Here is a 71,912-nt window from a genome sequence, read left to right on the forward strand (position 1 = left end):
TACTAGGATGGGTTCCCATTTACCTAGATTCGGTCATATAAAAATCACAAGCTCGATCATACCATCTCAGGTGATTATTTAAGATCAGTTTCACTAATAAAAGTCATACCAATACATAAGTCAGCCCTTTGTGAATAGTTTTACCAAGAACACAAACAAGTCATGAGCGGTTATACTAAATCACACATATTGGTTTTTCACAAGACATGTAATGAATAACAATACCAATAAGGCCTGACGATTTCCTTTTCGATTCATAAACAAGTTTATGAACTTACTTCCTTAAAACACATGTAAAACATTGTTTCCTAGGATGAAATGCTCACCTCATACCCATACATAATCGCAATAGCATTTAAACGATTATGTCGATGTCTTATATACAAAGTTTAATGGCTAAGAAATAAACTTCATATTGTATTCTTTAATATTATGTCTATCTAGAGTGTTCATGCTTCGCAGAGTTGTTTTCAATATGCACGACTTGAAAAATACGTCAGGGAATGAAACAATTCAAGTCGAATATCACTAACCTCGAGTGGAATGTCGTTGTAGCTTCTTACTTCTTCAATTCTTCGCAATACTTGTAATGTCACATATCCTAATACTTTCAAGCTAACCTATACGAAGTTGACTCTAGTACATAATCAAGCGACTCTTAAAATGAGTTTTGATTCACTAAAATATGACAACCAAACTTGAAATACCAATGCTTAGTGGGTTCAAACTATCTATGCTCTAACAATCTCCCCCTTTGTAAATTTTTGTGACAAAACTCTTACAATCATATGGATAAAAAAAATTACAAGAATTCATTACACATACGCTTGATTCCCGAATTCAACAGCACAATAACCTTTATACATTCAATCCTTATGCCGTTGTTGACATTATAATAACAAAGCTAATACTCCCCCTAAAGGTGAGATAGGTAGATCTTATCAATACGCACGTCTTTTTTATACCAATTAATATGATATGCTACTCCCCCTTAGTCTCTTCTTTCACTCTTTCGTTAGATAAACGTTTAAGCACAATTGTCATTTCCCTTTGTGATACCAATCAATATAAAATCAATGCCAGTATCACTTGGTCACTCCATATATTTCTCCCTATTTTTGTCACAAAATGACAAAGAAACGGAAAAATAAAGGACAACCCGAAAAGAATCTTACAAATATCAAAATAGACTTGCAAACATATAGAGTTAAGCATGTGGGTTCCACACACCATTTTTGATAACCAATATCAAAACCGAAACTACAAAGTAATTTGTTTTAATATGTTATCAAGGAAATAATTTCCCGAAGCAATTTTCCCAATTTAGTTTAGCAAACAAAAAATCAACTAAGCACCTTAGTCCCTTTGCTAAACCGATTGTACAAATACAACCGCTTCGTTTGATAAGACCAAAATAAAGATAACTCTATTTTTCTCATCAGGCTCTAGTTATCCATATAACTTAGACCTTTCACTTTTAAACAAGACAAGTACTAGGTTAGTTGACTAGTATTTCTTGTTAAGGCATTCGATTAGACTTAAATAACCGAAACCTCCACTTCGATAAGTCTAACTAAGATAAACTTAGTTTCTCTTATCCGAAATCGAATTGGACTGTACAATCCATCCTGTAAACTTTTTCTTTCATTAATCCATAAACAATACATACAAACCAAATAAATAAAATTGCATAGTTATTCACCTCAACCGGAATCAATTGAAACAACATGGACATTAAAGCACCGCAATTGCACCGAAATTTTGTAAGCCTAAACAATTGATACCACACAATAAAGCAAGATAACAATAGTTTTTCTTAACCGGAACCAATTGAGTCACACACACATCCATACACACATAATGGAATAAAACATCAATTGTACCGAAATTTTGTTAAGCAAAAGCAATAAATATATGAAATAAAAATCAGGCTTTTCTTAAACAGGAAAATAATTAACTAACAAAATCGTTACCTCAAATTTCGCATCCACTTCTCCAATATGTTTGCATCTTCTTCCAGGGAGAATTGATATCGAAATATCATTATGTTGTCATCCTTATGCAAAACAAAAGAATAACAACAACTAACCTTTACCAGAGAAAGGTTGAAAACCGGTTTTTAACTATTGCAAGCAAAAGTTGAAAACCATCGAAACACATATGCTTTTATTCTAAACCAAAACCGATTCAACATATTATGACTTATTCACATATTGTTTCTAACAAAACCCCTAATGATCCTTTGATAAAGCCTACCAACATGGGCTAGAACTTAATCCTGCTAAATCAAAAAGTCACCCAAGCCATAAGGGTTCATAACATTATGAGATCGAATATCAAGGTAATAAAACCGAAATCAAACATCCCATAAACATCCATAGCAATAATAAAGTATTCAAGCACATGCTATGTAAATTAAAAACCATCACAAGAAAAATTATAAATCAAATAATTTTATTCATAATAGACCTAATACAATCATTGAAAGAAATCAAAAATTGATGTTTATTTTCCTGAACAAGAGTTTAAACTCATTCATCCTTGTTATCCTCTATTTCCATGATTTCATCAAGGTTTTCTTCAAACATTTCAAGATTAGTAGAGTGAAAACTTATCATTTGAAGATCACGAAAGTCTCTATAAGATGCCCAGCAAACAACATGGAAAATAATTTCCTTTCGGGCAACATAATTAATTCTTTCAGAAGTTCCTTTCTTCCTATCAGTTCAAGTACTCCTTCACATAGGCTTGTAGCCCTTACATAAGTAAGCGATGACATGATCTGATATGAGCACAAATCAGAATAGATTTCTAATCTTCCTTTATTAGAGGAATCCAAAACACTTTCCACTTCCTGGATACATTATTCTCCCACAAATTCACTGTACGGTCTTTTATTCTCAGTGAAAAGGATTATATGAATTTGTCTAGTTAATAGATCATGAAATCTACAGGAGTATATCAAATCATATGTAACATTCTTTAGGTCTTTCATTATTGAAAATCATGAAAAATTCGAATAAGAATTCGATTCTTATAATGTTTTAACCACTTATAAAAAGAATTTTTTTCGGTAATTCTTCTCAAAACGAAATAACTGGAATATCCATTTTAAACAAATCTCTACAATACCGAAGTGCTTGGGTACAGATAAATTTGTTCTTAAGAAACAGTGCATTATTTTTGATTGTTCTTCCTTTTCCACATCTTGAGATATAATACGTTATCATAATCAAGGAATGGTTCAGAGTCTGTACCTTTAAAATGATGAGAGCCAATCCTTGTTCATTTAAAAACATTTCTCTTACGCTTATTTCTAAACAATTTTGGTATATACTGGGTAGACCAGGAATCAGTATCATAGTCCTTTACTCTGTTGATTAAGAGTCGAGGAATAAGGTTTATTTTTCCCAGCTCTCTTGAAACAAAACGGAGAGCATTTTGCATTTTACGAATCTTGCACAACTTTTGAACATGTTTTTTTACTACCACAAGAATAACAACATTATGTATTATAAGAGTTATAATGTTGGTTGTTACCTGTTTGTGCAAGATTATTGAGAACTCCTTTGTTTTTCTCTACTCTTCGTGGCTTCGATTTCTTCCTTTCTTCAGGAGATTTCTTCTTCTGGTTTGAAAGAACATCAATTGTTTGTTTGTCCCTACTAGTTTCTCCGCTGCTATGGTCAGCATTTTCTTTTAGAGAATCCTCTGTTTGAGTACACACAGATTTGACAAACTTTATTTCACAGTTGGGAACAGCAGTACTACTACCTTCATATCCTAAACCACGTGTGTCACCATGACTTCTTCCTATTTCCAACAAGGAAGATAAGTTGGTTTTTCCTCTTTTAATGAAGTATTTTCATCAAGAGTGGAGTTAAGAGTTTCCTCTAAACATTTTATGTTTGAAAGAAGACCTTTATCTTTTTCCTTGAAGCACTCTTGTTGAGAGTTCATTTTTAGTTTAGAGTCATCAAGCTCTTTTTCCAGAAGACAAATTTTTTCTCGAGATTTTTCCAGACCTTTTTCACAAGTCTCTACATGATAATGTTCAATATTCGTCCTTTTTTCGTAGTCACAAACTTGTTGTGTGATTTCTTTTTTTAATTATGCTCTTCATAGAGATTTTTAAACTTTAAAGTTAAATATCGTTCTCTTTCAAGTGTTGAAAGAATTTCATTCAAGCAGAAAAGAAATTGTTTACTTAATTCCTTTAGTTCAGAAGTTTTCACACTTGATCTTTCATTAGAAATCTCAAGAATAGAACTCAAAAATGTCTCATTAGAGATCTCATCAATTGAGCAACCCGAGATTGAAGAACAATCTTCTTTTGAGCACATATCTTGTGATACGTTAATTGAGCCTTTCTTTAGTTTGTGCTATCGCTTAACTTTGCTTTGGACCATATCTTATAGGTTGGATCGCACCAAACACAGATTTTTATATCTTTTCATTTTTACCTACTCTGATACCAATTGAAAAGGCGAGGGTACCCAAATATACCTCAAGCTAAAACTTTTCCTACCTATAAGTCCTTTCTCCGAAAGTGATTGTCTATGGACTGAGTCGAGACAATGCAACTAATCGGTTCACACTTCGTGTGACCGTCTATGGATACGAGATCGAGATAATACAACAACGAAGTATGTTTACTTGATAAAAAGGTTCGAACTTAACCAAACACAATAGGATTGCTTATCAACTAAGTAGGAATTGACGTTTGTGTAATTTAATTTAATTATAATAAAATAATTATAATGCGGAAAATAAAAGTAAATGACACAACAAGATTTTGTTAACGAGGAAACCACATATGCAGAAAAACCCCGGGACCTTCTCCAGAATTGAATACTCTCAGGATTAATCCGCTACGCAAAATTAAACCAACTTCGTATAGTTGAGGCCAAGCAACTAAACCTATACTTCACCTAGTTACGTTTGTATTCCCACGCCTCTAACTTATGAATAAGTCACGTACTTGGTACAATTTTTTTGGTTCGTATTCCAAACAATAAAGGAACAACAAATCTGTTTTGTATCAAATCTCTTAAACCAAGTGATGTGTGTTCGACAAAGGCTCTTCTGTTTATCTTAATAAACTCCTTCGTCAGGTTCTTAGATCTATCTTATCCTCAACTACCAAAGTTAATTGTTAAGATTTTGCAATCAATACTTTTAATCACAAAGAATTGTATTGATTCCGATCTACACAACTAATCAATCCAACCTACCACAAGGATAAACTGATTATAGTTGGATCCTCTTATACCGAAACAAGTAGTATGAACACCAAAGACTATGAACCCCAAATCAGAAATCTTCAATATCTTCTTAGATCTTCAATAAACACCTGCACACAACAACTTGAATCTCTTGTGATCAATCATGCACAGAACGGAGTCTGTTAACAATGGATTATCACAAGATCTGGCACGAACAACAGTTTAAAGATCCCTGTCGAAACTTCGATCTAGTTTGAGTGAATCTTATATCATAAGAGAAGATTCTCAAGCATAAACAAACTAGGTGCAATCAAATTTCAACCACTGTTAGTCAGTCAAATCAATCGAAACACAAGATAAATCGCAATTATCTAGTTTCCCATCAACGGTGCTCGTAGAGCTTCTCAATCCCAAAGAAGACTTTAAACTGAGCGTCCATAAGAGATTTCACCCAATTAGGTTACTCTCCTCTCCGAATAGGCGGCTTCACCAGTAACAACACAACCGAGGAAGTTTGCTGTCACGAAGGATTAGTTTGCTAGAAATACAAACTTCAAGTATTTATAGACAAGGAAGTTTGGACACCAAAGAATTTCCAAAATCGAAAATATTCTCAAAATATGCAATATATTACAAATTCGGTTTCCATAATTCCTGGAAATGCTCTGTCCAAAATATTGACCGAAAATCTCTTTGAAAAATCTTTAACTAGTAAATGCACATTACTAATTCTCATTTCCTAAAATAAAATTAACAACCTTAAATAAAAGATTCTTAACTTATTTATATTTCGATCCTGGGATTTTCTTCCTTTAGCTATTAAGGAATAACTTTGAACAATAAAAGATAAATATTATTGTACGTGTTCAAAGTATGTCGACATCCTTACTTTGAAAGTCCTCTTTTATACTTACAACCTTGAAACCGATTTGCCACACTTCCAAAAAAATTTAGAATTGGTTCATCTGACTTTCAAGAACTATGTGATTGATCAAGAACACTCAATCACAAGTCATATGTTTAATGGTTCGACCAAAACAAGTTTCGGTTCTACCTCGATTTGAGTATTGTGCATAGTCACAATAGATTTCCAAAATTCGGTTGACTAGGTACTAGGATCGGTTCCCCACATATTTATGGTATCTAACTTATATGTGTTGCACATGTCCATAGGATCGGTTTCCCTTTTCCTAAAAACGTGTTGCACATGTCCATAAGATCGGTTCCTCTTTCTGCTAAAAACTTGTTGCACCTCATACAAGGATCGATTCTCCTCTTTGATGTGTTGCAAATATTACTAGGATCGGATCCCCTTTATCCAGATTCGGTCATACACAAATCACAAACTCGATCGTACCATCTCAGGTGATTACTTAAGATCAGTTTCACTAATAAAAGTCATACCTTTGTAAATAGTTTTACCAAGAACACAAACAAGTCATGAGCGGTTATACTAAATCACACATATTGGTTGTTCACAATATATGTAATGAATAACAATACCAATAACGCCTGACGATTTTCTTTCCGATTCATAAACAAGTTTATGAACTTACTTCCTTAAAACACATGTAAAACATTGTTTCCTAGGATGAAATCCTAAACTCATACCCATACATAATCACAATAGCATTTAAACGATTATGCCGATGTCTTATCTACAAAGTTTAATAGTTAAACAATAAACTTCATATTGTATTCCTTAATACTATATTTATCTAGAGTGTTCATGCTTTGCAGTTTTGTTTTCAATATGCACGAATTGAAAGATACGTTATGGAATGAAACAGTTCAATTCAAATATCACTAACTTCAAGTGGAACGTCGTTGTAGCTTCTTACTTCTTCACTTCTTCAAGTCTTCGCAATACTTGTAATGTCTCAAATCCTAATACTTTCAAGATAACCTATACGAAATTGACTCTAGTACATAATCAAGCGACTCTTAAAATGAGTTTTGATTCACTAAAATATGAAAACCAAACTATACATACCAACCCTTGGTGCGTTCAACCGAGCTATGCTCTAACAGTATACTTCTATGAGAATATGAAGAATTGAAAAACTCTATAACTAGTTTCATTTGAGTCATTTGAACTAGTTGTGATTAAGATGAATAAGGTTGATATGAAAGTGTTCATATGGCTAACTTAGGTTAACTATTGTTGAGCCAACAAGGTACCACGTTTAGGTACGGTTACTCATATCTAAATGAAGTCACTTTTCATTTGGGTGTAACAAGCTAAGTTCGATCTAACGGTTGAAATATATTAGCTTGAGTCTAATCATGTTTTCATCGAACGGTGAATACTGAATGCTTTTTTTACCAAGGTAACATTGATTGCAAACCCTGATTTGAAGACTATATAAGGGATAAATCTAATAACTGAGAAACCTAATCCCCACACCTCTTGTGTGATACTAGTTGCGACTAGAGTCGATTCTCCTTTAACCTTAGGTTTTTCCAATACCATGTAGGTTAACGACTTGAAGACTTCATTGGGATTGTGAAGCCAAACCCAACTATTTTCTCTATAGTTGCGTGTTCTAATCTTGGTCTGTTCTATCGTATTGAGTACTATCTTCTCAAATATTTTCTTGAGATTGATTCTCCGATAGGCAAGATAAAAAGTAGTCGCAAACATCTTCGTCTCATCGTTTGTGATTCCACAATATCTTTTTTCTCTACCATATGATTAAGATTATTGTGAGGTGATTGATATTCCTAGTTTTTTCTTCGAGATTATAATCCCGGTATATCAATTGGTTCATGTTCACCTTGATTTATCAAAATACGGAACAAAACTCATAGGTTTATCTGTGGGAGACAGATTTATCTATTCTATAGACTTTTTTGTGTGAGACAGATTGGTTTATCAAGTCTTCACTTTGGGTCGTAGCAACTCTTAGTTGTTGGTGAGGATCAGCTAAGGGAATCAAGTGCGCAAAATCCGGCGCGGTTCTAGAGGCGTAAGGACCGTGATTGTACCTTGATCAATGTGAGATTGATTAGGGATCAACTCTATTCCAGAACGAAGTTAACTTGGAGTAGGCTAGTGTCTTTAGCGGCTTAACATAGTGTGGTGTTCAAATATGGACTGGGTCCCGGGGGTTTTCTGCATTTGCAGTTTCCTCGTTAACAAAACTTCTGGTGTCCGTGTTATTTCTTTTCGGCATTATATTTTTCTATATAATAGAAATATCACAGGTTGTGCGCTAAGTTCAATCAGTTCTTGAATCCGGACTTTGGGTTGTTGATTGAATTGATTAGCACTTGGATATTGGTTTGTGATACCGTCCAAGTTATTTCGCTTATTCAATCGGGCTCGCAAATTCCTATTTGTTTGATTGCAGATTGAATTGACAAATCGAGATACAAACTCTTGAATATATTTCCATTAATTGAGTCTGACTGTTTAGTTGATTCTCTTGAAATTATATTGGAGTTGTCCATATAGATTGCTAAGAGAAATATTGTGGTTGTTAGACCCCCGCTTTTTCAATTGGTATCAGCGCATGCAAAACACGTTTAAGACCCCATAAGTCTGTTTTTGCAGCGATCTGACTATATGGACAGAGGCGCTATCTCTATAAACGTACCACCAGTCTTCGATGGATCAAATTACTCATGGCGAAAAATTTCTATGCGTGCTTTTCTTCAAGCGCATGATTTTAAAACGTGGGTTTATGTTCATAATGGCTATGATCCTCCAATCGTTACAGTAGACGGTGTATCCATTGCTAAGGATATTGGTAGATGTGAAACTAACGAGATTCTCGCTGCAAAGCAAAATTATGACGGTTTAAATGCTATCATACATGCCATTACCCCAAATTTCAGCACATATGACTACGTGCACTCGATCTAAAGATGTGTGGGATATCTTAGAAACCGTATTTGAAGGGAATACCTGTGAAAAAGAATCTAGGCGTCAGGACCTAAATTCTGATTGGGAAAACCTTCGTATGGCAAATGAAGATTCATTTGATGAGTTCAATCACAAAGTGTCTGAAATTGTTAATACATCTTTTGCCTTGGGTAAGACTATTCCTGAAAAGGAAATTGTGATGAAAATTCTCAGATCATTGCCATCTAGATAAGATTCTAAGAAACATGCCATCGTTGAAGGAAATAACCTTGATATGCTTTCCAGGAATACTCTGGTTGGAAAGTTAAAAATACTTGATCTTTATCACAACACAGTAAGAACATCTGCGTTCAATGTTGTGACCAACACAAGCAAAGATTCTAACTTGTCCTCGGCTGACGAACATTGTCCAATCTTGTTGATTTTGATAAATCACTGATTTCACAAAAGATCAAAAATTTGGTAAAAGAAGCAAAGAAATGTCTCTCTCCGTTTAGTGCTTCTGATGATTCAATACACGAAAAATCGTCCCAGGTTGTCAATATCTTGGATACTTCCAATGTATTCAATGAATTTTCGTCTCTCACAATAGAAACTTCTTCCTACTTAAATTCTGAATCAAAGTTTGAGTGTGACACTGAGATTGTTGAATTCTTGAATAAGTATGAAGAAATTCACCAAGAAAACCTCCAACTAAAGGCTCCGTTGGAAAAACTTGAATCATCACTTCAGGTGAAATATCTTAATGATGAATTCACCAGGACCCTATCTATGAAGGAAAAATAGATTAATACTTTTAAGTGTAACCTGCAAAGGTTGTCTGGAAGTTCTGACAAAATCTCAGCAATGTTATCCGGATAGAAGTGTTTTGGAAACACAAATGGTTTAGGGTTGAAAATAAAAAATGTGAGCATAAACAACTCCTTTATTCCAGCCGGGTTTGGAAAAGTTGATGATGAATGTTGTGATAAACAGGACGCAAATAAGCAAGACAACAAATCATTATTGATTTGTTCGTTTTGTGGAAGTGCAAGTCATGTTCAAAGTAAGTGTTGGAAATTCAAGAGGAACAACAAAAGGATTGTCAAACTTCAAAATGACATGCAAAGGATGAATCTGGCTCTTAGAAATCAACAGATTTCTACTGATAACAAGAATAAATCTAGAAAAACCAGATTCAGAAGAGGTAAAAGTCTGTTGATACAACAAACCTTGATAAGTCACTATGTGACAAAAGATGTGATCATTCGGCTCACTCCGTCACTATCTAATACTAGTGACGTTTGCATCCTCAGTTTTAACTTGAGAAAATGAGGATTGAATCAAGCTTGCTCAAGTTTTGTATATTTGGTAATTTATTTTTGTTTTTGTTAAGAATAAATAAAGGATCATGAACCGTACAAGACTTGTTCAAAGTTCTACTAGGGTTTAGGTGTCCGTAAGTCAGTTTATATTCATTTGTGATCAGAATTCCCTTCACTTCTTTTTTCTTTGAAAGATACAGTTTCATGGCCCCTGTATCTAGAGGCACCAGAAAAAGGGATGCAGTTGAAGCAGTTAATGTGTCTCTTTGTGAAGTAATCCTTTCCTCAAGGAAGAAGAAGGTGATATCTACAAATGATGAAGGTTCTTCCTCTAACTGCCTCTTGTCTGTTTTTCATTTTGATAATATCTTTATAGGTATTTCATCAACAAAAGAAATGATTTAAAATCTCAAATCATTTCATCTTTAGAAAAGATACCTCACTATGAACATATGTTGTCTCTAACAAATAATACCTTGGGTGGACTAAAAAGAGAACTTAGTGAGTTAACTAATATTTCTGAAGATTTGGAGGAATTAAACGATCCCATAATCAATTGGTTTTTCAATAATGAGAAGGAATTCTCTGTAGATGCTCTGAGAAAGCTCTATGATATCTAGGAAACTTCTTATGAGAATTTATTCTTGTGTTTTAAGAAGGATAACTAGGATTTGGAATAGTCATTATTGTGAGTACACATAGATATTTCCAACAATTTTCATCTTGCAATGTTTTTAGATTTATTTATTTAAATTCTAAAGTTTATTTGGAAGATGATTTTGCAGTATTAATCTTTATGGTTTCATATATTGCAACTTGTTATGTGATATGTGTGTTTGCGTCCGTGAACTATGACTATCCCATACATGTCAAAAGTTAAGTCTTTCATATGTCATTATGCAAATATTGATAAAAGATTGCATGAACTTTTGACAAACAAAAGTTAAGCCTATTATGTCATTATGCAAATATTGATGGAAGATAGGATGAACTTTTTTTTAAAAAATATTAAGTCTATCATATGTCTCTATGCAAATAGTGATGAAAGATAAAATGAATCTTTGTCTATTCCGCAGTATTGGTCTTCCATGATCCACATCTTTGTGTAAATACTATGCGGCTCCGTAAGTCTTCTTATGTGAGCATTTCCGATTAAATTAATCATGGGTTCTCTTGTGGTTAATTTAATTGAGTATTTTGGATACATATTCGTGTTTCATGTAATTTGTTAATGTCCAAAAAAATCCTTCTTTTCTTGTGAAAATAAGGTCGCTCTTGTCGTTCTTTCGAGAATCACATTTTATGGGGGAGAGTTCTTAATTGAACTTGTGTTTAATTGTCAAATCACTGTGGGGAGTGCGGTTGTGTAATACTGTAGGAGTTATCGTGTATCTTTATAAACTCTTTGATGAATGCATTTAGTTTCGACTATATGATTGCATCTAAACAAAGTTGATATGTTGTTCTCTTTTGGTCATGAAGTATCTCTATGGAAATTTCATTAGGATCCCACTAGTTTTCGTACCTTTGCCAATTTTATGGACAAAAAGGGGGAGAATTAATGTGTAGTTCACACTACAAATATATATGGTTTACAGATCATTATGTAAAGGGGAGTGGTTTTCATGTGAGATCAGGTATTGACTAAGGGGGAGTTATACATATCACCATAGTATTGTTGTCAAAGTTGTAATACAATTGGACTTTGATGTTGTGTAATAATACTATGACACAATATAACAATGATTGAGAGAAAATATTTTCTCATTGTTATAGCTACAGATCTTCAACAACTATGATGCTGAATTGAACACCTTTAGAATCATGGAGTACTTGGAAGTGACGAAGATTTCGAGTAATGTTGAAGAACCAAGGAGATCAAGCATTTGGATGAGAAGATACAAAGTCTATTTATTTTGTAATTCATATGTATTGATAGTTTTGTCACTAAAATTCACAAACACTACACCTATCCTGGTTTTAGCAACGCTTCAATTTCGGATGTGTGTAACGGATATAGAAGTTGCACTTTTTGAAACGTCTATATGCGTTGCACACCTATAAATACGTTGCAAAAAATAGATAATTTTGTTTAATAAAAATAAAATAATGGAGCAACGGTTTTGAACGTCCAAAAACGTTGTACACATAATGTCATTTTGGTAATATCGGGTAATATGAGGATTTTATTTTTGTGGATATATTTTTTTTTAATTTTTTAATTTTAGTTTTAATATTTGGGTTTTTCAGAGAAAAAGCTTATCATTCATCGTTTTGCTTTCTCTCTCTTTTAGAATCTTCACAACCCATTTTTCTAACTAAGAAGAGAAAAGAGATCTGCCAGGTTTTTTTGTGAAAATATGAAATCAAAACCATCTCTTCATCATTTAATCCTAATCGAGATCTTCTAAGCTTTCTTTCTCTCTTTTCTTTCTCTCTTATTATCTCTCTTTTTGGGTTGATAATAACTATGAAACCTTAACTGATTTAATCTGAAAACAAAAAATCAAAAGATTTTCATCAAAACTTTGATATCCTAATGAAATCCCATATACCAGAATTCTAAATCTATCGTTAGTAACTTGATTTTTTTTTTATATGGAAACCCTAGAAATTTTATTTTGTTCCTGATATCGAAAACAAGCTATCAATCTAATAGGTTATTGTGCTTCTACTAACCAATAATTGATTGATTCTGAATTACTTTATCATCAGGTATAAACCCTCATTTTTCTTTCAATTTTTAATAATATTTGTTGATTTTGACCGAAGCATAATATCTTGGTAGCAATTTTTTTGGTAAATATTTTGAGTGCGTTTGTTTTTTATATTTTTAAGCCCAAAGCATGGGTACATCTTAATTTTAGTTCTATGGATTCTTAGGTTTAGTTTATGGATTCTTAGGTTTTTTGTGGACGATTAATTCAGGGGTGTTGACCTAATTTTTTGTTGGCTAATGGTGATTGTCTGGATGGTTAGGAGATGTAATTGAAGAATGAACAGCAAGGAAAGGAAGTGGCTGAGTTAAAAAATATATTGAGATCGAATTATGATTCGATTGATGGCTTGAATTCCATCAAGAAAGCAGGGAACGGAAGAATAAAATAGATGGATTTATACCCAATTCAGGTGTTAGCTAATGGTGACTGTTCGATGTGGTCTGAGAATTGCGGATGAAAACAATGAATAAATGGGGATCTCGGATTTAAACTGGATATTTGGGGATAGATTGTATTAAGGTTCATGACCAGAATATTGGACAACAGTGCCTTAGTAACCAGATAAACCTTAGAATTTGTATTCAGTTAACAAGAACGTGGGAATTTGAGAAGAATTGAGAGGAATAAGAAGACGGAGTTGAAGAAGAATTTCTATTATGTTTTTTCATATCAATTATCAAACTCCAATGCAGTTTTTATATCAAGTGAAATACGTACTAACTAAGGAAAACTAATTCAATCTAAACTAGGAAACCATAGAATGCTTAAAATAAGAAGAACTAATTAAGGAAACTACTTCTAATAGGAGTTGGGGTCGTAACATCCCTGCCTCCTAGAAAAACAGGCTTGTCCTCAAGCCTCAAACACAAACTCTGGAAATTTAGTCATGAATTCATCAGCATCTTCCCAAGTAGCATCCTCTTTGTCCTGATCCTTCCACTTGATCAACCATTTTGTTCCTGCAACTGATCCCTTCTTATACATTTTACGTTCAAGAATAATGTCAGGTTCCCACTTACTGTAATCTATAACAGTAGGAAAATTTTGCTGCACAGAAACAGTAGACCCGATTTTGAGCTTCAATTGTAATACATGGAACACCGGATGGATTCGACTAGTGGCAGGCAAGTCTAACTTATAAGCCACCGAATCAATCTTTTCGATCACTCGAAATGGTCCATAGAATTTTGGAGATAGCTTAGAAAAAGATTGGTGAGCTATTGTTGTATGACGATAGGGTTGCAGTCTAAGGTAGACCCAATCATCCACATAAAAACTTCTCTCAGTTATGTGTTTATCAGCATAGGCCTTCATACGATTTTGAGCATCCAATAAATGTGATTTAAGCAGCTTTAGAGTATGATCTCGAGCTTTCAGGTTCAAGTCAACATCATTGACGGAAGATGAGCCAGGTAAATATGCTGTAATGGTGGGTGGAGGTCTACTGTATACGGCTTGATAAGGTGTCATCTGAATAGCAGAGTGGAAACTGGTATTGTACCACCATTCATCCCATGGAAGCCACTTCGTCCAATCAGTCGGCTTCATTCCAGCAAAACACCTTAAGTAACATTCTAACGTGTGATTAGTCACCTCAGTTTGGCCATCAGATTGTGGATGATATGCTGAACTGCGACACAATTGAGTGTTTTGAAGGGAAAAATAAGCTTCCCAAAATTTACTCATGAAGACAGAATCACGATCACTTACTATGGTTCTTGGCATTCCATGTAATCTGACAATTTCCTTTACAAAAACGTCTGCAATTGAGCTGGCCGAACACGGAAGTGTGAGAGCAACAAAATGGGCACACTTGGACAAGCAATCAACTACCACCAGGATTGAGTTTTTTCTGTTGGAATACGGAAAACCATCAATAAAATCCATTGATATATCAATCCACACATCTGCCGGAATTGGTAAAGGACTTAAAAGTCCAGGTGGTGCAATGGCTTCCGACTTATTCCTTTGACAAATTTCGCAGTGAAAAATAAAGTGTTTAACTGACTTCTTAAGCCCTTTCCAATAAAAACTTTGTTGCACACGTTTGTAAGTGCGCAAATATCCTGAATGGCCACCAACAGGGTTTGTATGAAACTCTTGTAGTATTTTCTCACACCAACTTGAATTGTGAACCACTACAATGCGTCCTTTAAAACGTAACACTCCGTTATCATAAGAAAATTTTGGCTTGCTATGTGGAGATGTAACGAGTTGTCGAATCAACTCGCCTAGTTGTGTGTCACTGTGACATTCTTGGATGATTTCTGTGACTCCAGAAAAAATTGGCATAGAAAGAATGAAATTGGAGCATGTTTGGCGGGATAAAGCGTCTGCAGCAGCATTATCTTTTCCAGGGCGAAAGATAATTTCATAATCATAACCCAACATCTTAGAGACCCACTTCTGTTGCTCCGTGGAAGACAATTTTTGATCCAAAAAATACTTAAGACTTCTATGATCTGTAAAATTTTTGAAATGTCTTCCTAACAAATATGCGCGCCACTTGTGTACTGCCGAAACAATTGCTAGCATCTCCTTATCATACACAGAAAGATTAAGGTTCTTTCCTGTCAATGGTTTGCTGTGAAAGGCAATAGGTCGACCAAACTGGAGTAGAACTGCACCAATCCCATTTCATGATGCATCACTTTCGATGGAAAATTCCTTCCTAAAATCTGGTAAGATCAATACTGGAGTTGAAGTGAGAGCTTGTTGAAGTGCCTTGAAAGCTACAGTGGCATCACCAGTCCATACAAATGCATCTTTCTTTAATAATTGAGTGAGTGGTGCACTTATTTTACCAAAGTTCTTCACAAACTTACGGTAGTAGCCGGCTAAACCCAAAAATCCACGCAATTCCTTGATTGTCTTAGGTATAGGCCAAGATAATATACAATGTATCCTCTCCTTTTCCACTGAAACTCCATCAGCCGAAATTACATGACCCAAATAACCCACTGTAGACTGGGCAAAGGTGCACTTAGATTCCTTTACAAATAGCTGATTAGTGAGAAGAGTTTCAAACACCAAAGATAAGTGACTTAAATGTTCAGACAAGTTCTTACTGTAGATTAAGATGTCATCGAAGAACACCAACACGAACTTGCGCAAATATGGTCTGAAAATTGTGTCCATCAAGCCTTGAAAAGTTGTCGGGGCATTTGAGAGGCCAAAAGGCATCACCAAGAACTCATAGTGACCATCATGAGTTCTGAAGGCTGATTTGGGAACATCATCTTTGTGCAAACGAATTTGGTGGTATCCCGAACGTAAATCCAGCTTTGTGAATATGCTTGCTCCATGTAGTTCATCTAGCAATTAGTCTACCATTGGAATCGGAAATCGATCTTTGACAGTAATCTTATTCAATGCGTGATAATCAACACACATAGGCCATGAATCATCCTTTTTCCGCACCATTAAGATGGGAGAAGAGTAAGGACTGGAGCTTGGTTTGATAAATCCAGCTTGTTGTAATTCTGACACGATCTTTTCTATCTCAGTTTTCTGGAAATATGGATAACGATACGGTCTAATATTGACTGGAGTAGCACCTCCAATCAAAGGAATACGATGGTCTTGTAATCTCTCTGGAGGCAACGAAGTTGGTGTGCGAAAGATATCCGCATACTGTTGAAGAAGTGCTTTCAACGCTGGTGAAGTTATTGCTTCAGGTGGAACTGAATCTTTAGTAATTGCAAATAATTGAAGAATAATTGCATAACTTTCTCGACACAGTAAATTCTGCATGGGTACAGAGTCCATCATCATTACCGATGAATAGTTATTGCCCTGCAATAAAACGGCTGAGTCATTGATAGTGAACTGCATTGTTAGTTTGGAGAAATCCCATATAATTGGACCCAATGTGCGTAGCCATTGTACTCCCAAAACAGCATCATAACCACCAATTTCTAAGAGATGGAAATCTATGGTGAATGAATGGTTTTGAAGTGTTAGTTGCACCTTCGGACAATACCCCTTAGTTGGTAATTGAGTGCCATTACCAACTGTGACTTGTAGAGCTTTATCGGCTGAACTTACTGGATAGCCACAATGGTTAGCCCATCGTGGAAGCAAAAAATTATGCGTAGAACCAGAGTCGATTAAAATACGAAGAGGTTGAGATTTGGTATAACCATCTAGGCGCATTGTCTTAGGAAACGAAGAGCCCATTAAAGAGTGTAAAGAAATTGCAGGTTGAACTGGATCCTGAAAAGATTCAGTAGTCTTAAATTCTTCCTCAGCAACTTCCTCATTTGGTTTGTCCTCCTTTTCGTCAACTGTAGATGGATCCACTTCTAATACTAACAATCTAGGCTGAACATAGACATGCCCTCTCTTGTACTGTTCATCGCAGTTGTAACATAAGCCTTTGGCTTGACGTTCGCGTTGTTCTTCTATTGTAAGAAGTTTTTTACCCATAGGTAAAAGCGGTTTCTTGAACTGAGAAGTAGTAGAAGCCTGAATTGGTCGTGATTGATTAAATCTCCACGGTGGTTTTGATGTTGAAAGAACTTCATCCTGATTTAGTGCTTTTTTAAAAGCAGAAGATAAAGATGTGGGTTCCAGTAACTTAACCATATTGCCAACTTCTGGTTTTAATGCCATTGTGAAGAGATTTATCAGATGGCTCTCTGGAAAATCCACCTGATTCAAAAGGCTTTCAAATTCTGGGAGAAAATCCTTAACAGAACCCTTCTGTTTAATTGTAGAAATAGCTATCTTAGGATCAACAAAATTAGGTTGAAACCTTTCACGAATCTGGGTACAAAACGTGACCCATGACAGAATTTGTATCTGTGTTCGCTTCCATCTGAACCATGCATTAGCTTCCCCTTTGAGATGTGCAGCAGCTAAATTAACTTTGTGATTAGTAGCAATAACATGCCAGGTGAAATATTGCTCTGCTTGAAAAATCCATCCATCAGGATCAGTGCCATCGAAGGTGGGAAACTTAAGCTGAATACGAGGAGGAGTATCCAATATGGCTGTTGTACGAGGAGTTTGTTGTCTGCCTTCATGGGCAGAACCATCATCCTCAGCACTCTTCTTTGGTACATATTCATCAAAAACAGTACGTAAAGAAGACGTGAGTGATGTTTCAAAGTCCTAGTTAACGCAGTTGTTAAACTTTGGATTGCAGTAGTTTGAGCATCTCTAGCAGTGTTATCTTCCTTACGAGCTGCATCCCGCATCTTCAAATCCTCTTGAAGGTTAGAAAGAATCTCATCAAACTTCATTGTCAACTTTGAGATGTTTTCATTGACAAGCTTCAAATTTTCTGTGTAGTTTGACATCGTGAAAAAAAAAAAAATTGGTCGAAAATCTTAACCTGCTCTGAACCAGATATTAAGGTTCAAGACCAGAATATTGGACAACAGTGCCTTAGTAACCAGATAAACCTTAGAATTTGTATTCAGTTAACAAGAACGTGGGAATTTGAGAAGAATTGAGAGGAATAAGAAGACGGAGTTGAAGAAGAATCTGTATTATGTTTTTTCATATCAATTATCAAACTTCAATGCAGTTTTTATAGCAAGTGAAATACGTACTAAGGAAAACTAATTCAATCTAAACTAGGAAACCATAGAATGCTTAAAATAAGAAGAACTAATTAAGGAAACTACTTCTAATAGGAGTTGGGGTCGTAACAGCTTGTCGTGGATTGAATTGAGGTTTCAATTGAGAATTCTCGAAACAATTGAGGAAGACTGTGTTGCTGAATTTGTGGGTTCTTATTCATGAATCTAGAATTTGTGGTCTGTACCTGCCGAGATGGATGTAGCTGAATTTGTTGTAGGGGATTTCTAGAATTGTTCAAATTGGTGTTGACTGCCAGATATGACAGACGTGAAGCTGGGGAGACTAGTGATGGTACTCGAACGGATTGGCAGCAAAATCTTGGATCCAAACTGGTGGTGATCAGCTGAGATGAAAAAGATTGTTGTTGGTCTGACATGGAAGCTCAGTAAACGGACTGAATGGGAGCTGTGCTTAGTTCTGCGGAGGAAAAGAATGGAGCTGTAGCCGAGATAGAGAATAGTTATGTAGAGTGGCGTGCTAATGGCTGAAGTACTCCCTGAAGTTGGAAGGACTGAGTCTGGACACGTACAGGGAAGAACATGAGTGCTTCCTTTTATAGCGTCAGTAGTGTTCGATCAATGGCATTCTGTGGAGCTTTGTTCGAAGGATATGGTGGTCTGAAATGTGCTGGAGTTGAGAGAATGATTGGAATCAGTTCCACGGGATTGCATAGGAGTCGAGATGGGTGATTGATTGAGATGATCGCAGTTGGTGCTGTAGACGAGATTTAGAGATTATAAAGGGGGTTTAGCCTGACATGGAATAAAGCTGTAGAGGCTAGAGGAGAAAGTTGCAGTCGATATGGCCAGACGGTGAAGGTGGCTGTTCAGATGGTCAGAAGTTGGGTTTAGGTGCTTTGGTCAGATCAGTGGAGAGTTGGACTCGGAAGTTGTCATGTGACCAGACTGGGCCTTAATACTTTGCTAGGCCTTGTTTACGTTTCTTCACAGGACTTATATAATTGTACAGAGACGAACAGAGGGAGGACGCCGTGTACAGGGAACAAACTAGGTTTAAGTTTTCTTTCTTTCCGCTATGTGTAGTGTTATGTTTTTGCGGCCATTGGTTTTTCATGTTTTCATCTCTAATTCTATATTTGATTATATTAGATGGCGTTCTCTGCTGATATTACCTTGGTAGCATTTATTTCGGTAAATTTTTTGCAATTTCGTTTATGATATTTCTGTTTTTTATAGCTTCAAAGCATGTGTAATTTTTAGTTTCAGTTTTGTGAATTCTTAGGTTTAGTTTAGTTTTTTTTGTAGAAGTTGTTTTAGATTTTATTTTCGTTAAAAGTGTGAGTTGAGCAGATGAGGAGTGTAGCTCCTATTGGACTATCACAGACACGCAGAAAAACAACGATTTCTTGTCCTTCTACATGATAGCTTATCAAATTATTTGCCTTGAGAACTAATGTTTCTGTGTTGGTATTTCAGGTAAGTCCAAGTATTGGCATGTACTTCTGATTCCCGATGTTCTTGAATGCTTTTCTGGAAGTATTGACCGTGAGAGCTTCTTGTTATCTCTTCATATGGCGAAAGAAGCAGAAAACCCCTTTTATGACTGGGTTTTAACAGTTTAGGGTGCCTTCGCAGCAATTAACTATCTCCATTTCCAGGTAACTATTTAACTTCCATATCTCTTTAACCTGGACCTATAATTTGTATTTATTGTTAGCATCATTTGGGTTATTTCTTTGTTTGACAATTTTTAATTTTTTAATACAGAAGTATTACTTATTTGAGCCCTTCCCTATTGAGAAGGCTCCTACTCAGAAGATAACCATGGAAAATGGACTTCCAGATAATTGGGTTACAATGTCTGAGTTGTTGAACTATCCAGTCAGAGCTCTTGTTTTTTAGGGTAATAGTCATATGGGAAGAAATTACTGGTGAATTGTAAATTTCCTTCTATTTGCATCTACTCTGGGATGTCCCAACTTGAAGCATCTTTCTCTGATGATGGACTTGTGGATACTGTAGGGTATAACTTTTATTTTCATATATCCATTAACCCTTGTCAGGTTTAGGGATTTTATTATTATTGTTATCCTATAAAGATTTAGATTTGTAATTCTTTTTCCTAACTGTTTCTTAAGCAGGATATGGAGATAGTTTATGTTGCTGATGATGATAACTTTGAGTTGACTGGTTCAACTAGTGCAAATTTTATTGTAGGTTGCACGATTTTTCTAGCCATTGTTCTTCCTAAGAGAAAAAATATCACGAAAGGAGTTCATATTTTTATAAGATTTTAATAAGTAATTTGTTTTATCTTCTCATGAATTCAGTCAAGTTATGCGTCTGATGTGTCAAGTTAAGTATCACGGTGTTTTTGTTGGTGTTTGAATGAAATTCTGTAGCTTATGTGCTTCAATTGTTGTTATGTTGGTGGTGTCATAGCTAGGTTGTCTCAAGAGAGAAATTGAATCGCGGAAGGTAGTTTTTCAGTTCCTTCCATGGCTCATCTTTTTGTATTTTATCTTAGTTTTCTCATCTTATAATTTTTAATGTTTTCAGATTCTCCACAGAACACCATCAACAGAATCAAACTCATCATAATCATCACCGTTATCATTAGACCTTGTAAGGAATCCTTTAATTTTCTCTTTCTGTGAATTTAATGTACATTCATACATATTCTTCTGTTTTTGACTCATTCTAAGTCTTCTAATTCATGATAATTCTTTTATATTGTGTTTGTTTTTGAAGATTTTTCTCAAATTTTTCTGTGATAGTTTAACCATTGTTGATTTCTTAGTATGGGTTTTTGTTTTCTTGTTTTCATTGTGGCAGAGATAGTAGGCCTGCAGCTGCTCCTGCATATGGTGGGCTAGATACACAGGTGAGTTAAATTTCAGTGTAAACTTACTACGTCCACAGTTCCCATGAAAGGAAATTTGATACAAATAATTCCTATAGGCCTACAACTGCTCCTGCATAATTCCTATGGAGATCCATATGGTACTGCACTCGTGGATGCTGCATATGGTGGTGCAACTGCTGCTTATGGTTGTTTAGCTGCTGGATTTGGTGGTACAACTATTGCATATGGTGGTGACGCTGTTGCATATGGTGGTGATGCTGTTGCATATGGTAGTGTGGATTCCGGTGACAAAGGTGCAACCCTTATTAGTAGCGATGGAATCTTGTAATAAGTTATGTCCTTAAAAGAATTTTGATTTAACAAAACAAGAAAAAGAAACTTGGGAAACAAAGTCATTTTCCTTTTCTTCTGTAACTTATCCATAGTTTAATTCTCTGTGTGTCCATCATTGGTAGTATTTGAAATCGATTGTTCTTGATCAATTGTGATGATATTGAGATGCTTACAAATGATAAATTATGTCTTCTAGTTCATATGGAATGGTATATGCAGGTGCAGAATCAAGATATATTTAGTTACGAAACATAATTTAAGCTGGCGATCGGGGTTATTATTATATATACGGATCGTGATGATCAATAACTGTTCTTGATAAATTGTAGTTTAGGAGAAGAAATCTGCCGGAATTGAGCCGGCGGTAAACTTTTTTAACCTGGAAATTATTTTACGACGGATATAAACGTGGGACAATTATCCGTTGCATAAATCACCTGAAATGAGCAACGGATCCAACTTCCACCAAATAAATAAAACGTTGACATAAAACACAATGTGACCCAGGAAAGTGTAATTATGTACAATAATATCTGTTTCACAAATTAAATTATACGTTGCACAAATAAGAAAAGGTGCAACGGTGGTGCAACGTTTATAAAGGTTGTACAAATTAATTTGTGCAACGGAAAGCACATGTTGCACTCAAATGCGCATCGCCGTTTTACCAACATTTATTTCGGTTGCACAAATTATGCGCAACGTTTATAAACGCCACAAAATGGCTGTTTTGGTGTAGTGAAAGGGGAAGATTGTTAGAGCACCGCTCGGTCGAACTCGCAAGCGTTGCTATCTCAAGCTTGTTTGTCAAGTTTAGTGATCAAAACTATAAATCTTGATTTCTAGTCTACTTATAGTAATGTCTCGGACTAGGATAGATTGTGTAGTTGAGCTTTAAACTTCACGACGTTCATCTATTGACGACGAAGAACTACTAAGGAGAGCTTGTAGAACTTCATCAACAAAAGGTATGTGGAGACTAAAACTCATCTATCACTCAGAAAGTATATTTCTACTTTATCTCCCTTCTTGAGACAAAAGTCGTATTACTTTTGATATAGTATTCGATTATACACATTTGATATTTCGAGCTGAGTTTAACTCGCTTACATATTTCTCGAAATATGTGTTGGTAAGCTTTCGCTTTAACCAAGTTCATCTTATATTCTTGGCGAAAGCCAAAAGATGATCATCTAAAAATCGCTTGGTGACATCTTGTATGATTTGTGTGATACATTCATTTGATGTAGACTCGGAATATTTCGTATTGATTATTTCAATAACTTTAAAATCGCTTCGACGCTAATAGTTAGTGAAAACAACTATTGTCATCCTCTAAGAAAGTTTCAATGATTGAAATAGAGTTTAGAACACTTAACCATAATTGGATTATAGACATAGTATGCGTACTTGCATATATGTTGATCCAAGACCGGTATAATATGCATACCCGTATGCGTACTGGGAAGGTCGGGTAAAGTCTAGGATCCTTGGTATGCGTACGCGTACTGGCGAACTCAGTTGAAGTTCGGGAACTTTTGTATGCGTACCCGTACGCGTACTAATTCAACCGTCGTTTTGGATGTGTGATAGTATGCGTACCCATTTGCATACTGTCGGACACAGTCCAAGTTCGGCTACTTAAGTATGCGTACCCGTTTGCATACTTGAGTGGGTTAAGTTATAGATTCGGTTTGTTCATGAACTAATACATTTATATAATGAGGAATGCAATATTTTTCAAACCGTGGCTATAATGTTCATGACTTGATTCGAGTGAATCAAAATCGATTTTGCTTCAATTATGTCTTGTATACTTCTATGAGAATATAAAAAATTGAAAAACTCTATAACTAGTTTCATTTGAGTCATTTGAACTAGTTGTGATTAAGATGAATAAGGTTGATATGAAAGTTTTCATATGGCTAACTTCGTTTAGCTATTGTTGAGCCACCAAGGTGCACACGTTTAGGTATGATTACTCATATCTAAATGAAGTCACTTTTCATTTGTGTGTAACAAGCTAATTTCGATTTAACAGTTGAAAGATATTAGCTTGAGTCTAATCAGGTTTTCATCTAACGGTGAATACTGAATGCTTTGTTACTAAGGTAGCATTGATTGCAAACCCTGATTTGAGGACTATATAAGGGAGAACTCTAGCAACTGGGAAACCTAATCCCCACACCTCTTGTGTGATACTAGTTGCAACTAGAATCAATTCTCCTTTAACCTTAGGTTTTTCCAATACCCTGTAGGTTAACGACTTGAAGACTTCATTGGGATTGTGAAGCCAGACCCAACTATTTTCTCTATAGTTGCGTGTTCTGATCTTGCCCTGTTCTATCGTATTGAGTACTATCTTCTCTAATATTTGCTCGAGATTGATTCTCCGATAGGCAAGATAAAAAGTAGTCACAAACATCTTTGTCTCATCGTTTGTGATTCCACAATATCTTGTTTCACTACCATACGATTAAGATTATTGTGAGGTGATTGATATTTCTAGGTTGTTCTTCGGGAATATAAGCCTTGTATATCAATTGGTTCATGTTCACCTTGATTTATCAAAAGAAGGAACAAAACTCATAGGTTTATCTGTGGGAGACAGATATATCTATTCTATAGACTTTTCTGTGTGAGACAATTTGGTTTATCAAGTCTTCGACTTTGGGTCGTAGAAACTCTTAGTTGTGGGTGAGGATCATCTAAAGGAATCAAGTGCGCGAAATCCGGCGTGGTATTAGAGGCATAAGGAATGCAACTGTACCTTGATCAGTGTGAGATTGATTAGGGATCAACTACATTCCAGTCCGAAGTTAACTTGGAATAGGCCAGTGTCTGGAGCGATGATAGGCATGTAATGCTACATTTTATACCCATATTTGTATTAGATATGACTTAATATTTTGGCTAAAAACACTATTTTTGATGCTTTTGTAGAAAGTACATATGAATTCGATGCCCGGAAAAATAACGACTAAATGTGAAATGAGGTTGGCCTGGTATTTCCATATATCAGCAACCACAATGATAAAATGCGGTTGGCATGATATTTCCATATATCAGCAACCACAATGATAAAATGGGGTTGGCCGGATATTTTCATGTATCAACAACCACAATAATAAAATAGAATTGGCATGATAATTCCATGTATCAGCAACCAGTCTAGTTATCATGACAACGGAAATGAGTCGAAGCTTAAATGATCATGCTGCTGCACCACATATTTCATGAGTCGGAGCCACACAACGACGAAGTTAAAAGAATTGTGTTTGCTTTGGTACAAACACTTGGAACGCCACCAGGTGTCATGAACATATAAATGAATGACGTGTCAAGCTGCCTCACAAGCCTCTCGTCACAAAAGTCCTTCCATATCGAAGCATCGGCAGCATTTCTGTTCTTTACCAAACGAGAGAAAGTCTCTCTATTTCTTTAAGCAGCAACAATGGCCAGTTGGTAACGAAGATATATAATCGGAATTCTCTCTCGGGTCTACAATGAATTTTGGCCGAACGGTCTTGATTGAATGGTAGCTGTACAGATCTTGGAAGGAAATGAAGATGGAACTTTAGGGGTTTGCTGGTAGAGATGGAAGACTTTATGTGTTGCTTCCATGGATTCGAGTTGTGTACGAGGGGTCATATGCAATGGAGTCCCTTTGTTTCGATCTTGATTTTACACCATCTGCAACAAGGGATATGGGGGCTGTCGATAGAGCTTATATGTGATTGAAGATGCATGGCATGGCGGAAGAGAACTGGAATTGGGTTGGAGGAATGAAAGACAGTGGTGCATTTGAATTAAAGACGTCAATGGCAACCGATCAATGGGGGTCTCATATCTCCTGAGATTGAGTATAGTGAAGTGGAGCTCGAATTCAGATGGAGAGTTCAGTTTCCTGTTTCAGTTCATATCAGTTGAGTAATAAAGGAGTTGGTTGTTCTTTGGTCAATACGATTGCAGGGAATGGTGGTTCTAGCTGGTCATTTGAAGCCGAGACGGACCAACAACACTGCAAGCTGTAAAGAAGACGAAGTGGAGAAACGACAGTGGTGTTATTTTTAGCGTCTTTGGTCGAGCGAGATGGAGCTGCTTCTATTGTTTTATGGCTGCAAACAAGATAGGCATGTAGGTTTAGAAGAGATGCCGGAATGGTCTGGGAATAGCAGTTGACGATGTGCAGTCGGTGGTTAGTCAGGTCATAGAAAGGGAGCAGGTGATACAACTAAGATATTTGGTAGTGAGTCTCATTTTGGAATTTCAGTTCAGAATAGAAGCAAAAATCTCTTGATTTGAATAATGAGTTAGAGCCATGGCTAGCTAGAGCCATGTTAGGGTTTAGGTAGAACCCAATTTTATTGTGAAAACTCTATATTTATATGTTTAATAATGAGTTGATTGATTAATAGTTTTTTTTCATATAGCTTGGTATTTAATTGCCCATGTGATTTTCTTGATTATTTATGCTTTTCAATTGATATGGCGCGCTTGGATTAAATTCTTTGACATGATATGCTTTAGGATTGATAAGTAATGCTTTAGAATCACTACCCATGAAGCGAAGAAAACTATAGCGAGGAAACAATATTTGATAATGCATGGAATATATTTTTAAAGATTATTAGAGTTTGCATAATTAATTGGTGGAAACCGAAAACCTTAATAACCCATCTCCTTTTGTTCATTTATAGAATTATTATTATTTCATTTCGTCCCAATTATCTGAAACTCGTTAAACATCGTCTATTTGATTATTTAGTTTTGGTATTAGTTGGTAGATTATTTCACACTCCTCGTGGGAACGACTTGTACTTGTCATTGTCTACTAGTTAGACGCTGTGCACTTGCAGTATTTTATTGTAGGTTTCCGATCCTACCAAGCGGCTTAACACAGTGTGGTGTTCAAATCTGGACTAGGTCCCGCGGTTTTTCTGCATTTGCGGTTTCCTCGTTAACAAAACTTCTGGTGTCTGTGTTATCTCTTTTCCGCATTATATTTCGTTATATAATAGAAATATCACAGGTTGTGCGTTAAGTTCAATCAGTTCTTGAATCCGGCCTTTGGTTATTGATTAAATTGATTGACACTTGGATATTGGTTTGTGATACCGTCCAAGTTATTTCTTATATTCGATCGGGCTTGCAAATTCCTATTTGTTTGATTGCAGATTGAATTGAGAAATTGAGATATAACTCTTTGATATACTTTTCTTAATTTTGATTCTGACTGTCCTTGAATCCGGCCTTTGGTTGTTGATTAAATTGATTGGCACTTGGATATTGATTTGTGATACCGTCCAAGTTATTTCTTATATTCAATCGGGTCGCAAATTCCTATTTGTTTGATTACAGATTGAATTGAGAAATTGAGATGTAACTCTTTGATATACTTTTCTTAATTTTGATTCTAACTGTCTAGTTGATTCTCTTGAAAGTATATTGGAGTTGTCCATACAGATTGCTAAGCGAAATATTAGGTGTGGTTGTTAGACTCCGCTTTTTCAAATTCATAATTAAATACCCTACTCGTTGATCCAGATAATATTAACACCTAAAATTGCAGGAATATGTGAGTTTAAATTTGAGAAAACGTTTCGCTTTGATCAAAATATTCAGTCAACAAAATTATAGTCCTTCATCGTCGCATTATATATATAAGAAATTGAAATCTCATTTAATTGAAACGATACACCATTGTCCTTCATCTTCAACCTTTAAAACCTCCTGAAATATCGAGAAGGATCCTTTAACAATAATTCTGAAATTAACATTTTACAAGTTCACGGTACTTGTTGCAAATTCAGTGAATCCACCAATCAAAACCCCAATGGCTTTAAAAAAATTATAACTCCAAAATTTTCTTGGGATTCCCCTGATTTTCTGTTTATTTAACCAATCTACTCATGCTTTGAATGTGGATAATTTTCTCTTCTGGAATGACTTAGGAAGTTATACCATCCTTCTCTTTCTTCATGAGATCCTGATTGTAACGTGAGATTCACACCATTGCACCATCGATGATTAGTTTTTAAGCCTTCCAAAGAACCCTTCAGTCTTTGCCCGAGACCTCAGAAGTTGAGATTAATAACTTCTATCACCACAAAAGAATTTACATGCATGTAAATACTTCTTTGTTCTCTCTTGCCATCCTCCCATATCTTGCGAAGTCCTCGATTCTAACAAGACCTTTGTTAGAGCAAGGACTATGTGGTGAGAACTCTCACTCAAAATGAAAAAGTTGACCAAATTTGGTCAAGGTAGGTGCATTATATGGTAGTAGAGCGGTCCGCCTACACCCAAATTCATTCATACACTCCATCAAGTGAAAGGGTGTCCAACAATGAATACTAAGAGGCTGATCTTCAGCCGCTTGGAAAAAAAACTTGAGCAGATCTTTTTTTTTGAAGCATGTGTTTATATAAATAACTAGATTATAATTATTTTTTGAAGAAGATGATGTTTAGTCTCTCAAACCATTTTTTTTTTTGATAAACTGAAATTCTATTATCTTCAGGTGGGTGAATAGTTTTGGTCCTTAGCCAAAAGAGTGCAAACTACGGCAAAGAAGTTATTTTATGATACTATAACATTTGCATGTTCTATGACTAACTTTGAAATATGATCAACAACCTGATTGTCATCACGACTAATAAAAGAAAAATTACAAAAAATAAAACTAGATGCTAAATGCTTAATCTCTTTTAAGATATTCCTATTCTCCTATTGAATAAGAAGAGATTATCTTGTTATTGATTGAAAGGCGAGTTTTGCATCAACTTCTACTTGAATCTTCAATAGTTGCTTAAACTTAGCCCATATCAAATTTTCTCGTATAGCCATGCATTCTCCCATCTCCGGATTCAGTACCCACTTGCATATGTTCCCCTTATTATTTGGCATAAACATATATGGTCACGTAATATAATTCCCATGCCAAGTTGATTAGTGTATGTATCAAAAGATGCATCAACATTTAATTTAAAGATGCCTTCTATAGGTGGTATCCATCTAGAGATTCTGTTAATATTAGTGTATTTAGGTGTGTTCTCTGTGTCATGTATATGAGATGATAAATATTGCATAATTTTATGCACATAATTGAAAGGATTTATATATACTCCCTGAAAAACAGAATCACATATGTCTTTCCACAAAAAAAAAATTCCTATCATTGACGTATATAACCACTTCTCATCAGAATTGGTGTTATCATTGGTGAACCAGCTGATAACCCAATCTGACACACTGCTGCAGTTACTCTTGAATGAATCAATATTGATGTTAACACCTCTCCAAACTGCTTTGGCATGGTTGCAGACCCTCCAATGTCTTTACGTTGTTACCACAGATTCAACAATGGGTTTCTTGATCACTGTTATAAAAGGCAGTTTGTAACAAGTGATATTTAGATCTTTGATACACTTCTATGCAAACAGTTTAAGCATGTGAGAAGCATTGCATTTCCATAACCTTTTCTGTATCATTGAATTAACTATGGAACCATTAATTTGGACCTCTCTGTTGCACTTAGTGAGCATGTTGTAAGTGCTCTTAATAGAGAACTTACCATCCTTAGCAGACATCCATAATATAATATCTTCCTTGGAAAAATCAATATTGAGATCTTGAATTTTATTGGAAGTATCAGCATGAAAAAGTTGAGTCACGAGATTGACATTCTAAATATTAGTATCATGAATGAACAATTCTGCAACAACTTCAGATTATCTGAAGTGATCACTGCTTGAGGTTGGAGGAGTAGTCATGCCAGAAATCCACATATCCTTCCAAATTTTTGTCTTTTTTCCATTGTTGATTTCCATGAAATGGTTTTTTTGAACCACTTGTAACCCCTTGGAAATACCATTCCGTGTATAAGAACAATTCTATAGCTTCCAAGTTTTGATGAAGAATGTCACCAGATTTGAAGTATTTTCCTCCCAAAACTTGAACCATAAGATAACTTGACTCCGTGCATATTTTCCAAGCAACTTTAGTGAGAAATAAAATATTAAGTTTCTCAAGATCCTTGAAAGCAAGACCTCCCATATATTTAGGTTTGCATCTATTAGAGTTAAAATCCCAAAAGAATCTTCTGTCAACTGTAGTCAGTTGATTGATGAGATTATTGGGCAACTTGAAAGCACCCATTTGATAAACAAAAACAGAGTTTAAGACATGTCTAATCATTGTAGATCTCCCCGCTTGAGCTAAAGAAATAAAAGACCAAGTGGAACACCTATTCAAAACTCTCTTTGATAGACTTGAAAGATTCCTGCTTTGAGTGGCCAAGAAGCAATGATGAACCAAATATATCACGGGTCTTATACTAATTTTATTATGAAATAGCCTAAATATATACTTGGACCTTTTTTTGTGCTAAGTCCAAAATTTTATTAAAGAAAGGAACGTAATCACAAGGGGAGCTCAAAGGCCCCCGACCCCATAAACCAAAGGGGTAAAATGAATAACATCATGACAAACCCCAAAAGGGTGGTAATTAAAACTCTAAAAAAAGACATCATTTAAACCAAAAGAAAAATAAGAAGCTATCTACGTCTAATACCAACTCCTCTCAATCTTCGTATAAATTACTAATTTTATACAGTTTATTCTTGGGGAAATGGTAGTCATAATATCTGTATCCTCATAACCGTCACAAAATTCCCATCCTTCATCTTGATCAGAAGCATAATTACCAGGTCCCGACTTAATTGGAGATTGAACTTGATATGTACTAACATACTCATTCAACAAAATCAGCAGGTCTAGGAGACCTAACCTTTTGAGCTTTGAGGCCCAATCTGCGAGTAACCAGATCCGGAGAAGCATCCAAATTCGAGACACTCCCATCCAAACCAGGCTTTGCTTGACCGTTCAACATCACTTTGGCTAGAAGAGAAATACCACGCTAATCCTTCGTAGCCGCCAATTTTGCACGGAAGGAAAATTCTTTTCTTCCTATCCGAGACTCGGCTACCACTTTAATATGGTGCACATTTGCTTCAGTCAACTCAGTTGTTTTAGCCTCACAAAAAGAATAATCTCCATGTTAGAATCGGAAAGTACCTGGATAAAAATAAGTCATCAAGTGAATTTTTTCCCCAAGCAAGCTGATGTTCGATTTCATATTTTATTTTCTTCAGTATCTCATGGCGAAAAAACACCCTTTTGAAGTACTATAAGTCTAGACATAGATGTCACCACCTTAATCTTCCACTCCTTCTAGGTGTATACGAAAATTGACCACAGATCACCAATTTCAGATTGATAAAAAATGATAAACGAGTTATATGACAATTTGCGATTTAGAAAACAGGTGAACAAACTTAATAAGTGGACCTTTTGGTGTCAAAATGGGTTGGGCTTTGTATATCCAACTGTCAAACTTTCCGGTTTCTTCCGTTTTATCTAGTTGCCCGGTCCTAGTTATTTTTCAAGGAGTATCTTTTTCTGAGTTGTCCAAGGTATCTTTTTTTGGTTTTTAAAAGACTAAATTAAAAAAATATTACTACGAAAAGGAAAACGGAGAGAAGAAATTCTCAACCAAACACTCCCTTTCTCTCTCCTCCTCTTCCATTCCATCTGAAACCCTAGTTTTCAACAATCAATCCGATTTCTCTTCTTCTAATCCAAAACATTGAATGAATATAGACACAGCAACATTTTCTGAGTTGTTATTCTGATTTTAGATCGATTTTGGGGTTTTTTCCTTAGGGTTTGATTTTGTTTTAGATCGAGACAAGAAGAAGAAGAAGAAACGATGCCATCTCATGCAGATCTAGATCATCAGATCGAACATTTAATGGAATGTAAACCATTACCTGAAGCAGAAGTAAAAGGTTTATGTGAACAAGCAAGAACAATTCTTGTGGAAGAATGGAACGTACAACCTGTCAAGTGTCCAGTTACTGTTTGCGGTGATATCCATGGTCAATTTCATGATTTAATTGAGTTGTTTCGGATCGGTGGTAATGCTCCTGATACTAATTATCTCTTTATGGGAGATTACGTAGGTCAGTCAGTTTTTCCTTCTTATATTTGGTTTCTTCGTCATTAATTTTGTTGTTAGGATTGATAAAGAGATGTAAAATAGATGCCCTAGTAGTATTATTGTCGATGGAAGAAACTGAAACGGTAAAAAGCCGGGAATGAGCTGAAATTCATCTGAATTTTTTGATTGAATTTGGATTTTTTGTTGTGTAAAGATCTGCTATGACAATTTATGATGTTTTGTGGTTTATATATCAGTCAATTTCACTCTATTGTTTATCCGGTTTAGGATTTTTACAATTGTTTTTGAATAATAGAACAGAAAGGAACTTGTATTGACTTGCGTGTCATTTCTAGTAAGATTATTGTTGTCGTTGTTTAATTAGTTAATGATTATAGGGTATGTAAGCTTTTGATTAGTTTTTCATGGTAGATAGAAGAATGGAGAAATGGACCTGTCACGTGTCATTTCGCGTCTCGAGAGAGATGTAGTTTTCGTTAAGTTTTTTCCTTTTTCGAGCCTTTTCCACTTCCTTGTCGATTTCGTGCTCTAATTAGCATGGTCATAGATTCTGTGTTGTTTTTAACAATGTGCTGGAAAATTGGAACTTTAAAAAGCATCTATCCTCAGATGAGATGACCACAATTTTGAGGTATTGGTCAAGTGTTATGTATTGTAGCTCTGTGTCACTATCCAGAAACAATATTAGTAATGTAAAAAAGTTAGTTTTCCGTTGGTCACAATCGACATGTACTAAAAAACACTTCTTTAATTGTAGAACTTAACCACTGTGTATAAACACCACTAGTGGCCATTGAGTAGTTCCTCTTGTTAAATGGATCTGATGCTTTATATCAACTTTCGACGTGATTTAATGGCTTATGAGGAGAGTGTATAGAGTCTATTGGCCAAGTTCGTGTAGACTGTTGTAAGCTTTTGATTATTTTTTTCATGAATGGAGATATGAACTGTCACGTGTCATCAGTATTTTCATTCGTGTATAGTTTTAGTTAAGTTGTTTCTTTTTCTTGCTTTTCCCACTTCCTTGTCAATTTCATGCTCTGGTTAGCTTTGTCTAATCTGTGTTGTTTTTATCTAATCTGTGTTGTTTTTAACAATGTATTGGAAGCTTGGAACCTTAAAAAGCATCTATTCTCAGATGACCACTATTTGGAGGTATTGGTCAAGTGTTGTATATTATAGCTGTGTGCCATTGTCCAGAAACAGTGTTTAGTAATGTAAAAAAGTTAGTTTTTCATTGGTCAGAATCGACATGTACTTTTTGAGATAAAAAACACTTCTTTAATTGTAGAACTTAACCACTATGTATAAACACCACTAGTGGGTATTGAGTAGTTTCTCTTGTCAAATGGATCTGATGCTTTATATCAACTCTCAGTGTGATTTCATGGCTTATCTGGAGTGTATAGAGTCTTTTGGCCAAGTTTGTGTAGACTGTTCTGTTGAAACCACAATACCTAGTATCCATATGCAGGGGAGAAATAACGTTAGGCCGACTTCATAAGTTTCTGAGCATACATATTCTTGAGGTGGTCTAGCTGGCAGTTAGAACCTCTTTCTTAATATCTATGTTACAACGGATTCGGACACGGTATCGGTATCTTGTATCCAGTACGCTACTTCGATACGGCAACTTAAAAAAACTAAAATACGTGGATACGGCACACACAATACAAATATCAGCTTAGCATAGATATATAAGTAGTGAATTTGCAAGATATATGCATATAATATGTACGATTAACCTTACTGGAGAGAAAAAGTCTGGATAAGAAGGAAGAAAGTGTAGATCAGTGGAGATATTTGGAACTAATATTTTGTAACTATAGTTAAAACTACTCATAGAATCTAGTAAAATATCTTAATTTTCTAATATTAAGGTATTGCGATTTATCTTGACAGCTGTTGATATTTAATATTTAGTCAAAGTTTTCTAAAGTTGTGTCTTGAAGTATTGGAGTATGTATGCGTATCCGTGTAAATACGTATCGATACGGCTGATTTTTTTCTTTAGGCGTATCGTTGTAACAAGCTTAATATCCTTCTTAAGATGACCTGAGAATGCAATTGCATCTTAGAAAGTGTCCGATTCTCATAAGCAGATTTGTTTTTCTTACTCTTATAAGCTGAGGTCTTCACTCTATCTAAAAGTTTCTCTCTTTTATTTGGTTTCTGCTGTTTTTGCAGATCGTGGTTACTACTCTGTAGAGACTGTCACACTTTTGGTAGCCTTGAAAGTTCGTTATAGAGATAGAATTACAATCTTAAGAGGGAATCACGAGAGTCGGCAAATTACTCAAGTGTAAGTCATACTTTCATCTTTTGTTTTTACCTTTCCGAAACTTATTTTCTTGATTGTTAGAGGTGGAGGGGCCAAAGACAAACACTTGTCTTATTGCTTATCGATGATATTAACTGGCCCCTGCCAGTCTTTGTCGATGAAATGTTTTCCATCTCTATAAATTTCAAGTAGTACTAAATATAAAAAATGCAGCAAACTCTATAGCCAAGTATTCAACTACTTTAACAGTTGTAGAAGACTGAAACACTCATTGAGGGTATCTAGCCAGACTTAATTGTTTCTTGAGCTTTCATTTATATGATATTTCTTTAAAAAAAAGTACTAAAGCTCAAAAGGTATCTTAACACCAGTATGGTTCACGTGATATCGATCATGTAGGATTGTTTTTGTGTCCAGGCATGTTTTCCTCTCAGTTTGTACGTTCTCATGTTATACTGCTCTTTAGTATACAGTGTGTCGAGAAGAATTTATCATAATGAGCTGGTTAATGTTAGAAATAGACTAATTGAGCTTGGAATCTATTCCTTGGTTTGAGTAAATACTAGTTTCATTTCTAAATTTCATTGTCAGCGTTAACCGCTTAGTATGGTTCACAAAATATCAGTCATGTAGGATTGTCTTTGTCCTGGGATGTTTGCCTCTCAGTTTGTATGTTCTCATGTCATACTGCTCTTGAGTATATGGTTGAGAAGAATTTATGATGATAAGCTGGTTTATGTTAGAATAAGAGCGTGAAATCTGTTCCTTGAGTAAATGCTGGTTTCAACTAAAAACCTCAGTGTGAGCCTTTACCATTTTTTGTTTGTTTGCTTGTTTCAAGTTCCGTTTATTTTTCTTCTATTGAGATTTGTTTTGTCCAACGTTAACCGCGTCTTTGGTTTGTTTTAGGTTTCATTTACAAAATTCAAGTAGTACTAAAGCTCACAAGATATATTAACACCAGTATGGTTCCCGAAATATCAGTCATGTAGGATTATTCTTTGTTCGAGGATGTTTTCCACCCAGCTTCTACGTGCTCATGTTATACTGCTCTTGGGTATACAGAGAAGAATTTATCTGAATAAGCTGGTTTATGTTAGATTTAGAGCTTGGAATATATTCCTTGATTTGAGAAATTATTGGTGTCATCTAAAAATCTCATTGTCATCGTCAACCGCTTCTTTGGTTTGTTTTAGGTTTCGTTCATTTTTCTTCTATCAAAATTCGTTTGTTCATGTTAACTGTGTCTTTGGTTTGTTTAGGTTTCGTCTATAAAATTTAGTGGTATTAAAGCTCGCAAGATATGTTAACACCAGTATGGTTACAGTCATTCTTTGTACTGGGATGTTTTCTACTCAGCTTGTACGTTCTCATGGTATACTGCTCTTGAGTATACAGAGAGGAATTTAACTGAATAAGCTTGTTTATGTTTGATTTAGAGCTTGGAGTATATTCCTTGATTTGAGAAATTACTGGTGTCATCAAAACATATTATTGTCATTGTCAACCGCTTCTTTGGGTTGTTTATGTTTCGTTTTTACTTTATATTTCTTCTATCGGGATTTGTTTTGTCCACGTTAACAGATTCTTTGGTTTGTTTTAGGTTTCTTTTATAAATTCAAGTAGTACTCACAAGATGCATTAACAACAGTATGGTTCCCAAAATATCAGTCTTGTAGGTAGGATTATTCTTTGCCCTGGGATGTTTGTATGTTCTCATGTTATACTGCTCTTGAGTATACAGTGTGTTGAGAAGAACTTATCAGAATAAGCTGGTTTGTGTTAGATCTAGAGCTTGGAATCTAGTCCTTGATTTGAGAAAATACTCGTGTCATCTCCAAATTTCATTGTCATCGTAAACCACTTCTTTTATGTTTCTTCTATTATTTGTTTTGTATTTTTTCCTGTGTTTGTATTTAGTTACTGAAGTGGAAATAACGCTAGTTTGAAGACCTTCCTTGCTTCTGAGGAAAGCTGGGTGTGTTGTTATCTATCTTGCATTTTATGGACAAGGCAATAAGTTATGGGCCTTTGTGAGGGTTTCGTGATCCTGGCATATTTTTTTTTTCAAATGTTTCTGTATATCAACTTATGCCTGCATGGTTATTATAGTTGCTAACTCTGTGGGTGTGATGTCAGCTACGGATTCTACGATGAATGCTTGAGAAAATACGGAAATGCAAATGTCTGGAAGTACTTCACTGATCTTTTTGACTATCTACCTCTTACTGCTCTTATCGAGAATCAGGTTTGTTTTTTTATTTGGGCAGATCTTTTTAGGCAGAGTTAGCTTATCAACATTTGACTTCCAACAATCATTTGGCAAATTTTGTAGGTTTTCTGTTTGCATGGTGGACTGTCTCCTTCCTTGGATACATTGGATAATATCCGAGCATTGGACCGTATACAGGAGGTGTGCTTGTAGTTTTTTTCTTCTTTTCTTTACCTTACTGTGTCTAGCTTTTACGATATCATTAAACGTGGTATTTATATATTTGTTTCCTTTCTGGTTGGACTGTAGGTTCCACATGAAGGACCAATGTGCGACCTCCTGTGGTCTGACCCAGATGACCGCTGTGGATGGGGTATTTCTCCTCGTGGAGCTGGTTACACATTCGGACAGGATATTGCTGCTCAGTTCAACCATACCAATGGACTCACCCTCATTGCGAGAGCACATCAACTTGTAATGGAAGGTTACAATTGGTCCCAGGTGGGTAAATCTGGATGGTTTTGTAATTCGATTAAAGTTCATCTTAAGTTTCTTCATAGGTACGTTTTGGGGCGACACAAGTATTTTTAAATTTTCAAATGAAAACTTTGTAGGAAAAGAATGTGGTTACAGTATTCAGTGCGCCAAACTATTGTTATCGTTGTGGAAATATGGCGGCAATACTCGAGATTGGAGAGAACATGGATCAGAATTTTCTTCGATTTGATCCTGCACCCCGGCAGATTGAACCAGATACAACACGCAAAACCCCAGACTATTTTTTGTAATTTCAGTATCTTTGGTGCCGCTTGTTGGTAATGCTTCTTATGCGTTGCTGATTATTTGTAGATGTGTCTTAGCAAAGAAGGGTTTTTGTGTTAAATGGACAGAGATACTGAGAGATGATTATCTTCATTCTTCCATTTGGAGATCTGATTCTGCTGCTGCTATTCTTGTTTGTATGCTGCTATGCTTGGTGGTTAATGGAACAGACTTTAAAATCATTTTTGCTGGGCATTTTGTTTGTATTTCTAAGAAAGGAAGCAGCAATGACAACATAATTCTTGTTACTATAGTTGTGTAATGCAAAGAAAACATTCCGTAGAGTTTTATATTCAGCTCTCTTAGGTAATGTGCAACACTATTGATTTCATAAAGCTTTGTTTGGATTGATCAGAGTAAGCTTTGCTTCGACTCTTATCCTAGACACACTATACACAAATGATAAGCTGGTACAGAGCTCCTTTACATTTATAATCCATTTGGACTCTGCTGCAATATAGAACTTCTGGATCATGCCAAAGTCCAACTGTGGGTACAAATTCCAGAAGCACACATGGGGGATTTTAACAAAGAATTTAACAAATAGGCCCTTCTAGTCTAGTTTAGTAGGTAACGTATAGTTATGGTTCGAGCCCTTCGGTGGCGTTAGGTATCTGAGTTATTTTTCTGAATAAATGGTTGGCTTCCTGGCATAAGACTTTTTGCCGTAACTACTCAAGGTTGAAAGAAAACTTAGAAGAGTTTTTATATCACACTGAAGTGAAAAATTGGATTACAGGTAACAATACAAGGGGAAAACTCTAACAAACAATGTCTTGACGACCAAAGAAAAAACTAAATGAAAAATATGGCAAAACCATGAAGGAACTACAATGTCTCCAAGGGCCTCTTCTCTCTTTGTCGAAGCTCCTTTAAATGTTGAGCTATTTCCTTGAGAAGTCTTGTCCCTTCATTGCTTCTCTTTAGAGATTGAACAATATGCGTTAAGAATTCCTCGTCTCTCTCGAGAGCCTCGAGTTTCTCATTTACGTCAGATATCTCTTTGCTTATGCTGGTGTTACCCATATATCCTGCCATGACAAACAGCATTAAGTTTTTTCTTTCATGCTAAGAACAGAAAGAAAATTCTAATAAAACTACAATGCCTTACCTTTATCTTCGTCCTCAATAAGTTCTGAGCTCCGCGTTTCCTCCGATGCTTTCAGCCGATCCAGAAGGTAACTCTTCTCATTCTTAAGATCTACTTTCAGTTCTTCGACCGATGTGGTTAGCCCGTTGCTCAAATCTTGGTAATCACCCCCATCAAGTCTCGCTTCACACTCCTCCAACCTTTCTCTGTAACTATCTAGCTCCAGTTCTAAACTTTTAATTTCTTCCTCTCTCTTGGTAAGTTGTTCTTTCATTTCTAGCAATGCTTGGTTGTCGTATTCTGCTTGCTCCTCCATCATTCGCTGGTATTGTAATGCTTCCATTTCAATTGCTGCCTTATCCGCTTGAAGCCGAGTGATCATAGCCATTGCTTGGTTGACTGCCACTGCAGAAGCATTTCGTTCTTCATCTAATTCCATGTATAAAGCTATAAGTGACTTCCTATCGAAACGAACTTGTCTCTTCAAGTTATGCAGGATGCTGTCACCATCTGCATTTCCTTCTGAAGTCTCGTCAGTTTTTTCGGAAGAAAATCTCCTTGGAAGCCTTGCAAGCCATCTGGGGCTTGCTGTAGCTGAACCTGTTGGCGTGAATAGTCTGTTTGTAATAAAGCTTGGCGTCCTAACTTCCTCATTATCCTCACATTCTGTCAGCAATGGCACCGTAGTAGCTTTCATATCCTCTCGACCTGTTTTAACAAAATGCATTTGCATCACTATTTCATCAAGACACACGGTAATAATAGGGCAGCATATAATGTTATACTCCCTTCGTTTCAGGAAAAGTGATACTTTCATTTTTATTCAATATGGCCCATTTTTAGGCAAATATGAAAAAGAAGTATCATGTTTCCTGAAAGTCAGGTGGTAGGCAAAAATCAAAATGTGAAAGTATCACTTTTCCTGAAACGGGGGTAGTATTTTTAAAAACTCACTTTGATTTTCCCGAAGTAACAACAGCGAGCCTTCGTCATCCTCTGGAATCTCCAGATCATTGTCTGGAGCGAATTTGAGCTCAGCATATCTTATGTGCGGCAGATCAAGGTTACGCGATTCCTCCTTTCTCGTCGTGTCTTGTGCTGCTGCACGAGGAGATGGAGTGGGAGCTTGAGGAACTACAGCAGCATCACCTCTGCTCATTGTCAGACTCCGAACTAATGCTTGCTGAAAAGTTGGCTTAACTCTCAGAGGCTCTCCGCAACAGGAACACCGGTGTATTAGACTCTTCTCAACCTGCAAAAGATCCTCGTCTTCCTCGGATTTATGATCGTCAGCAGGGCCTTCAAGATCAGCCCCTAAAATGCCTACAAGGGATTTGTAAGGATCACAATTTGGTTTATTTTCTGTGGCAAATGAAAGAAGGCATGCCTCACACATCTGCTGAATATCGGATAATCTTTTATGGACATGGCAAAATGCCTTTGATGAAACGTCCCTCCTATGTGATTCACAGATCGAGTCGTTGTAGTAAAAATCAGGATTCCGGCGTACAAGAACGTGATCAACTCTCGTGCAAAGCAAACATGGGATTTGCAAATCAAAGAAACGGGCAAATTCATTGGCGGCGAACGCAATCAAGCCATCGATGAACAGGATAGCTATCAATACCCATTCCAATATAGCATTGATCAGAAAATACACAATTTTCCCAAACTTTTGTTCAACAAGTTCCTTGAATGTTCTCTTCTTCGCCATGATACCGGATTTCACACCGGAATCTGAAACAGACATTATTGTAGACGCAGGCAGAACACGGAAAGTTAAGCTGGATCTCTTCCTTTTCTTTGTTTCTTTGTTTTTTTCTTTAATCTCTAGAAATGCAAGTCTGAAGAAGCTTCGAGGCTGCGAAATGTTAACAGGATTAAACTAGAAGATCATGACCTACAAGTTGAAGAAACAACCGAGATCATGACCAGCCAGAGAGAAAAACTGCAAAGGATAGACAGAAAAACACAGGGAGAAAAAGATAAAAATTGAGAGAAAGAGAGGAGAAATGAAAATTTCCTTGCCTCTTCAAGTTAAAGGTTTTGTGACCGTTCGTTATTAATAGAAAATGGCCATAATTGTGTTTAAGGATTGGGTTTGACTTTACCATTAACTGAAATAACCGTTTCTTGTTCCATAGGGTATGTGGACTATGAATTGACATGGTCTTTTACATTTTTATGATACAAGACGAAAATGGCTGCCAGCTGACATCATCAGCATACCTGAGATCCCTTGCATAGAGTAGAGGAAAACTGAGCTAGAAGTGCAAGGTCAAGATGAAGGCCAAGGTTGATAAAAATATCATCCATGAACACCAGGTTTGAATAAAGTTGATGATCCATGACTGCGGCCATCTAATTGCAAAGATAGGAGAACGGTAAACAGACAGACAGAGACCATTACAGTAAAGGGCCAAGAAAGTTTCTAAGAACAGGCAACCAGATTACCGTTCTGTTTGTTTGAGGCAGCAAGCAGAACTGCAATCTTATACATGAATTCTAGTACAATAGAGTGGCGAACCCTTCTCGGTTCAGGGGTTCAGGGAATATTTTCCTTAAAACTCTCTACAATATTGCAGGGCTTGTCCAAAGGTTCTGTAATGTAAAGGAAGAACCAACAAATGGAAGAATTTGGCGGTTTAAAGAGGAAAGACCGCAACTGTAAACATTGACTAAAAACAACATCAAGATAAATACTTTGCTACCCCTTTTGTGATTTTAAACATTCTCCATGAACACAAAATACAATGCCAAAAGGACTGTCCGGAAATAGGAATACTCGTGCACACACAAAATTTTGGGCAGCAAGAAAACTACATTATACTGGTTAATCTATGGTTTGTGTCTTACATGAAAACTCTTGTTGCCCGATATTATCTCTTACAAGCAGTCAGTTGAAGTACCCATGGAGCATAACTGCACAAATGAAACAAGCTCAGATACTATACTTTTGTAAGCGGAAACTCAACTGCTGCAGGTCTCATGATTGAAGCAGTACATTTGTGGACATGTAAGGCGATAAGCATCCTGAAACCTGTCAAATATCTTGTAGTTAAAAGAACTGCAGATTATGTACCATGATAAGACACATGAGGAATTATAAACAGAAGCAATTAAGAGAAAAAAGAAAGGAAATAAAACATTCTACCTCATATGCAAACTGAGATACAAGATAAGTTCAACTTTTTCAACTAAGTAGGTACATTAAATATCTACTGATGTGTGAGTTATCCACACTTGGGAGATTCAGACTAATCCCCTGGTTTATGGCTTTCAAGATTTAACAGTAGGTAAGAGTACACATGGATGACACACTGTACAGTGAACTATTTACAAAAATTACTTCGACCACACTGTACAAATAAAAGAGAGCATCTTGTGGCAGGAGTATTTACCTGTAATAGACGAGTAGGGATCTGTAGGAGTCCCTGCAGAAAGAGATCTACTTTCTCCAGAATGCTCAGTGGAACAGGTGTAAGAACATAGAATATATCTTTTGAGACGTCAATGCCTCTCACAATACCTGATTTTAAAGCAAGTGGGATCAGAAAATCAGACCTGGAACATAAACTTAACACCAGTATACTACAGCCTCACAAAATAATATAGAATGATTTAGCTTTCAGAAACAAAACGGTACAATCATTGATGAATATTAAAATAATGGCCAGGAGTAGGTTTTCACAATCAACACCTAAGAGAATTAATAGCAGATTACTCGAAGGAAAAGAACACAAATGACTCCAAAGTTGAGTTAAATCCAGAGCACCATCAAAGGTCTCGGATTAAGTTATTAAGCACCGAAGGTGTTGTCCTATTGCGTTTATAGTTTCCTATGATAACCCAGTCTTCGTATGTAATGATCATGTTCCCTCTAAAACTTAAGCACCTGGAGAACAGTGCATCATTGCAGAAAACTGTTCAGTTCTAAAAGTACATTTTTAGTCTGACAGTGTAGTGCCCTACAACTGATTTGAGAAGTGTTTTAAAGCCTCATATATTGGTCTACACTAGGATATATTGCTCATTTGCTCCCACAGACGAAACCAAAATATTACCATCTCTTACTCCTTAAGCATAAGCACCCCCAAATGCTTTTTAGTTTTTATAGAAGAACATATTTATAATCATGTATCTTATTATAGAGAAGCCATATCTTTTCTCAGGTAATTGTTACTTAGTGAATTGTCTCCTAATTTCTTTGAACTAACTCCTAAATGTGCATAAAACTAACCTTTTTTTTCCCCCCTACAGAGGAACTAAGATAACAAGTATGAATTAACAAAGAAGCAAGGAAACAATGACGAAAAATTAACAAGTCGCTCAAGAGAGAACTTACCAAGACCAACGCACCAAAGGGTCTCATGTTCAGAGTCTGAAGACTTTGCTGAACTAACCGCCAGGCCGACAATACTTCCATTCAAAGCATAGAAGATTTCACTGCTTGACACCTAAAAAGAGTTTACGCCAATGTTATTATGCAACACATGAAAGGGGCACAACTGAGGAACAGTACACACCACGTCTGAAATATTTGATAACAGTCTTTTATGTGTTTCTCAAAGTACAAACATTCAATTTCGCAGTGTCGCACAAGAGATTTATCTTTTTCACGGCTAAGTTCAAAGTAATTAAAAGACATACTAAAACAAAGACATCAGTTGACATGTAAACCACAAGAAGTGTTTCAGCTCTGTCAAAATGCTCAACCTGGCAATGCAGATGTTTGACTTTGATTTTCGATATTGGCACCACATAAGGACGATGAGCAGTCAAGGCCTGAGCAAGTTCCTTGAATGTGTCAACACTGAAATCACTTGGAAAGCATTGCCTAAAGTAAGCAAAGATCTTTAGGTCCCTTATCAGCGATGCATCCTTTCGTATTGTCACTCTACAAGATCCAATATACCAATTCCAATCACGCAATATCAGATACAACCCGATCAACATAGGAACACATACATGTTTAACAGTAGAACAAGGTCTTGTATGACTTACGATCTATTATAGGCATCTCGACGCGCTGAAGCAATTTCAATTAGACTAACTGAGAGTTCTTGGTCCTCCTCTAACCAAAATGCTCCGGCTGGGAGATTCTTACTCTCAGTAGATATGCGTACTTGAACCATATGAGTGGGAGCAATGTATCTCAACATCTCCACCAATGCATCATACCCATTTCCTGGAATACAAAAAGAAAGACGGAAAATTTCAAGGCCCAAACAATTGCACATGTCCATTACAAGTTAGGTAGATATGGAAGGTAATCAACACTTAGGATTGACATATAAATACTGCTCGAGCATACCTTTCACCCATCCAGGTGTATTGATGACAAGAGGCACCTCAGGTTTCGCTCTCTTTTGACCCTCTTTAGGTGCATAAAACGCCTTCCGGAAGTAATCATACAGAGAGAAGACATTGTTCAAATAAGTTCTTGGATCCCTTTTTGAAGAAGTATCGCCATAGAAAATCGACCTGAGAGAAAGAATAAGTAAAATCAGAAAGTTGCAGTTCATTTGCTAAGTTACTCCATAGATTTGTTATTATTCTGATCATGCTTGGCAAGGCATTCTAGACATCCATTCTGCTATATGAGCAAATGACAAAGACGAAAAATATATGTACATTAATTGGAAATAATGCAGCTACACTTTGCGCAAACCCCATAATGTATTACTGTGAGATCAATAGTGCTGCACACGAGTTCACAATCTTTATGTTTTATTCGTTTTGTGTGGTTTTGGTTTACCAGTATACGGGTTTGCAATTTCGCTGTCATTATTTATATGAGAGGTGGTAAGCAACTACTCTTCTACTATGCTGATATCTGATAACCCCTACAGGACTTGGCATGCATAATAAGTAACCACCACAAGATATGAAAGTGGGACATATTTGGATGTCACATTGATCTTGAAACAGTTTACAGGTTCTTTCCCAATGCGCAAGCATTGAATTGTCAAATATTGCATCTCCCTTGAAATATTAGCAAACTTTTGAATCAAAACAACCCATGAAGTACCGTCTCATAACAAATCCAGGAACACATAATTCGTTCTAAAGAACAACTCAATCTTTTACGAAACCGACAAGTTCTTACCCTCTAAATACATGACTGCAGATGGTTTTTTTATCTCTAATAAGGTAACTTAAAATCAAATGAAGCTAAATAGATATATCAGGAGTGTATTTCATACCTCTCTGGCGTTTTAAGACACGGGATTGTCAAATCTGGAAAACAAACACAAACATAAACTGATCAAAAGCACACTCCATAGAACACAACAAAAATCAAAAAATTGCAAAGTAGTTCACAAAGTTAAAAGCTGTACAAACAAATTCTTCGAATTAAAAAATACCTGGTGTTTGCTTCTCAATGATAGTAAGTGCTAGACAACCAGGAGGAGTAAACTCTGGTTGCCCTACATCAGTATCCAAATAAGCTACCTTATCATACCTAAATCACCAAAAAAAAATAAAAAAATTTACTCTTTCATATCCGAAAGAACAATAAATTGAACAATTGAACAAACCCATTACTCATTAGGTTAAAATACAAGAGAAACGATAAACCCATTACTCAAAATCAAACTTTTACATAAACCCCATTACTCTTTAGTATCCAAATATACCAAAAAGACAACATTTTTGACATAAACCCATTATTGATTAGTATGAAATATAAGAGAAAGATAAGTTTTTTCAGTAATTAGAAGCTCGTATCTACCTTTTGTTCTGCAAGAGAGTATTGAGAAGAATACGAGAGAATGTAGTTTTGCCACTGTTTTTAGGGCCACAAATCAAAGCAATAAGAGGAGAAGGTAGTGAATGATCATGAGCTATTGATTCTGCAGCTTGTGTCCATTCAGCTGGTATTATGATCTCTGGTGAGGCTGTCTCAACTTCTTCTCCCATCTTGAGCTATTTTGATTCTATGCGGCTTCAATGTTTTGCCTGGTTTTATAACCTATTCCCTCGTTTTTTGGCTGGACGAATTAGGGCATGGAATCAGGCGTGTGTTTTTGTTAGGATTCGGCGGCTATAAAGGGTAATTTAGTCATTGCAGTACTTACCCTGGCCCATGCTTTAGCAAACACATCATGCCAATTTCATTTTCAGCAGCGGCAAATTTAGCATCAGTGTTCAAGTCGCGTGAGATTCCACCAAGTTCTGCAGTTTACGCTACAACCTCCTTGGGATGTCTAAATAAGATCAAGAACACATGGAGTCACTCATGAAATGCGCTTCTCCGTTGAATAGTTATTTTTTTAAAACCCTAACTCAAATAACTAAGGCTGCACAGGAACCGGTCAAGAGGACCTGTATCGGTCTGAAATCGAAAATATCGGACCGGAACCGAACCGGTACCGGAGTAACCGGTATCGGAGTAACCGGTACAGGAGATCAAGAACCGGCTTAGACCGGTACAAGCACCGGTTCTGGGGGAAATACCGGCCTGTACCAGCCCAATTGTACAGATTAATTTGAGCCATTAGATCTTGATAGGTTTTAATCTCAATCGTCTATACTAGGTATATAGTATCGCAAGAATACCCAGTTCACTCTCATTTTTCTTCTTCGTTTTTTCTCTCTGAAGAACAGCGGCAGCTCTTCTTCTTCAGCCTAGTTTGATTTGTTCTTCTTCTTCACCATCTCTATCAGCCTAGTTCGATTTGTTCTTCTTCACCAACTCATCATCTCCATCTCTTTCAACTCATCTGAGTTCTATATATTTTTGAAGAATCATCAACTTCAGGTAATAACATGAGTTTTCTGCTTTTGATGTTGTTACTTTAGTGGATATGATTTGGGAACATATATGGGTTTTATTTCATCTTCTAATTTGAGTTCTTAATGGCTTTCAGTGGAGAAGGGAAGAAGGAAGAGGATTAGAGCGGTGTGAACTGTGAAGGTATAACTTTATTCCATGTTTTTGGTTAAGAAATTGGGTTTCTGTTAGGCTAATTATAATTAGGTGTTTTTGTTGATTGGGTTCTCTATTAAATCGTTTGCATCTTCTGTTTTATGAATTCCATGCATGTTTAATTTAGGATTAATTCAATTTATTCTGTTAGATTTAGGTTTAATTTTGTTGGAATTCATTAATTGATAGGATTTAGGGTATATTGCCGTGAAGTTGGATTTATTGGGAATTTGGGATGATTTTTCAGAAGTATGTAGCTATGATGTTTGATTTGCTTGTGAGACTTGTAAACCTTTTGTAAGGATTCATAGTTCAAGCTTACCTTCTGCTTTATGTTGGACTTTGAGTTTATTTGCTTATACATTAAAATAGTTTATGTTGACTTTGAGTTCATCAGATAGTGTTCACTGCATTGGTTTTAAGCGTTTTTTTTTATTCGGTTTTGTTGATTCATTGTTTGAGGTAGTATTTTTGGGGACAAGTAATAACATAGTTACAAAGTACTACAATGTGCCTGTAAACTGCAATTAGTTGGTTAAGTTTTGTACAATAATCATGTATCATGCTACCTCTGGTTAATTCATTCATCGTTATTTTCTAGGTGTTGTAAATAGTCATGTCTCATGCTCCAACAAGTACAACAGAAGCGGTTGAAGTTGGTGAATGCAAAAACAAGCACGGAAAAGTGAGATCTGATGTTTGGTTGGAAATGACAAGGATTCGTGAAACTCATGCTCAATGTCGTTCATTGCAAGGGTAAATATGCTGCTCAGAATGATGTAAATGGCACTGCTGGATTACGAAAGCATTTGAATAGATGTCCAAAAAATCCTAACAAGAAGAAAGATTAGTGAAACTTTTTAAGTATTTTGTAATGTTGAAGTTATGGAAATGTTGAACTTAACTACCTAAGTATGTATATTACAAACTGAACTTATTTTGTAATGTTGCTGGAATGTTGTTTTAGACTTTTACTCTTTTAGTATTTTGAAGTGTTTTTCAGGTAAAAACCAGGTACCGGAGTACCGGTACAACACCGGGTACAGGTACAAGTACCGATTCTCAAATTTCAGTACCGGTCAACACCAGATACAGGGACCGGTTCCATAGGAGAACCGGACTATACCGGATCACGTGCAACCTTACAAATAACAGATTACTCCTGTCTTTATATGCATATTTAAAAAAAAATTGGGCTTGCAGCTTGCCTGTCACTATATAGTTGCATGTTACAAGGAATCGACTTAAGTTACCGGTTCAGGTTCTGGTTAATGTGGTATCCAAACAAGAACCCAACCTGCTTGGTATACCCCAAATACATTGCTAGGGGTTATTTAGCATTAAGTAGCAATGGGCCTTAAATTTGTGGAATAAATATGATGAATAAAATATTTTTTTCATCCCAGAAGTCGACAAGGCTTAAAGATCCAAGTTTTTTCAAGAAAAACTACGAACTACTAGTATTAGCTGCTTCACCTCACCCAAAGATTCTAACTCAGAATAGAACAAACTAAAAGAACATGAAAAGAAAAAAAAAAAAGAAAAAGGTGCCAGTTGGTAACAATGCCAAATCTAAATCCAAAGTTTTGTCCATTAGCAAGTACCGGGTCGACTAGAGAAAATCTCTTAAGAGTAGAACAATAGATTTTACGACGGAATGTCCAAGCCTTGCACAACTTGCACTACGACAAGCAAGGAATACTTGACGCTACCCGTGTCGCGATTGTTTTGTTTTTGGACCAGATGTATAGCAGTCACCGTTTTAATGGGATTACGAATTCTCGATCATTAATGCGGATATACTTACACCCCGTCCCAGTTGCAGAAGCTACAGAGTGTTTCCCCTTCACAATCCTGCCAACTGCAACGCTACAGGGGATTCCCCCCTTTCATAAACTGTAGGGTTGTCTTTACGAGTTCGCTGATTGGGTAGTACATAAAATCAAAGGAAAAAAGGAGAGGGGTTGTTAGTCTATATACCTGAAACCTACCTCTTCCACGTGTATCGCCGCCCTCCATGTCTGTCTGTCAAACGCCTGCTCTGGTGTAAGATTTCGATTTTTCAGGTCATTCTTAACGCACTCGTCCCAAGTTAACTTCGTTCGGCCTCTGCGTTGCATCATTCCTTCAGAAAGCCTTGCTCGACCCACTCGCACTGGGGAATCCGGCGGTTTTCGCTGGAGATGACCAAACCAACGTAGTAGATGCTGTGCTAGCATCTCCTTGATTGGTGCTATCATAAGTTTCTTACGTACGTAATCATTACTGATACATTCATGCCTCGTATGACCGCATGCCCACCTAAGCATCCGCATCTCGGCACTCTTCAGTCTCAAAGTGTCCCGACTATTCATCGCCCAACATTCCGCGCCATAAAGCATGGCAGGCCTGATCGCAAATTTGTATAACTTACCTTTAAGCTTTAGCGGTACTTTCTGGTCATAGAGGATGCAAAATTATGGGAAAAATGTCGCGCTGAGAAGGAATCGAACGCGTGACCTATTGCTTATTCGCTCCAACACAAACCATCTGTCCTAGTATTCGCTTGCAATGATCAATCCCCATCACGATGAAAATTTCGAAGATTACCCGGGCCTGTCATCCAAGGCTATATACTCGTTGAATACATCAGTGTAGCGCGCGTGTGGCCCAGAACATCTAAGGGAATCACAGGCCTGTTATTACCTCAAACTTCCGTGGCCTAAACGGCCATAGTACCTCTAAGAAGCTGGTCGCGGAGGGAATCCCCCGCATAGCTAGTTAGCAGGATGATGTCTCGTTCGTCAATGGAATTAACCAGACAAATCGCTCTACCAACTAAGAACGGCCATGCACCACCACCCATAGAATCAAGAAAGAGATCTCAGTCTGTCAATCCTTACTATGTCTGGACCTGGTAAGTTTCCCCGTGTTGAGTCAAATTAAGCCGCATGATCCACTCCTGGTGGTGCCCTTCCGTAAATTCCCTTAAGTTTCAGCCTTGCGACCATACTCCCCCGGGAACCCAAAAACTTTGATTTCTCATAAGGTGTCGGCGGAGTCCTAAAAGAAACATCCGCCGATCCCTGGTCGGCGTCGTTTATGGTTGAGACTAGGACGGTGTCTGATCGTCTTCGATCCCCCAACTTAATTTCGTTCTTGATTAATGAAAACATCCTTGATAAATGCTTTCGCAGTTGTTCGTCTTTCATAAGAATTTCATCTATCACTTGGAAAGTCTATTTCTACTCTATCTCTTATATTGAGATATAAGTCTTATTACGATATAGTTTTCTATATAACATTTGAGATTTCGAGCTGAGTTTATCTCGCTTACATATTTCTCGAAATATGTGTTGGCAAGCTTTCGCTTCGACTAATTTCATCTCACATCATGTGAAAATTACCGAGTAACATCTTACATAGTTTGTGTGACAATCATTTGGTTTTGTCTTGACATGTTTCGTTATGATTATTTCAATAACTTGAAAATTGCTTTGATGCTGATAGTGTGTGAAAACGACTATTGTCATCCTCTAAGAAAGTTTCAATGATTGAAATAAGAGTTTAAAATACTTAACCATTATTGGATATGTCATGTTGTGAACTCTTGCACATATGTAATCCATGTCCGGGAACCATAGTATGCGCACCCGTTTGTGTACCTGTTGGTTTGAGAAATCCGGGAAACTAAGTATGCGTACCCGTTTGCATACTGGCGTACAGGTTCATGTCCGAGAATTTCTGCTGGGATTTAAAGTTCGCGTACCTGTTTGCGTACTGGCGAAATCTAATCTTAGTCAGGGTATTTCAAGTATGCGTACCCGTTTGCATACTTGGAGGTTAAAGTTCTAAAATCGTCTATGTACATGAACATAAACATTTATATAAAAAAGAATGCAATCTTTGCAAACCGTTTCTATGATATTCATGATTGATTTGAGTTAATCAAATCGATTTTGCTTCAATTGTGTTCTTTTATAATTCTATGAGAATATAACAATTGAACAACTCTTTAACTAGTTTCATTTGAGTCATTTGAACTAGTTATGGTTAAGATGAATAAGGTTTATATGAGAGTAATCATATGACTAACCTCGGTTAACTATTTGTGAACCAACATGGTGTACACATTTGGATACGGTTACATAAACCCAAATGAGGGTACATTTCATTTGTGTGTAACAAGCTAAGTTTGATCTAACGTTTGAAAGATATTAGCTTGGTTGAATCAGGTTTTTCATCTAATGGTGAATATTGAATTCTTTGTTACCAAGGTAACTTGGATTGCAAACCCTGATTTGAAAACTATATAAAGAAGAACTCTAGAAACTGGAAAACCTAATCCCCACACCTCATGTGTGTTACTAGTTGCATAACTAGAGTCGATTATCCTTTAACCTTAGGTTTCTATCGAGACCCTGTAGGTTAACGACTTGAAAGACTTCATTGGGATTGTGAAGCCAGACCCAACTATTTTCTTTGTAGTTGCGTCAGCTGATCTTTCCCCATTCTATCGTATTGAGTACAATTGTAATAATTGACTCGAGATTAATTTATCCGATAGGCAAGATAAAAGTAATCACAAACATCTTCGTCTCATCGTTTGTGATTCCACAATATCTTGTTTCGCTAGTCGATAAAGATTATTGTGAGGTGATTGATAATACTAGGCTGTTCTTCGGGAATATAAGTCTGGTTTATCAATTGGTTCCTGTTCACCTTGATTTATCAAAAGACGAAACAAAAACTCTGGGAGACAGATTATTCAATCTATATACTTCTATGTGTGAGACAAATTTTTTTATCAAGTCTTCGACTTTGGGTCGTAGCAACTCTTGGTTGTGGGTGAGATCAACTAAGGGAATCAAGTGCATAGTATCCTGCTGGGATCAGAGACGTAAGGAACGCAACTGTACCTTGAATCAGTGTGAGATTGATTAGGGTTCAACTACATTCCATTCCGAAGTTAATTGGTAGTAGGCTAGAGTCTGCAGCGGCTTAATACAATGTTGTGTTCAATCTGGACTAGGTCGCGGGGTTTTTCTGCGGTTTAAGGTTTCCTCGTTAGCAAAATTCTGGTGTTTGTGTTATTTCTTTTCCGCATTATATTTTGTTATATAATTGAAATATCACAGGTTGTGCATTAAGATCAATTAATTATAATATCCAACCTTTGGTTGTTGATTTAAATTGATTGACACTTGAACATTGATCTTTGGTACCGTTCAAGTTGTTTCACATTTAATAATCAGGCTCGCGGATTTCTATCTAATTGATTTGCTTATTACATTGTGAAACAGAGATATTAAACTCTTTGATATACTTTACTCTAGATTGAGTTTGACTATCTAGTTCATTCTCTAGAAAGTATGCTGGAGTAAGTCCTCTCAGATTTCCAAACGAATTGTTGGGTGTGGTTGTTAGACCCCCGCATTTTCAACAACTATTAGGGTAAATTCCAAATTCAATTCGTGTATACAAATTGTAATTCGCAATTATGTATGTAACCCAAACTGTTGATTTTTTATTATTGATTGGGATAGTCGCCAATCAGATAATTAATTATCCAGCTTGACTACTCAAATAATGCTCACTCTAGGTCATTGTAGTTATAACACTAAACTTGTATATACATCTCTAAAATGCTTCTCTGCATCAACTGGAGTCACCAATATTTTCTATTGAAACAATTGGGAATTATCGTTAGATATCAAAGTCAGAAGATATGAGATTAATCTGGTCAATCTTGTCAGTTTTTATTAGATGGGCAATCTGTGCCAAAAGCAATTAGTATTTTGGCTAAAAATACAAATATTTCATTGTATATATATCACATGATCGCAATCATGTTCTGAAAAATGTATTGTGAATGGAAATTTACCAATTTCGATCTAATATCGTGGACTACATCATTACCATGACCTTCATTTAAAATTTATACTTTTGATGCTCGTGATACAAGCTTTCTAATGTTATCATATGGGATATCCTATTGTCCATAACATGATCACCTTTGTATGCCAAATATTACGTAGTGATATCAAATATATATTAATTTTGTGTATTTACATTTATTTTCATCAATTACATTCAAAACTGTCACTCATTGAGCTAATGAATAAGAGTTTATTAGTTGCAGTGAGATAAAGAAATGATTCAGATGAAGTTGATAGCGTAAGAGATCGAGTGGAGATGGCAGATGTCAAAAATGATTTATGGATGTCTATTCACCCCCTATTGGCTCTCTAAGTCAATTTTTCATGACTAAAAGTCAGCTTTACCCCACTCCATATTGGGTTTCCCTATAACAAAAATCGTAGCCTAATTATACTCCAACTTGACTGGATATTTTAATCGGGCACGTATATAACGCGTCTAAACCTAGCTATAGCCCGGCCATCGACTAATGGCGTCATCCTCTTCCTTTGTGATGCCTACCTACAGTAAGTTCTAACCTTATTATCCATTAGGGATTTGCTAAGTATTCTTTTTTTTTTTGGTACTAAAAGAATTTCATTAATAGGATATAAATTACAAGATATCATTTTTCACCAGAATTTGTAAGAATTCTGGAAAATTATCTAAAAACTGAAAGTTGTATCTTCCAATCTAGCTTTTTTAGCTAACTCATGAGAAACTTTATTTCCTAGCCTGTTCACAGACTTACAAAACCAAAACTTGTTATTTCTACATTTATTCTGAATTACTTGGAGAATGTTTTGATTAAACCAGTGAACTTGAAGTTCTTCATTAGTCATAGAAGCTACTAATGTTTCACAGTCCATCTCAAAAATGACCTTTGTGAATCCCAGTTCCTCCATCCATTCAACTGTTAGTTCTATTGCTTTGCATTCAAAATACTCAACCCCATATTCTTCTTCTACCTCCTCTGTGAAGATTTTCCCTTTAGTTCCTATGCAGTCCCCTGCATAATTAAGAATGATTAGTCCAATACTTTCTTTCTTATTAGTAAATGTATAGGAACCATCTATATTTACTTTCACAAAGTGCTTTTCTGGAGGTCTCCAAATCCTATGCTGCAGAGAATTATTAACAGAAGTACTATGAATGGCAGTAACATTAGTGCACTGAAATAGAAGGTGATTTATTCTAGAAATTGTTGTTTGCACATTAGGTTTCTTATTCTGAAAAATGATCAGACATTTATCTTTCCATATTTGCCACCTGTACTCATATACATGCAAACAAGAGATTCATCAGTCAAGCAAAGAGCAGTAAAATTTGCATCAGAGGAATAGAACCAGCTAACAACCCATTGTTCAAAAACACTATGGTTGTCAATAATAGCATCAATATTAATGTTCATAGCAAACCAAATTGCTCTAGAGTAGCTACAGTCCATGAATAAGTGATTCATGTTTTCTTGAGACTCTTTACAGAAACAACAATGAGTATCCATACCCGTTTTGTATCTGGCAATCCTAGTTGTTACTGGAACAATTTTCTTTAAACATTTCCACACAAAGAGCTGAACTCTATGTGGAATTTTTATTTTCCACAAATGCTTCCAGACACTAGATGGGATAGTACTGCTAGCAGCAACAGAATTCACAGTATCAGAGCTTATAATATTATAGGCACTTTTAACTGAGAATTTTCCTTTTCTGTCAGGAGACCAAATCAAAGTATCTTCACTTGTAGGAGGAACTATCATACTTAAAATTAAGTTGGCACAATCATGAGAAAAGAGAGCATTTATTATATATGCATTCAATTCCTAGTACCTGGCATAAAAGAATCACAAACCAAATTTTAATTTTCATAGCTAGAGAGTCCAACAACTGGGACAGGTGGTCTATCAGTACCTATAACCCAAACATCTATCCAAATGTTAATCTTGGTACCACTCTTTACTAACCATCTTGCATGTTTTTGCACAATTTCAAGGCAAGTATAAATGCTTCTCCATAACCATGAACTATCTTCTTTAAGTTTATCAAGGTGAAGAATACTATCATTTTTATAATATTTAGCTTTAAGGACCTTGTATCAGAGGATGTCTTCTTCATTACAAGCTTTCCAAGCTACCTTAGACAGTAAAGCAATATTAAGATTTTCCAAATTTCTAAAACCTAATTCTCCAAAAGCTTTAGGAATTTGAAGTTTATCCCATCCTATAAAATAAATTTTTCTACTACTACTACTACCATCCTTTCCCCACCAAAAGTGTCTCTGAATAGAACATAATTGAGTAATAGTAATTTTTGGTATTTTAAAAACACCCATCTGGTGGGTAGGAAGAGCATTAAGCACATGCTTAACCATCATGGACCTAGCAGCATAGTTCGTGTTCTTACCTTTCCAGGGAATCAATCTAGAGTTCAAACTTTGTATGATAGGTTTGAAGGCCTTAGTTTTGTCTCTTCCTAAGAAAAGAGTAACTCCAAGATACTTATATGTATTATTCATTTCAGTCATATCCAGTGCATTAGACAAAGCAGTTCTATCAGCAGGGCTAATATTATTACTAAAGCTAACACTAGATTTGTTAAAATTCAGCATTTGACCAGAATACTTACCAAACAGAGATAGAGTTTCTAGAATACCTGACACATTATGCATATCTACTTTAGTGAAAATAAGAATATCATCTGCAAAAAGGAGATGAGTGATGGCAGGAGCATTTCTAGCAGCTTTGACACCAGCAATAACATGATTAGAAGAGGCATTAACAAGTATTCTAGAAAAATAATCCACAACAATGATAAAGAGATAAGGGGATAAAGATCCCCTCGTCTTAATCCTTTAGAAGGGATATATTCAGAGGTTGGATAACCACTAAGTAATATGGAAATTTTTGTAGTAGAAATACATTGTTCAATGTACTTATAAAATTTCTCAGGGAAACCTACCTTTTTAAGCATTCCTAAAAGAAATGGCAATTCTAGCCTATCAAAGGCTTTAGAAAGATCTAATATAACAGCCGCTGATCCACTAGTCCCTTCTTTATGTTTCATACTATGTATCATTTCATGATTTATGATTATATTGTCTTGGATTTCTCTCCCATGAACAAAAGCTGATTGGTAAGGAGAGACAATTTTTTTAAGATGAGGTTTGATTCTGTTTGCTAAAATCTTTGAAATTATCTTATAGATTGTGTTACACAACCCTATAGGTCTAAAATCAACAGTTTTTTTTTTAGCAATTTCAGATTTAGGAATCAAAGAAAGATAAGTTTTATTGAATTCTCTAGGCATGTTACCAGTAGTGAATAAACTTTGAATAGCTTTAACCACATCATTACCAACAATAGACTAATTGGCTTGATAAAAGCCAGCTTGAAATCCATCTGGACCTGGAGATCTCCAAGAGGCCATATTCTTAATTATATTAAGAATGTCTTCATCTGTGGGGATTCTAGTAAAAGACTCAAAAAGATCATCAGTGATTACAATTGGAATAATATCAAAGATATCATTAGGAATATTTTGCAGAGAGTCACAACTAACAGAACTGAAATGAGAAACAAGAATATTAGCAATATCATCTCTACTATCATGTCAATGACCATTATTATCATAAAGAACATCTATGTTTTTCCTACACATCCTTCTATTTGCTAAAGTGTGGAAATACCTAGAGTTATTATCCACACCTATGATGAATTTTTCTCCAGATTTTTGCTTATAGAAGTCAGTTTTGATACTAAACCAGAATTCTAAATGTTTATTAACTTCAAATAATATGTCATACTGGTTACTAGAGATTGGTTCAGTCTGAATAATAAGAAGTTTATCTTGCAAATTTTTTATGTTACTATCAATATCCTCAAATTCTATTTTGTTCCAGTAAGAAAGTCCTTTCCTAGTTATGTGATGCTTTTCATTCAGATGGTGAGCAGGAGAACCTAAAGTATTAGAATTCCAGGCAATATCAAGTTGTTTTTTTTAAAGGAAACATGCTTCAACCACATTTCAAAGAATTTAAAAGGTCTCCATAAGTTTGTCATAGCTTGCACAATGTTTAACATGATAGGACAGTGGTCAGAATCAGCTTGCACTAGATGATAAAGTTTGGCATTTAGAAAATCATTGCACCACTGTTGATTTCCCAAAGCCACATCAATTCTAGATCTTCTAAAATCAGAACCAATTTTTCTAGACCAGGTAAAGTCTTTACCTATAAATAACAACTCAAGTAAAGATTCACCTGAAGATTAATATTGATGCTCGAAAGAAAATCAATAAGGAGAGGAACTACAGTTTATAGGATCACATGATATGGAGGGACAAATAATGATGCACAATTTACAGAAAGAAAAATAAGTTATATACTACAAGAAAGTAGAGTGTAGGAAACCAGAAACAACCCCCAAACCACAAAAGAATAAATTTGTTGTTAAAATTTAAAAGTTGACTTAGTAAGTTCCTGACTGGCATGATATATCTCAATTGCAATTGTATGTTCTCAGATGAAGGAACCCCTGCTTGAACCAAATTGCGTAGCTGAAAACAAGAAAAAACAGAACATATGTAATGCAAATTTGGAAATAAATTTATAATTTTGAACAAATGTAAGCATTGCTTGAACCCCTTCCATGGACATAATGTATCATAACTAGATCATGTACTTCAAAACTAATGAAGGTTTAGTATTCCGAATAAATTACATCTCTAAGGCCAACAATTGAGTTTCCACCATGTTGAATCCTTGTGAAAAGCCTCAAGGATTGAGATGTATTTCAGTTTACTCTAAATCAGAATGTTGGGCTTGATAAACATGATATGTTTTCGGTCTCAACAGTGAACAATTTAGTTGGTCATCAGTTTTTTGCTCTCATCAGTTGATAACATCTCCTCCTGCTTCCAACTTTCCTCATTCCAACAACAACAAAGCTCCATTTCTCTTTTGCTGTTAAAAAAAAATCTAACTTTTACCTCTTGATAGAGTCCAAGCACAAATCGATCTATTTTTCCCCATAATCAATAGTACCGTTCAGCCATTGCAGCTTTCACCCATCTTTCTCTTCCTTCTCTTGCTGATAGAGAAAGTGATGGTTTTTTGTTGTGTTTCATTATTGTATCCATGGAGGCAATAAAACTCTGATATGAAGGAAGAAGTATTAGTAGGATAATATACTACTTGTTAGAGAAATGATCGGTCCAACTAGCAAGCGTTGCTATCTCAAGCTTATTTGTCAAGTTTAGTTGTCAAAACTATAAATCTTGATTTCTAGTCTACTTATAACTATGTCTCGGATTAGGATAGAATGTGTAGTTGAGCTTTAGACTTCACGACGTTCATCGATTGAAGACGAAGATCTACTAAGGGGAGCTTGGAGGAACTTCATCAACAAAAGGTATGTGGATACTTAAACTCATCTATCACTCATAAGTATATTCTATTCTATCTCCTATTAGACTAAGTCGTATAGCTATATATACTTTACATTATACACATTTGATATTTCGAGCTGAGTTTAACTCGCTTATATCTTTCTCGAAATATGTGTTGGAAAGATTTTTCTTTAACTACGTTCATCATTATTCTTTATGAAAGTCAAAAGATGATCATGTGAAAATCGCCATGTAACATCTTACATGATTTGTGTGAGACAGTCATTTGATATAGACTCGGAATGTTTCGTATTGATCATTCTATCACTTGAAAAATTGCTTATAAGCTAATAGTTTGTGTGAGACAGCAATTGTCGTCTTCCAAGAATGTTTCAATGATTGACACATTATATTTTTCACACATGAGACAAATTTTGACAATTAAAGTAGTAGTACCGTGAATAGTAAATGTAATCATATGCTTAAATTTTGTATACAAAAAAACTATTCATATGCAAATAATCAAATGCAAGAGTATAAATCATGTTACAAATTACTCATTTGTAAACTAACTTTTTTCTTCAACAATTTAAAAGTGACGCAAACTAAATATATATAAATAAATTTGGGGTGTTGCAAATCCTAAATTGAAAATCGCTTTAGATTTTATGAAAATGTAAGAAATTTCTAATAAAAGGAACTTTACTGTGTAAAGAAAATTTTGCAATTTGTAATATGGGTAAGCACCTATTACCTCGATTTTTTTCTATATACGGATAATAAAAATATGATGATAATGGGTAATAGAAAAATATTCAAATTCATCACTCAACCGTAAATATTAACATATATTTACAATCTCGTTCAATAAGGTGTGTTAGAGTGAATACTCAGTTAAACCCACATGACTTGGTATGTCAAGTTTAAAGTTCATGCATGTTTTTTTCTATAGGTTTTGTATCGAAAAATTGATGGTGTACTTGGTACCTCCTCTTTTCAATGTATAATGCAAACAATTAATGTAAAGATTGAAACAATTTAGGTAGTTAGAATGAACCCAAGGATACACCGTACTTATTTATGAATGTTGTCGGATTATTGATGATATTATGTAGTTGTTTGACTTTGAACTTTCTTATGTGTTTATCAATTTGGAGTATTTGGACAATGCATAATAGGATTGTCTTGCATAATGTCGACAGAAGGGGAGAATCTGTCCAGATTTTAAAGTTTTTCAAGGTATTCAGAGTTCGGCAACACTCATAGATGAGAACTAAAGAACTTTTCGCACTCAGATAATTTTTATAGATGAATGTTTGTAATACAAACACATGGGATGATCCGCTGAGCAGTGAACGTACATGAGAATTTTGAAAGATACATATGAAATGTTAAATTTTAGTTATTAAAAATTGAAAGAGTGCATTCACAGTATATTAATTTATTATAATAATATATTTATCTGTGGAACATGCTCATATTAATTGCTCAAATCCTTGCAGGATTTTTTATATCAAAGATCTATCAGGTAAAAGATAGTATGGCTGGGCTTCAGGAATCCCAGGTGAAGTCTTCAAAGTCGTAACTTAGTTATGTTTCACGAAGAAACCTACGTCTGACTCTATCCGTAACTAATATACATTGTATACGGATTGAGATTTTACTTTGCAGAGAGTCCTCTATTTACAGTAAAGAAACATGCTAGATTGCTTAAGGTTCAAGTAGTTGTTTTTTGTGATGAAATCAACCTTGTGAACTAGTTTTCATGCTAAAGAATTACTTTGACCCCAAACAAGCTAAATTACTCAACATAGACTGCTTCGAAAGAATGGAAACCATGTAAACACGTGAGAAGTTTGCCTTGAAATACAAAGAAGAATATGCACCCACAAATTTTTCGTTTAAAGAACCGTGCATAAAAGTTAGCTCACGAATAACCACGTATGGTTCGTGAACCATTAAGAAATGTTGGAGTTCGGTAACACCCTAAAACAGACCACTTCGCGCACTAAGAAAGTGGTTCCCGAACTCAATATGTTTGAACTGTCTAGAAACATAACCAACAACACATAGTTCGCGAACTGAAAAATTAGTTCATGAACACAAGAGCAAATTTCAAAAAGTGTCTGGGAACACCTTGAAATTACATAGTTTGCAAACTGAAAAATCAGTTTGTGAACACTTGTGCACCTTGGAGTTCAGTAACATCAAAAAAAAATAATAATCATAGTTCACGAACTAAAAAATCAGTTTGCGAAAAGTACAAGTTGACGTTTTTAGGCTTATATTTTGCATACAAAGCGTTTTGAGCAATAAAAATTATTCTCAACCTTAGATGTGATAATACCTATGAACATCCAATGCTTTAGTTGATATCTTCCTCTTTGTGATTCATCATATACTAAATCCATACGACATTGTCTTAGAAGATTGAATTGTAGAATTAATGAGTAAATAGGATAGTCAGTCTTCACATACCATTGTCAAAGAAATTCTCGCACATGTCGTCGTTGTTCTTCAATTTTAAATTTTTTGAGGGTATTTAGTGATTTCTGATACTCAACTATCATGCTCTAAAAAAGGTCGAGACTGAGTTTAGTATACTGTAAATAAATATATAGTTTTGGCACCCCGGCTACGATGTGGTCGGACCACATACATTTTGTGTGTGGCCGACACCTATCTAACTAAAAAAACTGCCCCCTCCAAATCCCCTTAACTGTTCTACTTTTTGAAAAAAGAGTAGGAAGTTAAAAAAAAGAGATAAACAGTTAATAAAAAAAAAATTCAAGTTTTTTCCTACTTTATACGACGTGTCAGCATTTAAAGAATGGTCACATACTTAAAGTATGTGGCCCAATCACATCGTAGCCGCACTATAGTTTTGTTCATCTAACATCGAAAACAAGCTTGACATACCAATACTTGTGGGTTCAACCGAGCGATGCTCTAACAGGGATCTTGATTTCAAAGAGTTGATACTTGATGTTTTGGTCTTTTCCAGTTTGATGATTTTTGTTATAATATAATTTTTCAATTAATTGTAACATCAAACTTACAGTGGATTGGTCGTATCAATACCACAACCTGTAGGAACGATTTTAGTAGTAGAAACATGGGCCATACTTATGGTAGTCTAAACAACAACAAACATACAATGATTTTTTTTTTGCTTAGAGTCTAACTCTCGTACTTGCGAAATATGATCAACAAAATCGAAGGCCTGCTACGATCCCTGTTATCATGCAGTCCATAATATTTATAGAGAGGCCAACCATACGGCTGATGCACTAGGAAATCAGGCAGCATAAATAAGTCAACGAAGATCTTTTAAAAATAACTTTTGGGACTACGTAGGCTATGTTTTTTAAGATTACTAGTGTTCGGCACGTGCGTACGCACGTGTAAGCTTAATCTGGGTCCATCACGTTTGTCTGTTGATAAAAGAGTGGGCAATATACACAAACAGTAATGCTACATGTTTGACTATTATACTTATTTCTCATCAATTATAAGGGCATAACATAAGGGTAAAATGGTCCAAATGTAATTTACAGCTTCGAAACACTGTTCATCTACAATGCCTAAGGGGTGTTCCTTTATAATAGTAATAAATATGTACCTATGACTCAAAGGGTTGTAACATACCCACTCGTAATCCCTTTTTAGTTTAAAACTATATAATATGCTTCGAAGAGGGATTGGATCAAAATTTGAACTTTTTCTAATAGCAATATTGATATTCACCAAATTTTATATGAATTTACCAGGAAAGAAGACACCTAAATCAGTTTGAAGAAAACTGCTTAATACATTAAATTTTAATGTTCCTCCTTAAAAGTGTGCAAAAGTAATTAGCTAGATGGAATTGGAAAGCAGTAGACGGTGCTTACAACACAAACAACATCTAATGCTTAGAAGAAGAAAAAACCAAGCATAACAGAAACTAAATTTTGGGCCCCAACAATGTGAGGCTGTAGGCAGTAGCCTAGCTGGCCTGGTCTATAAGATGGCTCTGTGTGTCCTTTATCAAGAACAGTATTCCTATCGGTACTGGTCTAGTTATGCCTAATGTTGCAGGTGACTTCAAATGAGCAAAAGGGGAAACAATTGATGAAGAACAAGGTGAAGCATTAGCAGCACTGGAAGCCACTAAATGGGCTGGTGAAAACGGCATTACTTCTCTCCATTTAAGGAGACAATATGAATGTCATCAGTGCAATAAATGGCAGTCTAGGAAGCATTAACTGGACAACAAATAATGTTGTGCAGGAGTATCTGTTCTTGCTTAAGAACTTTACAAATTGGACATGCTCTCATGTTACAAGAGATGCAAATATTCCTGTAGATATTTTGGCACAGTATGCTCAAAAGAAGTAGCACGAGTGAATGGTTTGATAAGTCTACTGGTTTTTTATTAGCCAGTCTGACGACTCTCTCACTTAATCTTTTTAATAAAATTTTCTCTCATCTAAAAAAATAGAAAAATAGAGTTATATGTTATATGTTCGTTCATGAAGGCATTCCAAGTCAACTCCCATTTACGATTAGCCCGAGGGAGGAACTACAGTGTACTGAAAGAGAGAGTGAAACAATTAAAATTACCTAGGCATTTCAATTGCTTCCATATCTGTACATCGAAAAGCTCCATCAAGTTTTGACATCATAAGACGGTTGATTCCAACTCCTTCAGTTATGGTGTCAAATGGGTTCTTTAATCTTCGGCCCTCAGCCTCCTCATGTGTCTACATTACTCCCCTTGTTACTTTATTAAACAATTCAGAACCAGGAAGGATCAACAAGAAATCTCTTAATTTTTGGATTCTTTTCCTGTTAAATCGAAAGAAAAGGACAAACTTAACCTGTATGTCCACTAAGTAAATGCCTTTTCAAATAAACGGAGCACTATACCTGAAGAAACAAGTAAACAGGAAACTGAAAGAAGAAAACCATAATTGGTAGGCACATGTTTATACTCTAAGAGCATTGACATATTTCTTTAGACATAACATTTGAGCAAAAGTTTGCTGTTCTGGATAAACAAAGGATGCTCATGTGCATATACACGTGCTTATCCTCATTCATGCGGGTTTCAATGAAAATCATACTCTTTACTAGAGGAAACATAATTCTCTAAGGAGGTCCAAGGAAGCCCTCCCTAAACAAGTAAGTAATCAGGTAAACATCATTTGACAATCATCAAAACAAACCATGTTTGCAGAAAACAAGCTTAAAAATTGGAAAAGCTCCTGAAAGGCATTATAAAATTACAGCTTCATGTTTTTATTCAATTAAGTGTTCCAGTATCCTTCTTTAGTAAGTATCAGTGACCAGTGTAAGAGTGTCTGTCATTCAACATGAACTGTCGTGTAGTTAAGGATTGGTTGAGGGATGTGAACAAAATATATACCGGAACTGGATTTCAGACTTGAGTAATAACTGGTACCAGTTTTCAGATTCGACAAAATGTTGTTTAAATACAAAAGAAAAATAATAAATACATATATGGTTTCGTTACTTGGCCAAAGACGATCATAACAATTGAAAATGTGCCTGAAGTCAGATATTATCAGGCAAGGTAACAGTTTTGCTAGCTCAACATCCTAAAAAGATTCGATCAGAATGTGTTTCTGTAATAAAAATGAGCAATTGGTTATGTTATTAAGCAGTAGGTTACCACTAATCCGATCCGTTTTGCTAGCCCAACATCCTAAAAAGATTCTATCTGAACGTATTTCTGTAACAAAAATGTGACGCTACTTCTACTATTGCCAAGCTTTGCAATTCTAGTGAGCAGTTTTGGATCACAAAATACGCCATACCGACACTAAAGGTATCTTAAATTAGGACTAGAAGCATAAATACCTTCTCAATAGCAACATCATCTGGAACAACCACATGGCATTTGCACCCATAAGCAGCAGCCACAGTTGCAAGACTTATAGCGGTGGTATCAGCAGAGCCCTCAGTAACAACTCCTCCTCGCACAAGCTCTCCAGAATCAAGAGCCTGCTACAAAAATTCAAACTCATGAAGCTAAAATTACAGGGAAGCAAAGTAGCAATGTCTTCCAAACAGAATAAAACCAAGCTTTAAAGAGTTACAATTATAACTACAACTAGAGAGGAATCATGTTTGAACGAGCCTATTGATGGTCTAAACTAAATCAAAGATTACTTCACCTCTTGGATGATTTTGACTGCTACTCTATCTTTCACGCTTCCCTCAGGTTTCAAAAACTCAGCTTTTGCAAGAATCCCAACAAATATTAAAGGAAACCAACAATCAAAATTGAGAAACTGAACAATTGAACAAGAAAGCAACTAATTAAAAAGAAATTAAGAATTTATACTTCCAACGAGTTGCTTCAGAAAAGGCTATTGATTCTGATCAAAGGAGTATTGCCAAGGGCATCATGAGTCCACCATTTCTAGATTTCTTCTTCTTCGATGATAAGATTTTTCTGAATGAATAATCGTTTTGCAAGCCTTTCAACGTTGCATTCTTTTCTCCAACTTGTAGAAGATGCATCTCCAACTCGGCCAACCTCTCTCTTTCGTTAGTTTCCATCTTCTACATTACCTCCTCCAAGTGACAAATTCTTTCCCGTGCGCCCGTATTCCTCCTGAGACATAACAATTCCTTCTTCTATTAAACCTTTGATTTGCTCTTTCATTCCAATGTATTTGGTCCTGTAGTCTTCACGCTCACGATCAAGACCACCGTTTACCACTAGTAGCTAGGTTATCCAATTCCATTTGCTTCGGATGGAGCTCTACAGACAAACCCTTGACACTTGATTTTATAAGCTTCCAGTTCAATTTCATGATTCAAGGAAACATTACTTGACTCTCCAATTTCATACATTTCATTCTCAAATCTTCAATTTCAACAGCTTCAAATCACCGCTTGAGTTTAACACATTCTTGACATTTATTATCCCTTCTTTGATACATTTTTTCCTCTTATAGACTATTACACTGGGGATCATCATGTTTTCTTGAAATTTCTATTCCTTGCTTGAAACCCTTCTCATACTTTCTCTTAAACCGACTACACTCCATCATCAGCTCATTATTATGGTGTTCTAGAACCAAACAAGCTAACCTCCAATGTTCATTTTATAATTTTGCCTTAATAATCTCACTCCTACCCATTTCTAAACAGTGTAGATAAAACTGTTTAGAATAGTGATAATGATAGGAAACCTTTTGAAAATAAAAGATGGGAAATCTTTTGAAAAATGAAGTGATAATGATAGGAAAAAACTTACTCAGTAGCTAAACAGAGATGAACTTTGGCCCTTTTCTAGAAAGGAGTCATTTTTGTCTATCCCCAAGGTAGCAGCCAAAACTCAACTTTCTGGTCTCAATCTCTACCCAATTGGGTTGAAGTTTGTAACTTTTTAAGTTTATTTATGCAATCTTCCTTTCTTATTAAAAAAAAAAAATTGGTCAAACACGAAGTATTTTAAGAGTAAACTTGGATACATTCAAGAAAAATGTAGCTATATTTTTCCCGATATTTTTCTTCTCCAGTTTAAAAAGGGGAAAAATATCGTTTGATCCTTTTATATCCGGGCCTATAAAAGTTTGGTCCTTTTAAAAATCACATTTTCCATTTAGTCTATAATTAATTAAAAATACCAAACAGACAATAATACTCTCACCTAATTGTTACCGCCTTGAACACACGAACTCCCCTAAAAACGCGTTAACCTTCTCTCTTTCATTTTTTTCATTTTCAGTCTCTTGGTTTCCATTTTCAGAGAAAAACTACTTCGTCTTCTTCCCTCCAAAAACCGAGAGAACGAACAAAATCAAACTCAAATCCACCAAAAATCAGTCGAAATTATTTCAAACTTCGCAAATCGAAATCAAAACAGTCTCCAAAATCAGAAAAAGAAACCCAAAAATCGAAAACCCTAGAAAAATTAAAGAAATCAAAATCCTAAAATGAAGTGACCGAGGAGGAAAACCGTAGTAGAAACATCTTAAGACGAAGAAGTTGAAGAAAGAAACAGTCAATTAGTTGTTTTTTAAGGAGATAATCAAGATGAAGAAGAACCAGTGACAAAGAAAGGTACAAAAAACACTAATTCGAAGTTGAATTTTGATCTGTTTGTTGATTCAGTTGTATTTCCGTTTTTTGCTGCCTGCATGAAGATAATAGATCTATATGTTTTCTGTTGTGTGCATGTTGATTCAGTTGTATTTTAGTTATAAATAGGGTATATCTTGTCGGAGTTCATTTTGTTGAGTGGATTTGTAAATCTATTGTGTAGGTATATCTTGTCGGACTTCATTTTGTAAAATGAAGTTAGTAGATCCATATGTTTTTTGATGAAGTTGTAGAATGAAGTTAAATCTATTTATTAGTTCATTCTTTAGAATGAAGGTGTACACATGTTTGATGTTTGATGAATAATAAGTCATTCTTTGACTGAGTTCATTTTGTAGAGTGAAACATGTTTCTTTTTTGATGTTTGCTGGACTTCATTTTCTAGGATGAAGTCTAGAAAAAATGTTGATTTAGATTTTACAGTTCATTATATAGAAAGAATATCATTTTCAAGAATGAAGTCCATTATATAGATTCTTCTTGTGTTGGTTCTTCTTTGACTGAGTTCATTTTGGACAAAGATGGAACATGTTTCTTCTTTGAGGTATGCTGGTGTAGATGGTGGATTTTCGACAAAGGATAGAATTGTAAAACTATACTCCAGATTCGGCAACCGGATGAGTATTGAGACTCACGTCTCTTATTAAAGCATGAAAGCTCATGTCATAAATCTCTGACTGAGAAGGTTGTCTCTCAGAGTACGTGTAGATGTGTAGTCTTTCATCTGAGACCACGACACATCTCATGAATACTGAGCAATTTCAATAATTACTCCTTATCCGGCAATCAGATGAGTATCGAGACTCATGTCTCTGTGCATGAAATCTCATGCCACGTTTGATGGAGAAAGTCTCTCAGAGAAGATGCAGATGTGCAGTCTCCCAGCTGAGGACACGACACATCTCATATTACCTCTGATGGAGAAAGTCTCCCAGACAAGATATAGATGCGCAGTCTCCCAGCTGAGGCCACGACACATCTCATATTACCTCTGATGGAGAAAGTCTCTCAGAGAAGATGTAGATGCGCAGTCTCCCAGCTGAGGCCACGGCACATCTCATACTGTATAGAATCAAAAGATTGGACGGCTCCTAGACAGCATGTCTGCTAGTATAGAGCGACAACGTCTTCGGGATGTAACCAGATTTTCCTTGACTATGCAAGAGGAATATGACTCCAGCAAGTCCATATTGCTCGACCCTCAGATAATTAATGCTCCTAGACAGGAAGCCCTTCTAGTACAAAGCCCGCAATTAATTATCTTAAATCGTCTGAATATCCAGCAATATTTTACGAACCATCGTCTGAATATCCAGCAATATTCTACGAACTATCGTCTGAATATCCAGCAATATTCTACGAGCCATCGTATGAATATCCAGAAATATTCTACGAGCCATCATCTGAATATCCAGAAATATTCTACGAGTTTTCAATTAATCGCCTGAATATCCAGCAATATTCTACGATTCCTCGTTATATTTCGTTACTTCAATCTGTGGTTCTTCCCAGCAGAATTCCACAGGTTAGTAATAAATATTCAACGAAACAGGCATCTGAGCATCGAATAAGCCCTGACAAAAATGGTGCAAGTGTAATTAGTAGATAATGCACAAACCAACATTCTGAATGCACGAACGAGCATTTTAAATACGAACGAACGAGGAACCTATGCAAAAATATGAAGGAAAATAATAATAATAAAATATTAAACAAAAGCGCCAGGGGACTAGGCTCACTAGCCGCCAGTCATGCCATGACCAGTCCCGCGTCCAATTTCATATTTTATCATAATTTTCCCTAAAATCGTGAAAATAACCTAATTTCATGTACTTTTATCTAAAATCACATGATTTTATCAAAAAAACAATAAAATTAGGGAAAGGTGTCGCGGGACCGAGAACCAGCCGGCCATACCAGGACCGTGGCCGGTCCCACACCTCACGCCCATTATTTTATTCCTTCTCAAATTACGAAAATTCCCTTGATTTCATGAATTTTCCATAAAATTACCTAATTTCATGTACTTTTATCTAAAATCACATGATTTTATGAAAAACAATAAAATTAAGAAAACTTGTGGGGCCATGCCCTAGCCGGTCCCACACGTCCATTATTTTATTCCTTCTCAAATTATGAAAATTCCCTTGATTCCATGAATTTTCCATAAAATTACCTAATTTCATGCACTTTTATCTAAAATCATATGATTTTATCAAAAACAATAAAAATAGGAAAACTTGTGGGACCGCGCCCTAGCCGGCCGGCCATGCCCTAGCCGGTCCTACACGCCCATTATTTTATTCCTTCTCAAATTATGAAAATTCCCTTGATTTCATGAATTTTCCATAAAATTTCCTAATTTCATGTACTTTTATCTAAAATCACATGATTTTATCAAAAACAATAAAAATAGGAAAACTTGTGGGACTGCGCCCTAGCCGGTCCCACATGCCAATATTATATAGTTATTATTTGGTGTTTTGTTTCCTGATTTCATGAAAACTCCCTGATTTCAACAAAATATCTTGGTTTTCAACAAATCCCTTTGATCTTATGAAAATTATCTAAAATCATAAAAAATACATAAAATTGGGAAGAGTGCCTTGGGTCCACGCCCATTGGCCGGCCAACCATACCACGGCCATTGCTGGTCCCACACTCCCATTTCCTATTTTATATTTTAATTTATGTCTCTCATCTCATGGAAAGTTCCCTAATTTCGCCAAATTCTCTAGTTTCATGGGATTTTCCTTAAATCAGAGAAAAATACATAAAATCACATAAAACTGGGAAAAGCATGTGGGACCGCGTGTCATCCGGCCGGCCATGCCTTACCCGTGGCCGGTCCCATACCTTGTGATTCTTTGTTTATTTATTATTTTCATTATCTCATGTATTTTTGCCGGTTTCAGCAAAACCATGGATTTTGCATATTTTCTTCAAATGTTGCTCAAACGTGCACCAGAAAATATCAAACTTCTCAGGACTGAAGCGCAGACATCACGGTGACACGGGCACATCCCCTTGACCGACCAAGGGTGACCCTGAAGCTTGCAAACAGCTGGTCCCGCATGTTTTAATGATTTTAACCTAATTTGCTCAGTTGCTCATATTAGGTTCGAACTCTTTCCAAACAATTGGAAGTTCGCTCAAACGACCATCTACTAGTCCCACGGCCACCAAGAGCCGGTATCATGACCTCTTGGTCGGTCCCTCATATTTTCTACATCAGGTTTTATGATTTTTCGCTCACACGAGCATTATCTCAGTAAGTGATTGAACCAGCATTTAATCATTCTTTCACCAACTGGTGCTCAAGAGACTTTGGTATTTTTGCTCATTCGAGCATCTGGGTGTTATATGGTTAACATGTCATCCCATGTAGCCGGTCTCATGTGATTTGCAATAAATCATTATCTCGGTAAAATTGGGGTTTTGAATCCAGAGCTTTGCAGAAACGTGATTCTGAGAAGATTCGAACACTCTGATAATTCTATGTTGATTCCATGATTAACATTCATATTTATTTTGCTCGACTCAGCAGTCAGTAACTTAAATTAATATTTTATTTGGTTCAGCTACCAACAATTCATCAAAAGAACAATACTCGTTCGATCTAGCAATATTTGCTCGAACTAGCAATATTCGCTCGAAACGGAAATATTTACTCAAATAGCAATATTCGCTCAGACTAGCAATATTTGCTCAAATCAAAGAATATTGGTCCAACTATCAATATTCAACAATCTAGCAACAAGGTTTTTCTCGTCTGAGGTTATGACGATACCTCGTGTCAGCAGACACATTAAATTCACGAGTTTCAGAACATTTGCTAATCATGTTCAACTCAGCAATACATGGACTCATCGTCCCATAAAGTCCGCAACTGACTCCAAAATCACGAGATTTCAATCGTGTCACATGGGGGGATATTAACTAGGGTTTTGGTCTGGCGGCCTAAGGCACGTGTGTTCACCCACGATGAGAATGTGAGCAAGTCGTGCAACTAATTTGAAGAGTCAGCAAAGTAATGGGTGGAAAGTTAACCAAGTCCTCCGCACGATGAGTAATTGGTTTAACACGATTTACCACTTCCCCACTCTCTGATTCCAGCAACTGTCACACTTCATGGGATCATGGTGTTTTTAATTCCGGCATTATAAAACTTCTGTGAATCCTGATTGAAAAGGAAAAAGTTTTTCGAACAATCGAACAACATTCGCCAAAACGAGCAATTTCTCATAAAAGTTCATACAGACAGTCTTTCGTCTACACGAACTCACCGAAATTGCTCTCAATTGAGAAAAATTCAATCATTCAGATCATTTTCACGATGAATTCACAACACACCTACAATCTCAGATCACCATTGATCTCACGCATTTCTCAGCTTCCCTCCTACAGATCAACCCATCATCTCTTGTGACCGAATTGACTCTGGAACGGCCATTGTTCTTGGTTTAGGACATGATATTACAGATTGATATCTCGAACTTAAAGCACTCCCTTCTTGTAGTGCATCTGTGTGAGGTTCAACATTTCGCTCGATTCAAGGAGTCTCCACACGACCGACTCTTCAATTCCATAAAAACCAGTAAGTCGTTTTTCCCCACTTACAGATTGGCGACCACAGTGGGAGATTAATCTCTCGGTTGCAATCTCATTTTCACAAGATGGTTGGTCTTAGGACTAATTCAACTAATCCAGACCCAATCCATAATCTTTCAAATGGCAGGATTCCTCATGTTACACCTGACGACACGGAAGACAGAGGAACCCCGACTCTGGAAGAGCTATATCAAATTCTGGAAGTCCACACTAGGAACATGGATCTGATGAAGAACACGATAGATCACATACTCGATTTTCTCATCAAGCTGACATCTGAGTTGGGCGGCGTCTCTGCTTCGGAAGTCCCAACACTGGGGACTGGTTCAACGCCTGACCCTCAAATCAACAGTTTCACTACTTACGAAAAGCCGGTAGATCAAGAGGTTGCACAATTGATTGAAAAGTTGTGTGAACTTTTATACTTTTCCAGGGAACAGCGTACGGACACATTTTCCGCACTCAACTAGATATTAACCGACGTATAAATAACTTTACCAACCCCGGCAGTTGAAGAAGTATCACTGGCATCTGAACACTCAATCGAAAACATCACTTTTGGAGAGGAAGATCGCATCGCAGACGAAGGGCATAATCGTGTGTTTTATGTGACTGGCTTCATCAAAGGCACCGAATTTAGAAGGGTTCTTGTCGACACCGTTGCTTCCAGCAATATTGTCACTATGAAGACTCTCAGAATGGCCATATTCCCACGAGGTAAAATCATTCGCCATCCCATCCTAATAACAGGATTTGAAGGAAGCCAAAGCCACACGTATGGATACGTGTACATAGATTTGAGGGTATGACCGATTCAATCAAAGGTGAAATTCCATGTGATCGAGCAAGACCCTGACTACCACCTGATACTTGGGAGACCTTGGCTCCATGACAACAAGGTGGTTCCATCAACCTATCATCAATGCATGAAGGCCTTACTCAATAACAAGATCGTCCGCATAGTTGCTTCATCATCTCCTTATACTCTATCTTACGATGCTGAATTCATCGAATCTCAGAGCGCCCCCGAACAGCCTAAGAAAATCTATACTACTCCACTTCCAAGCTGGAGGGCTATTGAGGCATCCCCATCATCACCATATTCGGAAGTAGAACTAGTCGAATTGCCTGCTACGTCGTTCAAGCGCCGAAACGGTGAAACTACGATCTCAGGATCCAATTTTATGACCACTCATGACGCAGAAGGAAGGGTCATTTACCGGCGACGCAAAGATTAGCAATTAATAGAGGAGATTGATCAAGAGTCTCCCCGCACTGGTGAGTCGTGTCAAAATAAACAACTACCCGAGGATGAAGTTCAGGAAGCACCACAACAGTTGCAAGATTGCACGAATTCTACCACTGATGATCTTGAGACGGTTAACATCGGCATAGAGGAATATCCAGGACCGATCTTGGTCAGTTCTGCGCTATCACCGGAAGAACGTGCAGGTCTGGTAGAGCTACTAAAGGAGTATCGAGATATATTTTCCTGGACGTATGAAGAAATGCCCGGCCTGGATGAAAAACTGGTCGCTCACCGTCTACATATCATTCCTGGATCCAAGGCTGTCAAACAACCACCCAGGAAATTCAGGCATGAGGTCGAGGAGAAAATCAAGGCCGAAATTCAAAAATTGCTGGCAGCAGGATTTATCAAGCCTATTCAAC

At 36.1% G+C, this 71,912-nt stretch overlaps 5 protein-coding genes, 1 long non-coding RNA gene and 1 pseudogene across 7 annotated transcripts; 2 read left to right on the forward strand and 5 right to left on the reverse strand.

Moving 5' to 3' along the window:
* Window positions 1–16,438: 16,438 nt before the first annotated feature.
* On the reverse strand, window positions 16,439–18,420 carry LOC113315452. The gene is made up of 2 exons (XM_026563729.1): window positions 18,265–18,420; window positions 16,439–18,169 (listed from the first exon to the last, which is right to left on the reverse strand). Exons 1-2 carry the CDS (start codon window positions 18,418–18,420, stop codon window positions 16,439–16,441), a joined length of 1,887 nt encoding a protein of 628 aa, XP_026419514.1.
* Window positions 18,421–19,712: 1,292 nt separating this feature from the next.
* On the forward strand, window positions 19,713–21,967 carry LOC113315131. 2 transcript variants are annotated; one of them, XR_003342766.1, is made up of 6 exons: window positions 19,713–19,857; window positions 20,143–20,324; window positions 20,434–21,144; window positions 21,226–21,291; window positions 21,502–21,550; window positions 21,628–21,967. It is a non-coding gene; the product is annotated as an uncharacterized LOC113315131 (long non-coding RNA). The 2 variants fall into 2 exon arrangements; XR_003342765.1 differs by having other exon boundaries at window positions 20,434–21,291.
* A 9,413-nt stretch (window positions 21,968–31,380) lies between these two features.
* On the forward strand, window positions 31,381–37,496 carry LOC113318441 (serine/threonine-protein phosphatase PP2A catalytic subunit). The gene is made up of 6 exons (XM_026566610.1): window positions 31,381–31,890; window positions 34,077–34,191; window positions 36,310–36,418; window positions 36,506–36,583; window positions 36,692–36,883; window positions 36,997–37,496. The coding sequence occupies exons 1-6, from the start codon at window positions 31,638–31,640 to the stop codon at window positions 37,168–37,170; spliced, it is 921 nt and encodes a 306-aa protein (XP_026422395.1). The 5' UTR covers window positions 31,381–31,637; the 3' UTR covers window positions 37,171–37,496.
* A 389-nt stretch (window positions 37,497–37,885) lies between these two features.
* On the reverse strand, window positions 37,886–40,301 carry LOC113318440 (probable myosin-binding protein 5). The gene is made up of 3 exons (XM_026566609.1): window positions 39,249–40,301; window positions 38,316–39,002; window positions 37,886–38,235 (listed from the first exon to the last, which is right to left on the reverse strand). Exons 1-3 carry the CDS (start codon window positions 40,042–40,044, stop codon window positions 38,033–38,035), a joined length of 1,686 nt encoding a protein of 561 aa, XP_026422394.1. The 5' UTR covers window positions 40,045–40,301; the 3' UTR covers window positions 37,886–38,032.
* A 637-nt stretch (window positions 40,302–40,938) lies between these two features.
* LOC113317131 (polynucleotide 5'-hydroxyl-kinase NOL9-like) lies at window positions 40,939–45,243 on the reverse strand. Its single transcript, XM_026565263.1, has 9 exons — window positions 45,031–45,243; window positions 44,663–44,760; window positions 44,501–44,534; window positions 43,609–43,778; window positions 43,299–43,482; window positions 43,011–43,191; window positions 42,640–42,751; window positions 41,696–41,823; window positions 40,939–41,334 (listed from the first exon to the last, which is right to left on the reverse strand). Exons 1-9 carry the CDS (start codon window positions 45,216–45,218, stop codon window positions 41,281–41,283), a joined length of 1,149 nt encoding a protein of 382 aa, XP_026421048.1. The 5' UTR covers window positions 45,219–45,243; the 3' UTR covers window positions 40,939–41,280.
* Window positions 45,244–54,219: 8,976 nt separating this feature from the next.
* Window positions 54,220–57,248, reverse strand: LOC113315454. The gene is made up of 2 exons (XM_026563730.1): window positions 57,166–57,248; window positions 54,220–54,910 (listed from the first exon to the last, which is right to left on the reverse strand). Exons 1-2 carry the CDS (start codon window positions 57,246–57,248, stop codon window positions 54,220–54,222), a joined length of 774 nt encoding a protein of 257 aa, XP_026419515.1.
* Window positions 57,249–61,755: 4,507 nt separating this feature from the next.
* On the reverse strand, window positions 61,756–64,079 carry LOC113315455 (annotated as a pseudogene).
* Between the last annotated feature and the right edge of the window lie 7,833 nt (window positions 64,080–71,912).

Source organism: Papaver somniferum, chromosome 10, assembly GCF_003573695.1.
Source record: "Papaver somniferum cultivar HN1 chromosome 10, ASM357369v1, whole genome shotgun sequence".
In the NCBI taxonomy this organism is placed as follows: Eukaryota; Viridiplantae; Streptophyta; class Magnoliopsida; order Ranunculales; family Papaveraceae; genus Papaver; species Papaver somniferum.

Excerpts from the sequence above, each read along its gene's own strand:
- LOC113318440 (XM_026566609.1), bottom strand. The coding sequence starts at position 40,044 with ATGTCTGTTTCAGATTCCGGTGTGAAATCCGGTATCATGGCGAAGAAG. Across the intron at positions 39,003-39,248 it reads GTTACTTCGGGAAAATCAAA|GTCGAGAGGATATGAAAGCT; the intron begins GTGAGTTTTTAA and ends TTGTTAAAACAG. Across the intron at positions 38,236-38,315 it reads TATTGAGGACGAAGATAAAG|GATATATGGGTAACACCAGC; the intron begins GTAAGGCATTGT and ends TTGTCATGGCAG.
- LOC113317131 (XM_026565263.1), bottom strand. The coding sequence starts at position 45,218 with ATGGGAGAAGAAGTTGAGACAGCCTCACCAGAGATCATAATACCAGCT. Across the intron at positions 44,535-44,662 it reads CATTGAGAAGCAAACACCAG|ATTTGACAATCCCGTGTCTT; the intron begins GTATTTTTTAAT and ends TTTGTTTTCCAG. Across the intron at positions 42,752-43,010 it reads TCAAACATCTGCATTGCCAG|GTGTCAAGCAGTGAAATCTT; the intron begins GTTGAGCATTTT and ends AACTCTTTTTAG.
- LOC113318441 (XM_026566610.1), top strand. The coding sequence starts at position 31,638 with ATGCCATCTCATGCAGATCTAGATCATCAGATCGAACATTTAATGGAA. Across the intron at positions 36,419-36,505 it reads CTGCTCTTATCGAGAATCAG|GTTTTCTGTTTGCATGGTGG; the intron begins GTTTGTTTTTTT and ends CAAATTTTGTAG. Across the intron at positions 36,584-36,691 it reads CATTGGACCGTATACAGGAG|GTTCCACATGAAGGACCAAT; the intron begins GTGTGCTTGTAG and ends GTTGGACTGTAG.
- LOC113315452 (XM_026563729.1), bottom strand. The coding sequence starts at position 18,420 with ATGTCAAACTACACAGAAAATTTGAAGCTTGTCAATGAAAACATCTCA. Across the intron at positions 18,170-18,264 it reads CTAGAGATGCTCAAACTACT|AGTGCTGAGGATGATGGTTC; the intron begins GCAATCCAAAGT and ends GTACCAAAGAAG.
- LOC113315454 (XM_026563730.1), bottom strand. The coding sequence starts at position 57,248 with ATGAAACACAACAAAAAACCATCACTTTCTCTATCAGCAAGAGAAGGA. Across the intron at positions 54,911-57,165 it reads AAAGCTGCAATGGCTGAACG|AATACTTGTTAATGCCTCTT; the intron begins GTACTATTGATT and ends TTATTTTTCTAG.